This window comes from Cetorhinus maximus, chromosome 14 (genome assembly GCF_964194155.1).
Source record: "Cetorhinus maximus chromosome 14, sCetMax3.hap1.1, whole genome shotgun sequence".
Lineage (NCBI taxonomy): Eukaryota > Metazoa > Chordata > Chondrichthyes > Lamniformes > Cetorhinidae > Cetorhinus > Cetorhinus maximus.
The window spans coordinates 113,470,579-113,542,667 of NC_135892.1; the positions used below are offsets into that span (position 1 = coordinate 113,470,579).

General features: G+C 45.1%; 2 protein-coding genes across 6 annotated transcripts in view; both read right to left on the reverse strand.

The window, feature by feature from the left end:
* Positions 1 to 16,634: 16,634 nt before the first annotated feature.
* LOC144689983 (uncharacterized) lies at positions 16,635 to 31,094 on the reverse strand. 2 transcript variants are annotated; one of them, XM_078557520.1, is made up of 3 exons: positions 30,644 to 31,094; positions 19,969 to 20,480; positions 16,635 to 17,705 (listed from the first exon to the last, which is right to left on the reverse strand). In XM_078557520.1, the coding sequence occupies exons 1-3, from the start codon at positions 30,682 to 30,684 to the stop codon at positions 17,206 to 17,208; spliced, it is 1,053 nt and encodes a 350-aa protein (XP_078413646.1). In that variant the 5' UTR covers positions 30,685 to 31,094; the 3' UTR covers positions 16,635 to 17,205. The 2 variants fall into 2 exon arrangements, with proteins under 2 accessions (XP_078413646.1, XP_078413647.1); XM_078557521.1 differs by lacking the exon at positions 30,644 to 31,094 and adding an exon at positions 27,326 to 27,404.
* A 17,656-nt stretch (positions 31,095 to 48,750) lies between these two features.
* LOC144689976 (uncharacterized) overlaps positions 48,751 to 72,089 on the reverse strand; it is a 141,853-nt gene continuing 118,514 nt past the window's right edge. For all 4 annotated transcript variants that reach the window (XM_078557511.1, XM_078557512.1, XM_078557510.1 and 1 more), the window contains one exon: positions 48,751 to 51,472. In XM_078557511.1, coding sequence (XP_078413637.1) covers positions 49,374 to 51,472 — 2,099 coding nt within the window. In that variant the 3' untranslated portion in view covers positions 48,751 to 49,373. The remainder of the gene's footprint in view (positions 51,473 to 72,089) is intronic.

Consider the following 72,089-nt stretch of genomic DNA (forward strand, 5'->3'; position numbering starts at 1 on the left):
AGAATTAGAGGAGAGCAGACATCTCAGAGAGTTGTGGGCTGGAGGTGACAGGGATAGGGAGGAGCGAAGCCATGGAGGGATTTGAAAACAAGGATAAAAGTTTTTAAAATCGAGGCACTGCTTGAATGGGAGCCAGTGTGTGTCAGCAAGCACAGGGGTGATGGATGAACAGGACTTGATGCGAGCTAAGACATACGCAGCAGAGACTTGGATGACCTCAAGTTTACGGAGGGGAGAATATGTGAGACCAGCCAAGAGAGCAGCCAGCCACTCACCATCCTGACTTGGAAATATATCGGCCGTTCCTTCACTGTCGCTGGGTCAAAATCCTGGAACTCCCTCCCTAACAGCACTGTGGGTGTACCTACACCAGGGACTGCAGCGGTTCAAGAAGGCAGCTCAGCACCACCTTCTCGAGGGCAATTAGGGATGGGCAATAAATGCTGGGCCCAGCCAGCGAAGCCCACATCCCGTGAATGAGTAAAAAAAATTGTCAAGTCCAGAGGAAACAAAGGCGTGAGGCAGACAAAAGGTATAAAAACACCTTTAAAAGGAAAGGTATACAGCTCTCCATTCCCTTGGGGGATGTGAGACACAGACCAATCATGGAGTTGTTCCTTTGAGTGAGCAGGTCTGGCATGTGGGGACCCTTACAGTTACCCTGCATTGTGGTCAGCCTGGTGAAGAAAGCAGCCAGGACTCCTGATCAGTACCAAGTGCCTCTCATCACAACTGTGAACTCAGAGCCAAGGACAGAATCTGCTTCAGCTACGATGACTGCTGCAGTTGAACAGCATGCCAGCACCCACATGAAGAATGATCATTTAAAAGAGCTTGTGGAGGCTGCCAGCAACTGGAACTGTATTCCCGCCTTCAGGAGAGAAGGGAAACATACTTGGCACAGTTTTCCCTGTCCAATTTAATCCAAATGACATTAGGAAATTGCGCTTTCTCATACACTATTAAAATGAGTTCATTATGGAAAGCCCGTGCAATTAATTTATGTGGAGCACACCAGGACTGATAAGACAGGGGCTGGAACTCAAGTACATTTACAAAAAGGAAGGAGGCAGACACCATTATTTTATACACACAATCTGACAACAACCAACAAACTCAAGGGCAAGTGAGTTACAGATAAACTGAAGCCGAGACTAGACCAAGCGTCAGTAACGTTGAAAGACTGTACAAACTGGGATGTGGTAGTATGAATCTCGACAGGCTCTGCAGTTGATAAGGGACTATGAGAGGTCCACTCAGCCCTGTTGTTATTCTGGGCCTGGCTATCAGGTCACTGAAGGATCAGTCCAGTGATAAAGGAGTTTCAGGCTGACAAGTGGATACAGTGGAGGCTGAATGATAAATGGTGTTAATCTTAACTGGGTTGGCAGCACTCTCACTCTCACTCTGCGTGGAATCTTATCAGCTGTGCAGAGGCAGCTTTGGAGGTGGGAAAGTTTTAGCAAACATCACATCTGGTCGGCTCCCTGATGCTTTGTGGCCGCTGAGAGATCTTGGTGGGCGGAGTGTGGTAAGAGCTAGTTACCCACCCAGCCCCAGCAGCTAGTTAACTAGTTAACTAGTGTGGTATGAGCTAGTTACCCACCCAGCCCCAGCAGCTAGTTAATTATCAGCCATTCGATGCCCACCTGGGGACAGATTGAGGACACTGCCGGGATCTTACTGGACAGGCCCTTGTTGAGGTCAAAGCCTCACGGTGGCAGGGTGGGGGTTAGTGAGGTCTCCTGTAATTCCCCCCATCCCTAGAGCTGAGAGTGACAGAGGATCACAGCTGTAGTCACAGGTCAGCCTGTGCATGGATTTCCCCTCCACTGTGATGGCCTGGCAGCTGTGGCTACAGTTTATTTTAAGCTTTTTTAAAAAATAGTCTTCATCTTGAGGCATCCTCACAATACCCACCTACAGCGTCAATACCCACCTACAGCATCAATGCCCACCTCCAGCATCAATACCCACCTACAGCGTCAATGCCCACCTACAGTGTCAATACCCACCTACAGCATCAATGCCCACCTCCAGCATCAATGCCCACCTACAGCGTCAATACCCACCTACAGCATCAATGCCCACCTACAGCATCAATGCCCACCTACAGCGTCAATACCCACCTACAGCGTCAATGCCCACCTACAGTGTCAATACCCACCTACAGCGTCAATGCCCACCTACAGTGTCAATACACACCTACAGCATCAATACCCACATACAACATCAATGCCCACCTACAGCATCAATGCCCACCTACAGCGTCAATGCCCACCTCTCCCAATGAGGCTGTCAGCCGCCCACAACCGCGGGTCCTCTCATTGGCCCTCCCACCTGCGTCTCTTAATTGGTCACCTCGGGTAAGAAATACACAGGTGGGTGGATCTCATAAACCATCAGGATCAAGATCTGGAAGATCTGTAGGCGGGTAAAGAACAGGTCCTCAAGGGTTATAATCTCCGGATTACTACCCGAGCCACATGCAAACTGGCATAGAGACGCGAGAATAAGGGAAGTAAACACGTGGCTAAAGGAGGTTCCATTTCGTGGGGCACTGGCATCAGTATTGGAACAGGAGGGATCTGTACCTTTGGGACGGTCTCCACCTGAACCGATCTGGGACTAATGTTCTAGTGAAGAGGGTAAATAAGGTGGTCAACAGGACTTTAAACTAGAAAGTTGGTGGGGGGGGAGGGAAGGGTAAAACTCCAAGAAGTATGACTAATGGGAAACAAAGCAGCAGGTTAGCGTGTGAGGGAGTGGATTCAACTTCATGAAAAATTATGAAAAAACTGAAAAGAAAGGAGAGCCCAGGAGAGGCTATTAAAGTCTCCAGAACACAAAATAGGACAGAGTGTTTGGAAAGGGCTAGGAATCTAACTTCAAGGACATCAGATAAAGGGATGACAATGAGAAAGGGGACGGGAAATACAGGACTGAAGGTGTTGTATCTGAATGCATGCAGTATACGAAATAAGGTAAATGAACTTGTGGCGCAGATTGAAATTGGCAGGTATGGTGTGGTGGGCATTATGGAGACATGGCTACAAGGGGATCAGGACTGGGAGCTAAATATCCAAGGATATACATCCTATCGAAAAGATAGGCAGGTTGGCAGAGGGGGCGGGGTTGCTTTGTTAGTAAGAAATGAAATTAAATCGATAGCAAGAAAGGACGTAGGGTCAGATGATGTAGAATCTGTGTGAGTAGAGTTGAGGGACCACAATGGTAAAAAAAACCATAATGGGAGTTATGTACAGGCCTCCGAACAGTAGTCAGGATGTGGGGCACAAGATACACCAGGAGATAGAAAAGGTGTGTAAGAAAGGCAAGGTTACAGTGATCATGGGGAATTTCAATATGCAGGTAGACTGGGAAAATCAGGTTGGTAGTGGATCCCAAGGAAAGGAATTTGTGGAATGTCTACGAGATGGCTTTTTGGAGCAGCTTGTGATGGAGCCCACTAGGGAACAGGCAATTCTAGATTTAGTGATGTGTAATGAGGCAGATTTGATAAAGGAGCTTAAGGTGAAGGAACCCTTAGGAGGAAGTGGCCACAATATGATAGAATTTACCCTGCAATTTGAGAGGAAAAAGCTGGAATCAGATGTAACGGTATTACAGTTGAATAAAGGCAACTACAGAGGCATGAGGGAGGAGCTGGCCAGAATTGACTGGGAGATGAGCCTAGCAGGAAAGACAGTGGAACAGCAATGGCAGGAGTTTCTGGGAGTAATTTGGGAGACACAGCAAAAATTCATCCCAAGGAAGAAGAAGCATACTAAAGGGAGGACGAGGCAACCATGGCTGTTTTTTAGATATATAAAAGGTAAGAGAGAGGCAAAAGTGGACATTGGGCCGCTGGAAAATGACGCTGGAGAAGTAGTAGTGGGGAACAAAGAAATGGGGGAGGAACTGAATAGGTACTTTGCATCAGTCTTCACAGTGGAAGACACCAGTAACATCCCCAAAATTCAAGAGAGTCGGGGGGCAGAGGTGAGTATGGTGGCCATTACCAAGGAGAAGGTGCTAGGAAAACTGAAAGGTCTGAAGGTGGATAAATCACCTGGACCAGATGGATTACACCCCAGAGTTCTGAAGGAGATAGCTGAAGAGATAGTGGAGGTGTTAGTGGCGATCTTTCAGGAATCGCTGGAGTCAGGGAGGGTCCCAGAGGACTGGAAAATTGCTAATGTAACCCCCCTGTTTAAGAAGGGAGTGAGGCAAAAGACGGGAAATTACAGGCCGATTAGTCTGACCTCGGTCGATGGTAGGATTTTAGAGTCCATTATTAAGGATGAGATTTCAGAATACTTGGAAGTGCATGGTAAAATAGGGCAAAGTCAGCATGGTTTCATCAAGGGGAGGTCATGCCTGACAAATCTGTTAGAATTCTTTGAGGAGGTAACGAGTAGGTTAGACAAAGGAGAGCCAATGGATGTTATCTACTTGGACTTCCAGAAGGCCTTTGACAAGGTGCTGCACAGGAGGCTGCTCAGTAAGATAAGAGCCCATGGTGTTAGAGGCAAGGTACTAGCATGGATAGAAGATTGGCTGCCTGGCAGGAGGCAGAGAGTGGGGATAAGGGGTCCTTCTCAGGATGGCGGCCGGTGACTAGTGGAGTTCCGCAGGGGTCAGTGTTGGGACCACAACTTTTCACTTTATCCATTAATGATCTAGATGAAGGAACTGAGGGCATCCTGGCTAAGTTTGCAGATGATACAAAGATAGGTGGAGGGACAGGTAGTATTGAGGAGGCGGGGAGGCTGCAGAAGGATTTGGACAGGTTAGGAGAATGGGCAAAGAAGTTGGAGATCGAATACAACGTGGGGAAGTATGAGGTCATGCACTTTGGTAGGAAGAATAGAGGCATAGACTATTTTCTAAATGGGGAGAGAATTCAGAAATCTGGAATGCAAAGGGACTTGGAAGTCCTAGTCCAGGATTCTCTTAAGGTTAACTTGTAGGTTGAGTCAGTAGTTAGGAAGGCAAATGCAATGTTGGCATTTATTTCGAGAGGACTAGAATATAAAAGCAGGGTTGTGCTGCTGAGGCTTTATAAGGCTCTGGTCAGACCACATTTAGAATATTGTGAGCAATTTTGGGCCCTGTATCTCAGGAAGGATGTTCTGGCCCTGGAGAAAGTCCAGAGGAGGTTCACGAGAATGATCCCAGGAATGAAAGGCTCAACATATGAGGAACATTTGACGACTCTGGGTCTATACTCGATGGAGTTTAGAAGGATGAGGGGGGATCTGATTGAAACTTACAGAATACTGAAAGGCCTGGATAGACTGGATGTAGGGAAGGTGTTTCCATTAGTAGGAGAGACTAGGACCCGAGGGCACAGCCTCAGAGTAAAGGGAAGACCTTTTAGAACAGAGATGAGGAGAAACTTCTTTAGCCAGAGGGTGGTGAATCTATGGAATTCATTGCCACAGAAGGCTGTGGAGGCCAGGTCATTGAGTGTATTTAAGACCAAGATAGATAGGTTCTTGATTGGTAAGTTGATCAAAGGTTACGGGGAGAAGGCGGGAGAATAGGGTTGAGAAACTTATCAGCCATGATTGAATGACGGAGCAAACTCGATGGGCCGAATGGCCTAATTTCTACCCCTATGTCTTATGGCCTTATGGTCTATGGTATTGTGAGGATGCCTCAAGATGAAGACAGGTGAGCAACTAAGACAGTAAGATCCCACTCATCAAGTCAGGTGGTTTGAGTCCCACCCCAGAGACTGTTGACTCCATGATCCAGACTGAAACTCCCAGTGCAGTACTGAGGGTGTGCTGTCCTATCAGAGATGCTGTCTCTCAGATGAGACATTAAACTAAGGGGTAGGCAATAAATACCAAGCCTCTCAGTGACACCACCTCGTGGCAATAAGAAAAATGTTTGGGGAAGTAATGGAACAAACAGTTGGGAGGGGAGGTTGACTAGCAGCCTGGGGAGAGCAGATGGCCAGAACTGAATATTGGAGATGTGATGATGCATGGATAATTAACATGGCTTTCTAGCTCGACAGTCATGGGGATTAAAAACACATTCATGCAGAACTTTCTGGGAGGAGGTAAGACAGAAGGTCTAAAACCAGGTTGCTGGTCTGTGGATGAAATGGGTGAAGGGTTAAATGGCCTTTCTCTCGATGTATATCTTATTCAGTCCCTATTCTATTATTGGCATGGTGTAAATTCAAAATGACTTTTTTTCTCAGTTGACTTCACAAGTCTGACTCATCAGTGATACATACTAGCAAAGAAATCATGCTGCATGTTATATCAGCATTTGGGAGTCTCAGTATTCAGGACAGCTGGAATAATTCTACATTTAATTTCTACAATACTTGGATTGGCTTCTCAGCTAAGGCAACATCTGCTTACCCTAGTCACAATGTTACTGTGCCATCTCCATGGGTCACTTTACAGGAGATTTTAACTTTCTTTGCCCAGTGGAAACTTGGAGTTAAGATCAGATCAGTAAATTCTGCTGGTTTTCTGCTCAGAGCTCTCCTTCAGTTGCTGATTTCATGGATGATTAAGGCCCCACTAATCGTACTCCCTGTACAGACCCCATCTAAACTCCAGTGAGTCAAAGAGGGACAAGTCATTCATCACCAGAGCTGGCCTGATCTCATCAAACTTAACCAAGCTTCATCCTCAGTTATAGAAACCAAAACCTTGACTGGACAGCAAAGGTAGTCCTAGTCTCTTTCCACAACCTTCTCTTTAAATCACTCTGCTCCTGCTCCCTCACTGCTGACAACCATCAGGAACTCCAGAATTTCTTAGTCAGCAAGGCAGTGTCCATCTGATGCCCCCACCATGTTCATCAAATCTCCATCCAGTCCCTCTCCTGAGCCTCTCGCTCATTCCAGGAGGCTAACCGGCTGCTCTTTCTAACCCACCTCCACTGACTTCACCAAATTTACTAACATAGTAAATGGCTCCCTCTCCTCAGGCACTGTTCTCCTCCCTTTCACAACCACTATCATTAGCCCCGGCTCCTTAAGGAAGTCTTACTCCTTTTGTTCTCACTAACTGCTGTCCCATTTCCAGTCTTCCCTTCCTCATTAATCTCCTTGAACTGTTCTCATTTCCTATATCCATGCTCATCTTTCTGGGGTTTGCTCTTGTGATCTAGTTGGCACTGCCAAATCACCTAGTCTACACTATGGGAACACCTCAGGAGCTATGTCTTCAAAATGGACTCTGAAGAAATAAACTTCTAACAGCCTAATAAAGCTGCCAATCAAACACACTACGAACTGAAAAAAATCTAATTCAAAAGAGCCATTCAAAAAATTAAATCCTCTCACGTAGTCAATTTGTTGTAAAGACAAACAGCTATTCACATCAAAGACTGCCTTTAATAACGTCCTAAAACTGTCAAGTATGCTTATAGCCCCTGCTGAGATCAGTGGTTTTGTAGCTTTTTAAACTCAGCCAAGCATTCATAAAGGCCTCAACAATCAAAAAAACCCTCTGAAATGCAAACAATGAAACCTATCGAAACTGTAAGAACAGATGGACCTGCCTTTTCTAAGCTACACCAGGTATCCTGTTAATCAAAGCAGTTCAGGGGTTGGTGGCTTTTTTCTCTAAGGGAAAGCTGCAGAGGTTTCTTCTCAATTTAAAAAGGGCTCTGGACACTTAAATCACTTCAGATCAAGACACTACAGATCCCAAACAGCGTTTCCTTCAGTTTTTAATGTATATTAACACTTTCCCAATGGTAAAAGCACTCTAATTCAACACAACACTTACACATTGCTGGACAATCTAATGGTCAATTTACCTCTGCAGGACAGAGCCCTATGGTCAATCACTGCAGTAAAAACACATCTAACTTAGAATGCAGCTTCTAATGATGACATTTGAAGTTGTCAAACCATTTAACACCTACTCCTCAGAATGTTCCTGACTCCTCAGTATGCTTCCCCCAAGGTTCACAAACTCTCTTATCTGGTGGGTTTTAAGAAGCCCACCAAACACCACCCGCACGATGAAAATGCTTGGGGACTGGAAATATAAACTTTCCATGGACACTACAGAAAGGACAGTAATAAAGAAATCACAGTACGAAAAGTTGACATGAATGGAAGTTGGCTGGTCACCTGGTCCAGCTGAATGCAGCCTTGTTAACGAAAAGGAACAAAAGGGGAAAACAGCAGATACATTGGTTACAGTCAGTCAATCTCAGCTCCACAACGTTACTGCAGGAGTTCCTCAGGATAGTGTCTGAGATTCAACCATCTTCTGTGGCTTCATCAATGACCTTCCCTCCACACAAGCTCAGAAGTAGGAATGTTTGCTGACTGAACAATGTTCAGCACCATTCATGACTGCTCAGATACTGAACGTTAGAACATACAAATCAGGAGCAGGAGTAGGCAGCTTGGCACCTCAAACCTGCTCTGCCATTCAATAAGATCGTTACTGATCTAATTTTAACTTCACATTCCTGCCTACCCCCAAAAAACTTTCACCCCCTTGCTTATCAAGAATCTATCTACTTCTACCTTAAAGATATTCAAAGACTCTGCTTCAACCACCTTTTGAGGAAGACAGTTCCAAAGACTCTCAACCCTCAGAGAAAAATGTTTTCCTCATCTCTGTCTTAAAAGGGCAACCCCTTATTTTTAAACAGTGGCCCCTAGTTCTAGATTCTCCCACAAGAGGAAACATCCTCTCCACAAGCACCCTATCAAGACCTCTCAGGATCTTATATGTTTCAGTCAAGCCACCTCTCATTCTTCTAAACTGCAGCAGATATGAGCCTAGCCTGTCCAACCTTTCCACATAAGATAACCTGCCCATTCCTGGTATTAAACTATTAATCTAGTAAACAGTGTGTGCCCATAAGCAAGACGTGGACAACATCAGACTTAGTCTGATAGGTGGCAACATTTGGGCCACACATGTGCCGGGCAATGACCATCTCCAACAAGTCAGAATCGAACCACCTTCCCTTGACATTCAATGGCATTACCATTGCTGAAATCCCAATTTCAAAATCCTCAGGGTTACCATTGACCAGAAACTGAACTGGACCAGTCAATAAATACTATGGTTACAAGAGCAGGTCAGAAGGTGGGAGTTCTACAGCGAGTAGCTCACCTATTGTCTTCGTAAAGTGGGTCTACCATCTACAAGGCACAAGTCAGGAGTGTGATGGAATACTCACCACTTGCCTGGATGAGTGCGGCTCCAACAACACTTGGGAAGCTCAATGCCATCCAGGACAAAGCACCTGGGACAAAACGTGATACTTGCCTCACTTTTAAATTGGCAGTCGGAGGTTGGAGCTTTAGGGCCTTTCGCACACGTGCCGGCCAGGAAGTGCATTTAGCCTTTATTACGTTCTTTAGGCTGAGAGCTGGCCCTGCGTGCCTGTGCACAAGAAAAAGAGGAAAAGTAGTGAAATGGCGTGAAACTGCAGGTCAGATGGACTGAACCGGAGGACCATTTTGCAAAGTGTGTTCCAAGGAGCAGGACATAGGGAGGGAGACAGGGAGAAGGTCCCAACCAAAGTGGTCCCAAACCAGGGAGTGGGACAGAAAGAGTCCAAGAAGACGGTCCCAGGAAATGGACAAGGACAGAGGTCAGAAACCAATCCTTTTAAGTAAAGTTGAGAGAAAGGAGCAGAGAAATAGGTCTTGTATTAAGAGAGAGTTGCACGGAGCAGACCTGAAGCAAAGCGTGCTTGAGGGAAGCCCAGAAGATTCGAGAGGGTAGCTGAAGGTTGGTGACTCCATGCTGTGGGCTGTGGGGGAAATGGTACCCCTTTGGAACAGTTGGTGTTTTGCTTGGCATGGCTGAGGATCTGAAATTGTGTTCGAAAGGTGAAGCTTGAGCACACTCAGAGGTCCAGAGGAAAGGAATCACGGAAGGCAAGAGGAAACACTTGAGGTGGATCCTTATTGAGGCCATTCAAGTGGGAGCGACGTTTGGAGAGAATTCCGAGGCGAGTTCATCAAACGTGGAGATTGGAAACCTTTGTGAGAAAGACAGAGTTCCAGTGAGACTACTTGGCTCAGAATGTGATGAACGTCTGGGTGGGTTGTTGAAGAATCCATGGAATCTGCTTGGGTCACAACTGTCATTTACTTTGGAGTGTGGTGTGTCTGACCACAGTTCATCTGTTAATTCATACATACCACATACTTACCCTGAATATTAGAGCATAAGTTGGATATGGTAAACTGTTTTATTTTTGCAAATTTGTATGTATCTGTAAAGATAAAGCTGGGGAGAAGGAATACTGAAATTTTAAGTCATTTTCTTGTGTTTCTATTAAGATTTTTCTAATCTTTTTGTCTGGTGTAATATAGTTCCTTTTCCTTGTTTAATAAATGTTTTATTCTGTGTTAAAAGTTCACCAGCAGGCTCTTGTGAATTTGTTCCAGTAACTTGCCTCCACGGTTTCAAAAACAAAGTTAGGGGCTATCAAGCCAGATTTCACTCTGGGATCTGACTTGTCTAGTATTAACATCAGCTGGGATTGTAACATACCTCATCCAACACCTTAAACATCCACTTCCTCCATCACCAGTACATAGTAGCAGTGTTGGGCTGCAGGCCTGCAGGCAATAGTTTTGCAATTATTTACTTTTGCTTTTTTTTTCTGCTTTCCCTTGACTTTAAGAGAACCTGTATTAAGCCTGTACTGAATAATTAAGGGTTACTTTGTAGACATTAAAGCTAAGTGTCATTGTGCTTTAATTAAATCAAATAATGAATTGACAGTAATCAGTAAGGATATTGATAACTGCATCTGTCTGTCTTGTTTTCATACTGTTTTCAGTCTTGAACATATCAATTGGGGTTATCATTTGGACGTACTTGTATATATGGAATATAGTATGTATAGTATTTATGTAAAGTTGTCTTTCTTCCTTTATAATAGTTATCTTACTTCCATTTTCTTTTGCTCATTAATAATTGTTTAATAGTTGTTTAATAAAGATCGTTGCTTTCACATATTATTGGGCATTGTGTCACTCATTCCTGTTCACCCAGAATCTAAGTGAGACTCTGTAAGGGACTCTCACACAACAGCAGTGTGTACCATCTACAAGATGCACTGCAACAACTCGACAAGCCTCCAACAGCACCTTCCAAACCTGCTAACTCTACCACCTAGAAGGACAAAGGCAAGCAGGCCAATGGTAAAACCACCACCTGCAAGTTCCCTTCCAAGCTAAACACCATCCCATCTTGGAAATATGTCGCTGGATCAAAATCCTGGAACTCCTTTCCTAACAGCAGTGAGGGAATACCTACACCATATGGTCTGCAGTGGGTCAAAAAGGCAGCTCACCACTACTATCTTCTCAACAGAAATTAGGGATGGGTACAAATCCTGGCATTGCCAGTGACATCCATAACCCGTGAAAGAATTTTTAAGAAGTTGCTTGGTAGTACTGAACTTGAGTATTGCTGAGAAAAGAGACATGCTGTTGAAACTTTTTGTATTGCATTTTTCAGGACAGACATGAGAATGCCAAGTTAGAAAGGAGGTAACAACCTATATTGCAAGAGAAAAGGGTGCTGATTGATTGGTAAGTCAATTGTGATTGGCTAAGGTGTTGCCATGGTGAATGGACCAGAGAATTACTGTCCCGCACACATTTGTTTAATTCTAAAAAGACACAAGGCCTGGACATGTTCCTTTTGCCTACAGAGGACAAGTCTCTAAGTATAAATAGGTGTAGCTTCTAGCATGCATAAGTGAGCCACATTACCCTGCAGATCATGTCCTCATCCTGTCCATGGCACCACTCACCACTTACACATGCCAGGCATACTTATCAGCTGGCCTGGCAAGTGTCCTGCTTACACTCTTTCCATCTCTATTCATTCAGGATAAACTGGCACATAACAAAAGGGAAAGGTCGCAGACTGTTTGAGGAATGCCTGACATCAAGGTCCTCACGGACTTTGAAAATAGAGTCATCTAGCTGGCAAGCAAAGATTTGGACTGTCTCTCGGCTGTTTCCCAGCTTGCCTTTGTAGCTCCAGCAACTGAGGCATGACCGAGCCATGGGGGAAACTGGTCCAAACCAGGATGCTGACATTGCAAGGGGCTATGAGTGCCTCCACCAGTGACTGCTCCATGGCCAGCTCTCGTAAGGAGATTGTACAACTTGCCCAATTGCCCAACTGTTCTGCAGTGTGCTAAAATACTCATTAGTTTGCAGTCTGTGCCCAAGAAGTGAAAAGCTTTGGAGCATTTGGTGGTAATTTCATGCTTTTGTGTTGCTTGAGTGAGCAGATAAGCAAGGGGCCTGACACCAAGCATGTCAATGGAGCTGCGTCAGAACTGTCTCAGTTGCAGAGGAATGCTCAATATAAATAAGGTTTCCCCAATGCATGGCCACTTCCCACCCATACCCCCAACCACCGCATATGCTTGTGCACAGCCACCAGACGCAGTCAGCCCTTGCCCCGGCACTGTACTGTCAGCCTGCCAGGAATAAGTGACTTGCCTGTGCCCTCACCTCAATGTGTGGCACCTCAACCTTGGAGCCGAACAGGCGACCCTCCTGAGTGCTGCGCAAAGTTATTGTGCACTCGCCTCCGAGTTCTCCTCAAAGTCCAGCTTGCCAAGTGCACGCCTTATAAATGCTGCTGTGAAACATATCGGTGTGCAATCACACCAATGTGTCCAAATGATCCAGCGTGGGGGGATGATTCTGGCGAGCAGGGCTTATAATGATATGCAGATGTATTAAAATGACGTTCCTGATGTCTGGCAGGTAAACGCAACCTGCTATTGATGGGCAGAGCAGACGATTGCAAACTCATTTCACGACATCATGAAACTGGTTTTTGGCCTTCCTGCCATATTGTCTGCTCATGTCCACCATGACACCTGATGCTAATGCAGATGGAAAATTCCACCCTTAATTTCAGGCGTTCCAATTTGCTAGCAACTTAATAAATTTACTTTGGTTTATCCAATGCTTAATTAATTAAGACAAGAACAGGATGCTGAAAGGTAAATTTTAGGAAGTTTATTCAAGGAAAAAGGCATACTTAACAACACATGACAATGACTTTTACAGCTTCATTCTGGTGATCAGTCTGTTGAGGCACAACACTCTCAAGGCTCATCTTGAATATGACTGCACTTGCAGAGGTGGACATGTGGTTCTTGCCTCAAGAATATTTACTTGACTAGCAATGAAGCATCACAGAACCCTGGCTTTTAACCTCTGAGGGACCATCGCCCGATGTCAGAGTCAGACTTTTTCTGATTTAATAATTGGCTCTCGTTGTTGCTAGGTTAATTCAATTGGTTCATAATGTAATAGCCACCTGGCCTCAATATCTCAGACAAGAATACAATGGAGTTGTTTTATATTCTCTCCTAATCTGATCTTAAACAATTTCTCTATTCATTATTTCAGACTTTGCAAAGCCATGATGTGCCTTTCCCAGGGATCTTTATGAGGGATTCAAAAAGGTTCATTGCTAGAACAGTTTGTCTGAAACTGCACTTTCTCATACAAATGCAGAGACTTATAATAATTGAACTTCACAAACTTTAAATGAAAACTTAGTCTAACATAATTCTTGATTCGTTAATTATAACTCAATCAAGGCTCATTATTGATATCTGTTTCATGACCTTTCTACAGTAATTTGATTAGTACATATGATTAATGCAGAATGCAAAATGGCTTCAATTTAGCCATGTGTGTTAGTATCAAAATGGCATCCTTGACCTTGTTATTTGTTATAGTGGATAACATATAAAAATGATCAAGTTAAACTAAAATCTAACCACCCAGCCCTACTTACATTTAAAAAGGTATTTTTCCATAAACCCTTGAAGGAACCTTTCAGACAATCTTTAAGGAATTCCTTACAAGACAATGCAATCAATAAAAGTCATTCAAACTTCAGATGTGATCCAAGGCGGTATAGAGGAAGCTAGATAAACATATGAGAGACCGAAATGGAAGGATAAGCTGATAGGGTGCAGTGAAGGGGTGTGGGAGGAAGCCCTTTTGGAGCATAGACCAGTTGGGTCAAATAGCCTTTTTCTGTGCTGTAAATTCTACGTAATTCTATAAAAAGATGTTACTGGCTAGCAAATAGACTTCTGGCAATGTGACACTTTCCCTAACACATTCTCAGTCCCAGTACAATGCTGGAACCATGGTCTGCTTTAATTACACTCACTTTACCAACCCACACACAGAAAGTTTGCATTAGCTCCCAGGTGAGAGTAGGGCAACCCTCACTGCTGTCAGCTCGTCTTCCAGCACAATCTCATGGGAGGCAGCCTTCGAGTTGGTCAGCTCCACATCCACGATCTAATTAATGAGTATAGGCAGGCTCCTGAGGCTGCAGGCCCAGTCAGAGAGCCTGGAGCTTTGGAAGGCTGGCAACTAAGCCAAGAAAAGTGGCACAGCCGCTGTAGGTAGGGAACCATGGGGCCCCTCAAGGTGGAGGCACCCTCTGAAGACATGTAAAATGGTCACAGCTGCCAGGCCAACGTTGTAGAGGGCGAGCTCCTTTGCAGCATACCCTGAGGCTGCAACTGTGACCCGCTGGCACCCACAGCTCTGGGAGGGAGAGATTTAATGGAGGCCTATCTGGTCCTGCAGGCCACCATGAATTAGTTGGAAGGGTCTACACTTGGCAGAGGCTGCTCCAGCAATGGAAAATAGTGGCCTGGCTGCAAAAATGCCCCTAATTGGGGTCTTAATTAACCTAATCGACTGCCTTTCTCCAACGACTGGGCAGCCCTCCCTTGGAAAGCCCCCCCAAAGCCGGACCACATCAGGAAGCCCCCCTGATGCAGTTTTCCTCTAATTTCCAGACTGTTGCCACCAACCCCCCACCCCCCTGCCCCTCTGCCTCCCCAAGGTCAGGAAAATTCCAGCCTCTGTATCTGTCTTCATGGTAGAAGGCATTAAAAACATTCCAGAAGTAATGGCAAGAATGAGGAACTTAAAGAAATCAACATAAACAAATAAATAGTACTGGAGAAATTAATAGTACTAAATGGTGACAAATTCCCTGGAACTGATGACCTTCTCAGGTTTTCAAAGTGACAGCTGTAGAGATAGTGGATGCATTGGTTTTGATCTTCCAGGATTCCTTAGATTCTAGGAATGTTCCCAAGCATTGGAAGATAGCAAACAGAACCCCGTTACTTTAGAAAGGAGGAAGAGAGAAAGTGAGAAACTATAGACCAGTTAGCCTAATATCAATAGATTTTTGGTTTCCAAGTGAATTAAAGGACATAGGGATAGTTCAGGAATTTGGAGTTGAAGTAGAATAGCCATGCTCTTACTGAATGGTGGAGCAAACTCAAAGGGCTGACTGGCCTACTCCAGCTCCTCTTTCTTGTGTTCTTACGCTTATATGAAGGTCTCTTAGGGTCATCTCATTTGCATACCGTTTGCAGCAGTGATTGGTGTAAATCCTTTCTCAAATGATAGAGATGGGAATGGGTTTACCTGTGGGGGCGAGGCCCCATCAATCTCCCCCCGAGTGGACCCTGTTTTGTTGCTGCAAGTGGCAGAGATGTGCAGCAGCTAATTTCCTCTCCCCATTTGAGTTGGAAATTCCAGTGTCGGTGGGAATCCCATTGGGAGCCCACCCCAATTATGACAATTAAGCCAGTAGCAGAAAATGCACTTTAGGGTGTTAATAGGATAAGTGCAGAATCCACTGTGCTAATTTTATGGCATGTTTGTAACCACGTTGTATAGAACCTTGGTGAGGCCACAGCTGGAGTACTGTGTGCAGTTCTGGTCGCCACATTATAGGAAGGATGTGATTGCACTGGAGGGGATGCAGAGGAGATTCACCAGGATAAAAACAAAAAACTACTGCGGATGCTGGAAATCCAAAACAAAAACAGAATTACCTGGAAAAACTCAGCAGGTCTGGCAGCATCGGTGGAGAAGAAAAGAGTCGACGTTTCGAGTCCTCACGACCCTTCAACAGAACTGAGTATAGTTAGGAGAGGGGTGAAATATAAGCTGGTTTAAGGTGGGCGGGGGGAGAGAGAAGTTGAGGGGGGCGGGGTGGTTGTAGGGACAAGCAAGCAGTGATAGGATCAGATAATCAAAAGATGTCACAGACAAAAGGATCAAAGAGGTGTTGAAGGTGGTGATATTATCTAAGAAAATGTGCTAATTAAGAATGGATGGCAGGACACTCAAGGTACAGCTCTAGTGGGGGTGGGGTGGAAAGACTGACAAGGTATTAGTTGTAGATTTTAAAATAATGGAAATAGGTGGGAAAAGAAAAATCTATATAAATTATTGAAAAAAACAAAAGGGAGGGGGAAGAAACGGGGTGGGGATGGGGGGAGGGAGTTTAAGATCTAAAGTTGTTGAATTCACCAGGATGTTGCCTGGGATGCAACATTTGAGTTACGAAGAGAGGTTGGATAGATTTGGATTGTTTTCATTGGAGCAGAGAAGGCTGAGGGGTGACCTGATCAAGGTGTACAAGATTATGAGGGGCATGGACAGGGTGGATAGGGAGCAGCTGTTCCCCTTAGTTGAAGGGTCAGTCAAGAGGGGACATAAGTTCAAGGTGAGGGGCAGGAGGTTTAGGGGGGATGTGAGGAAAAACCTTTTTACCCAGAGGATGGTGACGTTCTGGAATGCGTTGCCTGGGAGGGTGATGGAGGCGGGTTAGCCTCACATCCTTTAAAAAGCACCTGAATGAGCACTTGGCATGTCATAACATTCAAGGCTATGGGCCAAGTGCTGGTAAATGGGATTAGGTAGGTAAGTCAGGTGTTTCTCAAGTGTTGGTGCAGACTCGATAGGCCGAAGGGCCTCTTCTGCACTGTGTGATTCTGTGATTCTGAAAAGCAGAAAATCCAACCCAAGAGCGAAAGGAAATGAATAGAGATTGAGGAGATAACTCAGGGGAGCATATTGTCCAAATGTCAAAGTTCAGGTACAAACACTTAGCAAGCCCAAACTAAACTTCTCCAGGTGCTACTTTTAGGCTGACATTAGCTTAAGCGTTCCTATCTATCCTTTGGAAAATATACTTCACTGTGGTCAAAAGAAAAGTGGAAGAAAGAAATAAGTGCCCTAGAGTTAGCACAGTGGATTCTGCACTCATCCTATCACATCAGTGTCATATCATAAAAGTGAAGGGTCTCACTAGGCACAGAACAACACTGCAACAGCAACTTTGTTCCTTGTCATTAACATCATTCACTCAGATTGGCATCACAGCAATCAATTTCTTTCATATTACTTAGTAGACTTCTCAACTTTCCAACATTCATTTTCGGACACAGCACTTTTCCACCTTGCCTGTTAGGCAGATGTGAAACATGTAAAACTATATCACCTACAACAGTGATCAGTACATCCAGATGCAAGAATTTCTCACTGCGAGTCTTTAGCATTTCCACTTTACCAGCCAGCTCATTCAGAGCAGTCATGCCTGTTTTCAGCTTACTATCTGTTTCAAAGAGTTTCTTGAGCAACTCTTGCTGAGTCTTTAGTTCATCATCCAAAGCTTGTATCTTTTTTTCATTCTGGGTAATTTCGTCCATTTTCATTTCAATGTTGTGCATACAAGCTTCCAAATCTGATGTACATCTTGAAACATTCTCCCTCTGTGAACACACGTCACGATGGGCCACCTTCCGAGGCTCCAAAGCTTGTTGTCTACTAATTTCACAACCAGTGATTGTTGCAGCTCCTAGAAGCAGAAAGATTTTTCCAGAATTAAATACTGTCTTTTCAAAAACAGAAGGGGGGTGGCGGTGGGGGGGAAGAAGTGGGGGGTGGTTGTACAACCCCACCCCCCCCTTCTTCCCCCCACCCCACCAAACCAGTTTATATTTCACCCCTTTCCTATTTTTACTTAGTTCTGTTGAAGGGTCATGAGGACTCGAAACATCAACTTTGCTCTTCTCCGCCGATGTTGCCAGACCTGCTGAGTTTTTCCAGGTATTTCTGTTTTTGTTTTGGATTTCCAGCATCCGCAGTTTTTTGTTTTTATCTCTGTCTTTTCAATGTTCTCTTAATTATGTTAAAAAGTTTATCCAGAAGTGTGTAGTGATTTGAATTTTAATGCAGATAAATGTCCACTTATGCACTTTGGAACTGAAAATAGGAAACAGACCTACACGATGAACTGATCCTCATTAAAGTTACATAGAATATACAGCAAGGAACAGGCCATTCGGCCCAACCAGTCCATGCTGGCATTTTTGTTCCACTCGAGCCTCTTCCCATCCATCCTCATCTAACCCTATCAGAATAACCCTTTACTTCTTCAGGTGGTAATCCAGCCTCCTTTTAAGTGCCTCTATACTATTCCCTTCAACCATTCTGTATGGTGGCAACTTCCACAGTCTCACCACTATCTGACCAAAGAGTTTTTTTGGAATTTCCTTTTGATTTTTTGTCACTATCTTATATTGATGGTTTCTAGTTTTGCTAATCCCCCCAAGTGGGAACACTCTGTGTCTTCTCTACTATAAGTTTAAGGACCTCAATTAGATCACAGGCTGGATTTTACATGCCCCTGGAGGGCAGGTTTTCGGCAGAGAGTTGGATGGGGGGGCATGTGGGCATGTAAAATAGGCTGGGTAGCTAGCCCATCATCTTCCTGCCCACCCTGAGATAACCCTCATAATATGGTTGGGTGCCAAAATCAGCAACCTGCCTGCTAAATGTAAGTAAATAATTAAAGGTAAATTAAGCTTGTTAGCAAGCCTATTGACCTGGATAATATGCTGCCCATGCCATAGTGCAGCTGGTGTGGCTGGTGGGGGGAGTGGGCCTAGATGGCCCAGATGAAGGGCAGGAAGGAATGCGCGGTGCCTCATTCAGGGGGTACCCTGCGCCCAATGGGCCCCTCTCCCACAAATTGTCAGCTTCTGCACCAACTGTCCTCCAAAACCCAGCCGCCACCCTCCTCTCCCCACTCCCTGGGCTCTCGGACCCCTCCCAGCCCTAATACCATGATTTTCTTTACCCTCCTTCCTGCAGTCCCGGCAGTGCCCACTACTGAGCTCTGGCACTGCCCGGGCTGCTGGAGCTACCAACCAATCAGATTGGTCAGCAGCTCCTGAGGACGAGACTTCATCCCACTAAAGGGCAAAAGTCAACCAGTTTAGCTCAGCGGGTCTGGCTGCATCCATGGAGAGAGAAACAGCGGTAACGTTTCAAGTCCATATGACCTTTGCTCAGTACAAGTTTAGTATTGGAGGCAGGAAGGGAAATTGGATGGTTAGGAGTTTCATGGGGAAGGTCTCATAGATGAGATGAACCCAATTTGTGTTGCTTCACCACATCCTTTTACTTTCAGTAACTTTCCCTTTGTAATCCTGTAACTGATTCAACTTCAATCAGCAGCAAAGTATTCGAGTGAAAAACTGGCATAGCCATAAGGGACTGATGGCTTCTTTCTGCGTTGTAACTGTGTATAGTGAAATAGTGCTTTTCACATTTCAAAAGCTTGTTGCATTAAAGTTTCTTTAGATTGTTCGTTGCTTGTCCTGTTCTCATTGATTTATCTTTAACAGAAATAATCCATTTTTAATGTCTCTTTTCCTTTTGGCATCAGCAAAACCCTAGCAATCCCAAACGAAAACAGAAATACCTGGAAAAACTCAGCAGGTCTGGCAGCATCGGTGGAGAAGAAATCAGCTAACGTTTCGAGTCTTCATGACCCTTTGGCGAAACTGATTTCTTCTCCACCGATGCTGCCAGACCTGCTGAGTAATTCTGTTTTTGTTTTGGATTTCCAGCATCCGCAGTAGCTTTTAGCTTTTTGTTTTTATCTCCTAGCAATCCCAGACTGAGAGAGTATAGCCCTAATTGTTCTAATCCTTCCTGCTAACTCGGAGCTCTCTCTAATTCCTTGTATGGGATTTGGTAAATCTGAGTCGAGCCGCTTTCTCTTAGAATGTTATTTTCCTTCAGTGTGGAGTTCAAAACTAGTAGTGACTTACCTAATAATGGGCCCAGAAAGGGAATAAATAAAAGCCCAATGCCAACATTCCGGCCAATTTCCATTGATTTTTCATGTGCCTCTGCTTTTTGTAATGCTGCCTCTGCCAGTTGCAGCGATGATTCCGCATCCTGCAAGCGTTTTTCATTCATTTCTTTCTCCTCTTTAATAGTGCTTAATTGGCGACGCAAGGAGTCTAGTTGCCCTTTCTTATCTGCCAACTCTCTTTGCAACTTGCCTTTGTCTTCAGTTAACTTCTCACACTCTGATTGAATCTTTTGCACATAACCAGAGGCAATGTTACAAGCTTGATGTACCTCTCCATATGCATCATTAACCAATTTTCTAATCATTTCAATATCCATCTTGTGCAAGGTCTTGCTGCTGACTTCGATCATTTTGATTACCATTCTCTCAATGGTTTTGAGCTCTTTGAAAAGACAGCCTCTGATTTCGTCGATAGCTTCCTCATAGGTGAAACAGTTTGCAACTGCCATGATCCTGACGAGCTCTCTGGAGATATAAAAAAGACATGCATTATACACCAACACAAATGGCTCTGGAGAGGGCTATGCTCCTTTACAGGAAGTGTGGAGGAGGAGAAGGATTCTTGCCCTCTAGACGAGAAGGATTTTGGCACCACCCCAAATACAGGATATATTATTTACATCTGCGAGGGAGGGGTAAGGGGAGAATGTGGTTCGGGGAACAATTCACAGGTCACCAGAGGTGGGAGGAACCGTTGCAAATAGTAACTCATGGAAATTGCACTGATAGCTCATAGTTATATCATAGCAGTCAGGTTCCCTCATAGCTAAAAGTGGTAAAACTCCCGGAAGCGATGGCTTGCTGGCGGAGTTGTATTCGGCTCTGTGGGACTTGATCGGCCCAGACCTGCTAGAAGTGTACGAGAGTATGCTCCTGGCCGGCAGTATGTCAAAATCAATGAGGAAAGGCATCATCACCCTCATCTACAAGCACAAGGGGGAAAGGGAGGAAATTAGAAATTGGTGACCCATTTCACTGTTGAATGTGGACTATAAGATTCTGTCCAAGGTCATCGCCAGTCGGGTCAAATCCGCTCTGGAATTGGTGATCCACCCTGACCAAACCTGCACTGTGCCCGGCAGGAAGATCTCTGACAACCTCGCGCTGCTCAGGGATACGATTGCCTATGTACAGGACAGGGGTGTGGATACCTGCCTCATCAGCCTGGATCAGGAGAAGGCCTTTGACAGAATATCGCACACCTACATGGGGGATGTGCTCTCCAAAATGGGGTTTGGGGAGGGAATTCGCAATTGGATCCAACTGCTCTACACTAACATCAGTAGCGCAGTCTCAATCAATGGGTGGGAATCAGAAAGCTTTCCTATTAAATCTGGAGTCAGGCAGGGCTGCCCTCTCTTGCCTGTTCTGTTTGTGTGTTGCATAGAACCCTTTGCTGAGTCCATCAGGAAGGATCCGGGCATAAGAGGAGTGACAATCCCAGGCAGTGGAGGCACTCAGGTCAAAGCTTCATTGTACATGGACGACGTCGCCGTCTTCTGCTCGGATCCACTGTCGGTGCGCAGACTGATGCACATCTGCGACCAGTTCGAACTGGCCTCGGGAGCCAAGGTAAATCGTGGGAAGAGCGAGGCCATGTTCTTCGGGAACTGGGCTGACCGATCCTTTGTCCCCTTCAGCGTCAGGGCTGACGGCCTGAAGGTGCTGGGGATATGGTTCGGAGGGACCAGAGCAAGCATTAGAAACTGGAAGGAGTGAGTGTCTATGGTGAAAAGGAAACTGGGCATGTGGGAGCGACGCTCCCTCTTCATTGCGGATAAGAACCTGGTCATCAGGTGTGAGGCACTCTCGCTGTTGCTGTACGTGGCGCAGGTCTGGCCCATTCCACACTCCTGCGTGGTGGCGATCACCCAAGCCATCTTCTGCTTTATCTGGAGGTCGAAAATGGATCGTGTCTGCAGGGACACAATGTACAAGCCTCTAGATAAAGGGGGAAAAAACGTGCCCAACATCGCCCTCATACTGATGGCCACCTTTGTGTGCGGCTGCATCAAGCGGTGTGTAGACCCTCAGTACGCAAACACCAAGTGTCACTACGTGCTGAGGTTCTACCTGTCCCCGGTGTTGCGAAGGATGGGTCTGGCCACGCTGCCGCGGAACGCTCCAAGTAGTTGGACCGTGCCGTACCACCTGTCCCTGGTGGAAAAATTTATGCAGAAAAACACCTTTGACCACAAGTCCATCAGGCAGTGGTCAGCACGTAACGTCTTAGAGGCCCTGAGGGAAAAGGAGAGGGTGGATCCTGTGGGATGGTTCCCCGAGCAGACTGTCAAAGTCATTTGGCAGAATGCCTCATCGCCAGAACTTTCCAACAAGCACCAAGACGTGGCTTGGCTGGTGGTGAGAAAGGCCCTCCCTGTCAGATCCTTCCTACATGCCAGGAGTCTCACCCCCTCTGCACGTTGCCCTCGAGGTGGCTGTGGTGGGGAAGTGACCGTTGTTCACCTCCTGGTGGATTGTGCCTTTGCAAAGAAGGTCTGGAGTGAGATGCAGTGGTTTCTGTCAAGGTTTGTCCCGAGCAGTTCTGTGACACAGGACTCTGTGCTCTACGGGCTGTTCCCAGGGACACACACCGAGACAAACATCAACTGCAGCTGGAGGATCATCAACTCAGTGAAAGACGCTCTTTGGTCTGCCCGAAACTTGTTGGTCTTCCAGCGCAAAGAGTTGTCCCCGACCGAGTGTTGCAGACTGGCACATTCCAAGGTCCAGGACTATGTGCTGAGGGACGCACTAAAGCTTGGGGCAGCCGCCACAAAGGCGCAATGGGGAAGGGTCGCTGCCTAAGACCTTTCTGCCATAGTGCATCGAGGGGCTGGGAACTGTTTAAATCCCCTCGGGCTGTACAGCTCAAAATGAATGTAATATTTATTGTATGTATCAATGGATTTCGTGATACGTGTTGTAAAAGTTTGAACCTGTTTGTATTTTTGCGTTGGTGATTTTGAAATGTTTTGGAATGTTGTTTGAAGATATTTTGTGAATAAAGTATATTTTTGCAAAAAAAATAAAATAAAAGTGATACAATAACTCTATCCCACCTGTAACTAGCAGTAAATTTATAACCTGCTGATATTCACCATGACACCGTAGCAGGAATTCCACCCGGCCGCCTCTTCCCCCGGCCCTGTACAGCACAAGATGCAGTCTGGCCCCATCAATGTCACAGTTAATAGGCCTGAACTATTACCCAATTTCTTTGGGCTCAGTTTTGGATTCTGGTTTGGTTGTCACAGCTTTGAACTGGGGACTTCAGTCAGAGCTGATCTGTATTTTGTCATGACGCAAAAACAGGTGGCACAGATCAAACTGAACAAACAGAGTAATGCTTCCTCTACGCCTCTACAGTCAAACCTTCCCAGAACACATACATGCAGCACGGGGTTAGGTATAGAGTAAAGCTACCTCTACAATGTCTCCGTCAGTGTGTCTGTGTGCAAGAGGCTGCGTGTGTGTGTGTGTGTGTGTGTGTGTGTGTGTGTGCGCGCGCGCGCGCGAGAGGCTGTGTGCGTGCGTGTGAGAGAGTGTGAGTGAGTGAGAGAGTGAGAGAGAGAGAGAGAGAGAGAGACTATGGGCTGAATTTTCACCCCGGCATGCAGCACACGCCCGACACGCCCGAGCGTGAAATAGCGCGTGATGACACCGGGCGAGTGCCCTGACATCATCGTGCACTCGCGCGATATTTCAGTCAGCAGCCAACTCATGGTTGGCAGACGGGCGAAGTGTTTGAGGAAACCTCATCCATGGGTGGGGTGAGGTTTCCAAGGTTAATTAAAAATAAAATAAAAACATTTAAATCTAATTTATAACATGTGACTCTGTCATATGAGCAGGGACGTGAGGGGACATATTTACCTTATTTTTTAAATCTTTATTTTTAATGTTATAAACCTTCAGCTCTGTGCCTTCAGGGAGCTTTCAGTGTGCGCACCCCGTGCATGCGCACACTTCAGCACTCGCCCTCCTCCTGCCCCTCCACCCGGGCAATGCTGAGCATTTCAGTATGTGATTCAGCGCCTGATTTGGTCAGGGCCCGATCGTGGGTGGCGGACAGTGGCACGGCTGCTCACAGACATGCCCGACAAACAAGGGGAAAAATCCTCCCCTGTGTGTGTGTGTGTGTGAGACTGTGGGCTGACCGGGCTGGTGCGTACCAACCTGATCGGGCATCAAATCGCGCCAGATGACTTTGGGAAAGTGTCCTGACGTCATTGCGCACTCGTGCGATATTTCGGTCGGCAGGCACACAGTGTCGGAGCCACGCCCACCATCAATTAAAAGGCCATTTAAGGTCGTTAAAAATTGACTAAGATTTCACATTGCTCATGCGATTTTGTACTCGTCACACGGGCAGATGGGCAGCTGACACTTTGCAAAATCTCATCCAAATTCAAGATTAAAGGTTCAGCAGCATTGCCAGTGTGAGTAGTGAGGAATTTTGGAGATAGTTTGTTGCTGGTTGCTTATTTGTACTTGACAGCTTCATCTCCATTCTGAGCTTCATTCTTAGCATTTCCAAGCTTCATATCAGGCCTCATTGGTGTCCCCAAGGCCCCCAGATGATTTTGACCGTGTGGACCCTTCCAGGTATCAGACAGCCCTCCGTTACCTTGGTAACGGGCATTGTGCTCTCTGCTGGAGGCACCTCCTCTGAGGAGGAAGAGAGGGGCAGAAGGGAGAGGGGGCCGGGTGTCCCAATGCAGCTTCCAGGGGAGGGACCTGTGGGAGGAGAGGCGCAGGCACAAGGGGCGCAGGGGCCACAGAAGACGCACTATCCTGCTGCCAGGGTTTACAGGCGGCGATACAGCTACCTCAATACGTCCAAGGTGCAATGCCGAAGGAGGCTTCGCCTCTCAAGGGAGACCATGACCTCCAATGAGTGGCCCTGAGATCACCTCCGACTGTGTGGGTGGACACCCCATGCCAGTAGCTCTGAAGGACACAATGGCCCTCAACTTCTATGCCTCCGGCTCTTTCTAGGGTTCAGTGGGGGATCAGTGTGGAGTCTCCCAATCAGCTGTCCACAGTTGCATCAAGCTGGTGACAGAAGCTCTGTTCAGGTGGGTAATGACATTTATCCATTTCCGGAGGACGAGGGCAGTCAGGCTGAGTGAGCCAGAGGCTTTGCAGCGACTGCTGGGTTCCCCCACGTCCAGGGTGCAATCGACTGCGCACATGACCATGAAGGCACCAGTGGGTCAGCCGGTTCCTTTGTCAACAGGAAGGGCTTCCACTCCATGAACGTGCAGATAATGTGTGATCACAGGATGCAGATTCCGCAAATCTGTGCAAGGTACCCTGACAGCTCCCACCACACCTACATCCTCAGACATTCCCAGGTGCCGGGGCTCTTCAACGCTCCAGCCCGACTGGATGGTTGGCTGCTGGGTGACAAGGGCTATCCATTGAAAAGGTGGCTCATGATGCCTCTCCACCACCGAAGAGCAGAGGCAGAGCAGCATTATAATAGGAGTCATACCTCCACAAGGGCAGTGATAGAGAGGACCATAGGTCTTCTGAAGATGTGCTTCCGATGCCTGGACCGTTCGGGGGGGGGCACTACAATACCCCCTAGATCGGGTGTCACTGATAGTGGTTGCATGCTGCGCTCTCCACAATCTGGTACTGGCAAGCAGGGAGCCACTGGAGGAAGACTATCTTGAGGCAGCTCCACAGGCCACAGATGATGTGTCCAGTAGTGAGTCAGAAGAGGAGCATAGTGAGGAGAACGCTGAGGGCTTGGAGGCAGACCTCTGTAACCTCCAGGGATGCAGGGATGCCTTGATCCAACAATCCTTCAGCTCGGCTGCCAAAGATCCATCCCCACATCTTGCCAGGGCTGCCGTCTCCATCCTGGATGTCCGAAATGCCCCTGTCATGTGAACCTAAAGTCCACTCAGTGCAATAAAGTTTAGAACCATTCACGCCCAGCATTACACACTAGCGTACCCTGCACCAAAAATAGAAGGTGAAGCATACTCAGGCCATCACAGCAAAAGCAAATTTAATATTATTGTCACATTCAAATCACAGTGACATGACCATTACTGGTGTTGATGTCCACACCAGTGGACATATAAACCAATTATAACTGAACAGAAGATCACCCGTGAACAGTCCCTCTAGTGCTCATGGTGCCTTAAACTAATGCTTGCAAGTGCTACGTCTTGGTGCACCCTCCTCACTGGCAACGGCATTGGAGGCAGCCTGCTGACCCTCGTGTCTTGTGGCCTTGGTGATCAACCTCTGGTCATCCTCTCCCTCCCTGGGAGGAAGTGGCCAGTGCCACGGCTGTCATCTCCCCAGTCATCGCAGCTTCATCAGATGCCACGGTCACTGGCAGAGGGGGGGGAGGAACTGCTGCCATCATCCAGAGTGCCCTGAGAGGAGCCCGCAGAGGTGACAAGAAGGTCATGCATCAACGTGAGGTCACTCTGGACCTCCCTGCTCGCCATTGATGGATGGGCACCTAGAGAGGATTTTTTTTTTATTCCTTCATGAGATGTGGGCATCACTGGCTAGGCCAGCATTTATAGCCCATCCCTAATTGTCCTGTTCAGAGGGCATTTAAGAGTCAACCACATTGGTGTAGGTCTGGAGTCACATGTAGGCCAGACCAGGTAAGTATGGCAGATTTCCTTCCTTATAGGACATCAGTGAACCAGATGTTTTTTTAATGACAGTTGGCAATGACTTTGTGATCATCATCAGACTTTTAATTCCAGATTTTTATTGAATTCAAATTTCACCATCTGTCCCCAGAGCATTATGATGGGTCTCTGGATTACCAGTCCAGTGACAATACCACTACGCCACTGCCTCCCCCAGGATGCCTCATCCATCTCCCACACTGGCACTGACCACCTGAGGTCATTGCCTGTGTTAGAGCTTGCAGGTCCAAACATAAGCCCAGGAACCCCTGATTCTGTCCCTGGAGTTGTCTCTCCATGAGAGTCGCCACTCTCTCAATGGAGGGAGCAGTGCGCTCGGCCATGAGGGTCAAGGCAGTGTTTATGCTTCGCATGGACTGCTCCACAACAGAGACCATGGCATGCAGATCCTCATGGATCTCCACCAGATCCTCCCACACATCCCGCTGCACATCCAGCATCCAACGCCAAATGGACAACCCCAGAGGCTCACCATCTGCCTTCAACCCAGCATCGTCCTGGTCTCCAGTAGTCCTCTGGCTGCTGATGCCCTGGGTTCACACTCGCTAGCACCTGAAGCGAGTGTGAAGCGCCCTCACTGCTGTGCACTGACATTCTAGCCAACGATCTAACACCCACCAAGGTGCTGGTGTCTGCGCTGGTGCCTGATTCGGGGAGCGGGCGTGATGCAGGTGCATCTGGAGCCTGGCGGTCCTCTCGTGTCAGGGGTGGCTCTTCAGGGTCCTGTGCATGAGTGCGTGCTGGCAAATCTAAGGGAGAACAACAACATGTCATTAGTTTAAGTCATCACTCTGTCACTGTGCGTGCCAGGCACCCTGGTGAGACAATGGAGATCTGCATCATGGTGCCATCATCTTCTAATGATCAATGGGGGCTCCAGTTTTGAGGCTCCCATCAGTGATGAGACTACACAAGAATGTTTGCACCATCCGAAACTCTCACTTCTGTGCTCTGCGCTCTTCCCTTCGTCTAGCACTCCAGCCTCTTAGTGGCCGGTTGATCGAGGTGGGTGGTGCCTCTCCAGTTCCAGGCATCCTGTTCAAACCTTGGCAACATTAGGAAGTTTGGGGGGGCCTCCGCCTGTCTGTGACCTCTCAATGTGCTTATGGCTCGTCTTCTCCTGAAAGGACGGAGGAGCATTGATCAGTCCACTCTCTACCTGCAGCTCCATTACAACCTGGCCAATCCCAGCTGAGGAACACCTGCAGGGCACACTCGGGTTCTGGCCCTTGAGCCGCAAGGCACTGAGTCCAAGCAGCCAGGGCTCACCCCCTTGGCCAACTCCGGCATCATTGACAGTTGCACTCAGACTGTAACACCCCTGAGCTCCACAGGGGGACGGCCAGCCCTGAACACTTCTCCACACTGACCCATGCCAACACGGTACTCACCCTTGCTGAGCGCAGCAGGTCATTCAGCCTTTTGCGGCACTGCAGCCAAGTGCGCTGCACAACGTCGTGCCCGCTGACCTCGACTGCCATGTCCTCCCAAGCTTTTTTAGTCAGGTGCGGTGGCCTCCTCCTTCCATCTCTGGGAACGAGGGTGTCCCTCCTGGCAGCCGCCTCCTCCATCCTCCAAGAGCCCCGCGAGGCGCTCGTCCTATAAAAGGGGGGGCGAGTGCCCACCCAACCTGCCCTACCGCCTGGCATCTCCAGCCCTGGTTGAGGCCATCGCTTCAGTCTCCAGACTGCAGAATATGTGTATGTCTCTGTGTGTGAGAGAGAGTGTGTGTCTGTGTGTGAGAGAGAGTGTGTGTCTGTGTCTGTGTGTGTGAGAAAGAGAGAGTGAGAGTGGAAGTTTACGCCAGCAGGATTTTACAGTCCCGCCGAAGTTAATATAGTTTAGAATCTGATTGCTTCCTAGAGCGGTACATCACTGATCAGGCTCGCGATATCAAACAAGCACATAGACATAGCATTACTATCAATATGATGGTCGCATTTAGCCTTTGTGAAGGTGAAGGTCACTGTGTATGTAGAAAATATGCTTACTTTGCATCTAACCTGTGCTATAAATACCCTGGGACTGTCTGCTGGGACAGTGTAGAGGGAGCTTTATTCTGTATCTAACCCCGTGCTGTACCTGTCCTGGGAGTGTTTGATGGGGACAGTGTAGAGGGAGCTTTAGTCTGCATCTAACCCCGTCCTGTACCTGTCCTGGGAGTGTTTGATGGGGACAGTGTAGAGGGAGCTTTACTCTGCATCTAACCCCGTGCTGTACCCGTCCTGGGAGTGTTTGATGGGGACAGTGTAGAGGGAGCTTTACTCTGTATCTAACCTCGTGCGGTATCTGTCCTGGGAGTGTTTGATGGGGACAGTGTAGAGGGAGCTTTACTCTGTATCTAACCTCATGCTGTACCTGCCCTGGGAGTGTTGATGGGGACAGTGTAGAGGGAGCTTTACTCTGTATCTAACCCTGTGCTGTACCTGCCCTGGGAGTGTTTGATGGGACAGTGTAGAGAGAGCTTTACTCTGTATCACACAGACACTTGGTATCCATGGAGAGGTTGTAAACTGGATTCGAAATTGGCTGTGTGGGAGAAGACAGAGAGTGGTAGTGGATCATTGCTTCTCAGACTGGACGTCTGTGACTAGTGGTGTGCCTCAGGGATCTGTACTGGGACCATTGTTGTTTGTTGTCTATATCAATGATTTGGATGATAATGTGGTGAATTGGATCTGCAAGTTTGCTGATGACACTAAGATTGGAGGCGTTGTGGACAGTGAGGAAGGCTTTCAAAGCTTGCAGAGAGATCTGGACCAACTGGAAAAATGGGCCAGAAAATGGCAGATGGAATTTAATGCAGAGAAGTGTGAGGTGTTACATTTTGGAAGGTCAAACCAAGGTAGGACATACACAGTAAATGGTAGGGCACTGAGGAGTGCGGAGGAACAAGGGATCTGGGAGTTCAGATACATAATTCCCTGAAAGTGGCGTCACAGATAGACAGGGTTGTAAAGAAAGCTTTTGGCATACTGGCCTTCATAAATCAAAGTATTGAGTATAGGAGTTGGAATGTTATGGTGAGGTTGTATAAGACATTGGTGAGGCTAACTTTGGAGTATTGTGTGCAGTTCTGGTCGCCTAACTACAGGAAGGATATCAGTAAGATTGAGAGAGTGCAGAGAAGATTTACTAGGATGTTGCCGGGTCTTAAGGAGTTGAGTTACAGGGAAAGATTAAACAGGTTAGGACTTCATTCCTTGGAGCGTAGAACAATGAGGGGAGATTTGATAGAAGTTTACAAAATTGTGAGGGGTATAGACAGAGTAAATGCGAGTAGGCTCTTTCCACTTAGATTAGGAGAAATAAACATGAGAGGGCATGGCTTTAGGGTGAAAGGGGAAAGGTTTAGGAGGAACATTAGGGGGAACTTCTTCACTCAGAGAGTGGTGAGAGTGTGGAACGAGCTACCATCTGATGTGGTAAATGCGGGCTCACTCTTAAGTTTTAAGAATAAATTAGATAGATACATGGATGGGAGAGGTCTGGAGGGTTATGGACTAGGTGCAGGTCAATGGGACTAGCGGAATAATATTTCGGCACAGACTAGAAGGGCCGAATGGCCTGTTTTCTGTGCTGTAGTGTTCTATGGTTCTATGGTTCTAACCCCATGCTGTACCAGCGCTGGGAGAGTTTGATGGGACAGTGTAGAGGGAGCTTTACTCTGTGTCTAACCCCGTGCAGTATGTGCACTAGGACCGTTTGATGGGACAGTGTGGAGGGAGCTTTACTCTGTATCTAACCCCGTGCTGTACCTGTCCTGGGAGTATTTGATGGGACAGTGTAGAGGGAGATTTACTCTGTATCTAACCCCGTGCTGTACCTGTCCTGGGAGTGTTTGATGGGACAGTATATCACAAAATTATTACTGAACAGAAGCCGGCCATTCATGCATATTCATGTCCATACTAGCTCTCAGAATGAGCAATTTACCTAGTGCCATTTCCCTGCTTTTTCCCTATAACCCTGCACATTCTTGCTGTTCTTCCTTTTCAGAGTTTCCGTGCCCACTGGCATCGGGCGTGTTCGGTGGCATGAGTGGACAATATGGTGAGAAGGCCAGAAATCGGTTTCACAACGGCTTGAAACCAGTTTGCGATCGTCCACTCAGCCGGCTGTTGGCAGGCCACATTACCCACCATCGGACATCAGGAACCTTATATCACTATTAGGCCAGCCCCCCAGATTCATCCTCTCCCGCTGGATCATCCGCATACGAAAGCAGGAAAACATGCCAATCATTTTCACAGAAGCATATGAAAGGTGTGTATTTGATGGGCTGTACTTCGAGGGGAACTCAGGGGTGAGTGCACAATAATGTTGCACAGCACTTGCCCAGGTCACCTGTTGGATATCAAGGTTGAGGCGCGTTGGGGGAGGGGGGTGCAAGGGCTTCCCTGCGGCTGAGGCAACCTAGAGTGAGGGTGGGGGGGCAGGGGCTGCCCTGTGGTTGAAGGTAGTTCACAAGCATTCGGGGTGGGGGGAGTAAGGGTGGGCGAGGGAAGCGGCCACACATTAGGGAAACCTTGTTTAACCTGGCCATTCCTCTGCAGCTGAGACAGTTCAGGCGCAGCCACATTGATATGATTGGAGTATGGCCTCCAGCTTCTCTGCCCATTCAAGCAATGCACAGACAGCACAGTGCCACCAAGTGCTCCAGAGCTTTTCACCCCCCGGGCACATTCTGCAAAGTAATGAATGTTTCAGTGGACTGCAGAACAGTTGGACAACCGGGCACATTGTACAACCTCCTCGCTAGAGCTGGCCGTGGAGCAGTCACTGCTGGAGGCTCTCCCTTGCAATGTCAGCACCCCAGTTTGGACCAGTCTCCCCCATGGTTCAAGCTAACAGTGCAGCCTTGCAGTGCGGGTTAGGAGAATGCCTGTGCCTGAGCTGAGAGCACAGCATGAAGTCCAATGGGCAAAGCCGCCGCCTATCAGTCGGGTGGAGTGGGATGGAGGTGGGTGGGATTTCGGGCAACCATGCAGCGCACTAAACTCTGGCCGTCCAAGTGGTGGCCAGCATTCTCCGGGATGCATTAAGGGGCCTTCACACTTAACCAGGACAGGTTCTTAGTACACCCATGCTAACCCACGTGTCTCTCTCTTTCGTCCTGCAGGAGGAGTACATCAGGATTATGGAGCCTGGTGAGTTGTTGTACACCTTGTGGCCTACAGAGAGTGAAGACAACGGAGGAGAGAGTGACTGAGGTGCCGGGCTGCGCAGAGGGAGGAGCAGCACCCTCTGGAAGAAGGGGTGGATGGGGCTTCTGCACATGCCGCCGAAGAGCCACAGCGAGCCATCGCTGGTTGACGCCTAGATAGCTCCAGGATCCACAGGTGCAGGGTGCGATGAACTGCACTCACACAGATCTCCATCACAACAGGCTGTGCAACTACATCTTCTTAACTTTCCTAACGCAACTGTTACATCTTGGTACTCCCTGGACATCCACAGTGGAGTTGTAGGTAGCCTGTTGACTGCTACATCCTGACCATGATGACTTTTGCGGACATCCTCTGGAGGGCCACGACTTGGAGGATTCTGGCCCGCATTTGGGGCCCTGCCTCACCTTCCTCGGCCTGTGGAGCTGGAGCTGCTGAGGGGATTCAGATGGGCTAGACACTCCCGGAGTCACCTGGATGGAAGGCCCCTGGGGGTGCACCTGCTGAACGTATCCTGGGCTTTATTAATAAGGGCATAAAGTACAAGAGCAGGTTGGTTATGCTGAATTTATATAAGACACTCATTGGACCTCAGCTGGAGCAGTGTGTATAGTTCTAGGTACTAGGAGAGAAGAAGGCTGAGGGGAGATTTGATTGAGAAGTTCAAAATCATGAGGTGGCTGGACAGAATAGATAGGGAGAAGCTGTTCCCACTTGTAAAAGGATCAAGAATGAGAGGGCACAGACTTAAAGTGATTTGCAAAAAAAAGCAAGTGTGACGTGAGAAAAAACTTTTCCACACAGTGAGTGGTTTGGGTCTGGAATGCACTGCCTGGAAGTGTGGTGGAGGCAGGTTCAATTGAGGCATTCAAGAGAACATTAGATGATCATTTGAATAGAAACAATGTGCAAGGGTACAGGGAAAAGGCAGGACAATGGCACCAGGTCATAATGCTTATTTGGAGAGCCAGTGCAGACATGATGGGCCAAATGGCCTCATTCTGTGTCGTTAAGATTCTGTGATTCCCCAGATTTCCTCTTCTCCACGCTCCCTCACCCAGCTCCTGAAACCTCATTCCCCAGTCTTGAATGGCCTCTCCGGCTTTTAATCTTCACAGATTTGACAGCCCTCATAGGTTTAGATATTCCTCAAGTGGACATCTGTGATTCTGCAATCTCCCATCCTCAAGGCTATTCTCCTCCTGGTCTCGTCTCCCTGGGGTGGTGGTCAGGGAAGTTAATGAGCCTGAGGCTTTAACTGTGTTTGGTGATGAGGGTGGACGGGATGTACTCTGGTGGGAAATTTAAAATGCTGATCTCCCAGACTGCTGTAGGCAGAGCTAAGGAAAGGTTTCATCATTCTGAGAGGGTGGGGAACCCTCACTGACACTCCCAGTACTGACAAATATAGGTCCATTACAGGCAGCGACAGAGGAACTTATAATGGAGAATAGGGAAATAAGCGAGAAAGTAAACAATTACTTCGTGACTGCACTATGAAAGGTCTAGAATTTGTGATCGGATATTAAACCAAGGCCTGGTCTGCTCTCTATTTTCAAGAAAAGCAGGGAAGTTCTCCATGTGCCCTGGGCCAATATTTATCCTTCACTCAACATCACTGAAACAGGCTATCCGGAAATTATTACAATGCTGTTTGTGGGATCTTGTTGTGCTCAAATTGGCTTGTTAAAGAAGTTAATTTAAAGACCTCATCAGATCAAAGGAAGAGGCTTATTAGATTGCCAGGGGATTAGGAGAATTTAGAACCCATCAAAGGAGGAGGAGGAAACTGATAAAAAGGGAAAAGAGAATATGAATGCAAGCTAATGAGAAAAATACAAGCAGACTTTAAAATCTTCTTTAGGTATGTTAAAAGGGGAAGATTAGCAAGGACAAACGTAGGTCCATTACAGGCAGCGACAGAGGAACTTATAATGGAGAATAGGGAAATAAGCGAGAAAGTAAACAATTACTTCGTGACTGTCTTTAAAGAGAAAGAGTTAGAAATCTCCCAGAGATATTAGGGAACCAAGGTGCTTGTGAAAATAATGCACCGAAAGAAATTAATATGAATACAGGTGTTGTGCTGTAAAAAATAAATTGTATTGAAGGCTGAGGGCTTTAAACTAAATGAGGGCTTGTGGCGGGCGGGGGGGGTGTGTGGGTGAAGGATCAAACTTGGGTAGATGTAACAAATCAAGATGTAGATTCAAGGTAGGAGACCATAATAGTAATATGGGAAATGAGGGTCAGAGAATGGCAGGAAGGGACAGAGAGATAAAACCTATGAATACACCAATGGTCAAGACTAGATGTTACAAAAATAAAAAGGACAAAATTAAAGGCTCTGTTTCTGAAGGCACATAGCATTCATAACAAAGTAAACAAATTGATAGCACACATTGAAATAAATATGACCTGATAGTCATTACAGGGAAGTGGTTGCAGGATGACAAGGTTTGGGTCCTGAATATTGAGGGGTATATGAGACTCAAGAAGAACAGGAAGCTAGGTAAAGGTGGAGGTGGTAGCTTTTTTTATCAAGGATGGCATCGAGGCAATAGTTAGAGAAGACCTTGGTTCAGGAGATTAGGGCGTAGAATTGGTTTGGGTGGAGATGAGGAGTAGTAGGGGAAAGAAGCCACTAGTGGGAGTGGTCTACAGGCCCTCTAAAAGTAACCACAATGTAGGATAAAGTATTCAAGAAGGAATATTGGGTGGTTGTGATAAAGTGATGACAATAATCATGGGTGACTTTTAATCTACGTATAAACTAGAAAAATCAGATTGACAGTAATAGCCTGGATGAGGAGTTCATAGAATGCTTTTGAGGTGGTTTCTTAGGCCAGCACATTCTGGAACCAACCAGAGAGCAGGTTATATTAGTCTTGGTATTGTGTAATGTGACAGGATTAATTCATGACCTCAGAGTGAAGGCACCCCTAGGTAGCAGTGACCACAATATGATTGAATTCACATATAGTTTGAAAGGGAGGAGAGTGGGTCTAAGACTCGTATTTTAAACTTAAATAAGGGCAACTATGTGGGGATGAAAGCTGAGTTAGCTGAAGTGAATTGGGATACCAGGCTAGGGAATAAATCAATAGACAAGCAGTGGCAGACATTTAAGGAGATATTTCAGAGTATTCAGAATAAGTACATTCCAACGCAAAGAAAAATTCTAAGGGGAGGGCCCACCATCCGTGGTTAACTAAAGAAGTTAAGGAAAGCACAAAACTTATGGAAAAAGCATATAACTCTGCAAAGCTGAGTGGCAGGACAGATGATTGGTCAGAATATAAAGAACAGCAGAGAATGACTAAAAGGTTAATCAGGAGAAAGAAATTAGAGTATGAGAGGAAACTAGCTAGAAATGTAAAAACAGATAGCAAGTTATTTAAAAAGAAAAAGAGTAGGTAAAGTGAGTGTTGGTCCTCTAAAGAGTGAGAATGGGGAGTTAACAACTAAGGAAAGGGCAGATGAAATGAACATATATTTTGCTTCTGTCTTCACTATAGAGAATACAAAAAACATTCCAGTAATAACTGTAAATAAGGAGGTGGAAGGGAGCGGGGAACTTGGTGAAATTACAATCACTAAGGAAGCAGTACTGAGCAAACTGATGAAGCTGCGGGCTGACAAGTCTCCGGGTCCTGATGGACTTCATCTTAGTTTCTTAAAAGAAGTGGCTGATGAGGTAGTAGACGCGTTGGTGTTCATTTTCCAAAAATCGTTAGATTCTGGAAAGGTTCCATCGGAGTGAAAAGTAGTAAATATAACCCCTCTATTCAAAAAGGGAGGGAAGCAGAAAATAGAAAACTTGTTAGCTTGATGTCTGTTCTGCAGAAGGTGTTAGAATCAATCATTAAGGAGGTTATAGCTGGGCACTTAGAGAAACTCAAGGCAATTGGGGAGAGTCAGCATGATTTTTTGAAGGAAAATTATGTTTAACCAGTTTATTGGAGTTCTTTGAAGGAGTAACATGCACTGAGGATAAAGGGGAGCCTGTATTTGGATTTCTAGAAGGCATTTTATAAGGTGCCACATCAAAGGTTATTGTGGAAAAGAGAAGCTCATGGTGTAGGGGGTAACATATTAACATGGATAGAAAAGTGGTTGGCTGGCAGAAAACAGGGAAAATGAATAAATGTGTCTTTTTCCCGATTGGCAGGGTATGATGAGTGGAGTCCCACGGCGCCTGCACTGGGGCCTCAGCTTTTTAAAATTTATATCAAGACTTAGGTGAGGGAGTGAAGGCATGGTGGCTAAATATGCAGATGACACAAAGATAGGTAGGAAAGTATGTTGTGAAGAGGACATAAGGAGGTTGCATATGGATATAGGTAGGTTGAGTGAGTGGGCAAAGATCTGGCAAATGGAACTTAATGTGGGAAAATGTGAAGTTGTTCACTTTGGCAGGAAGAATAAAAAAAGTAGAGTATTACTTAAACAGAGAACAGTTGCAGAATCCAGAGATGCAGAGGAATCTAGGTGTTCTAGAGCATGAGTCACAAAAAGTTAATATTCAAGTCATTAAGAAGGCTAATGGAATGCTATCCTTTATTATGAGAGGAATTGAACATTAAAGTAAGGATGTTATGCTTCAGTTATACTGGCCATATATGAACCTATGAAATAGAAGCAGAAGTAAACCATTTGGACCATCAAGCCTGCTGCGCATTCAACAAGATCAAGGCTGACCTGTTTGTATTACTACCTCCACATTCCCATCAACCCCCGATAACCTTTGATTCCCTTGCCCAACAAGGGAATCTACCTCCGTCTTATAGATATTCAATGACCCCACCTCCACCGCCTTCTGAGGCAGAGGGTTCCAAAGTCACAACCCTCTGAAAGAAAAAAAGTTCTCCTAATCTCTGTCCTAAAGGGGCACCCCCTAATTTTAAAACAGTGCCCCCTAGTTCTGGACTCACCCACAAGAGGAAACATCATTTCTGCCTCCACATTGTTAAGGCAGTGCAGGATCTTATATACTTCATTCAAGTCACCCCTCACTCTTCTAAACTCCAGTGAAACAAGCCCAGCCTGTCTAACATTTCCTCATAAGACAACCCACTCATTCCAGGTATCAATCTAGTAAACCTCCTCTGAACCGCCTCTAATGCATTTACATCCTTCGTTAAATAAGGAGACCAAAACTGCACACAGTATTCGAGATGTGGTCTCACCAGTGACCTGTATAAATGAGGCGTAACATCCTTACTTTTATATTCAATCCCTCTCGTAATTAAGGATAGCATTCCATTAAGCTTCTTAGTTATCTGTTGTACCTGCATACTATTTGTGACTCATGCATGAGAACATCTAGATCCCTCTGTACCTCAGAATCCTGCAGTCGTTCTCCATATAATTAATACTCTGCTTTTTTATTCTTCCTGCCAAGCGAACAACTTTGCATTTTCCCACATTATACTCCATTTGCCAGACTTTCTGCCCACTCACTCAACCTATTTATATCTGTCTGCAACCTTATGTCACAACATACTTTGCTACCTAGCTATGTGTAACCTGCAAATTTAACTACCATGCCTTCACTGCCCTCATCAAAGTCATTGATACAAATTATAAAAAGTTGAGGCCCCAGCACAGTACCCTACAGGACTCCACTCATTACATCCTGCCAATCAGAAAATGACCCATTTATGCATACTCTGTTTTCTCCCAGCCAGCCAACCTTCTATTCATGCTATAATAAGAGCTAAAAACAGTAAACTCAGCAGTTCTGACAGCATCTGTGGAGAGAGAAACAGAGTTAACGTTTCAAATCTGTGTGACACTTCTTCCGAGCGTTGTATGAGAGTCATATAGACTCGAAACGTTAATTCTGTTTTTATCTCAGATTTCCAGCATCCGCAGTATTTTGCTTTTATCTTCTATCCATACTAATATGTTACCCCTACACCATGAGCTTTTATTTTCCATAATAATCTTTGATGTGGCACCTTATCAAATGCCTTCTGAAAACCCAAGTACAGCACGTCTACAGGCTCCCCTTTATCCACGGCGCAAGTTACTCCTTCAAAGAACTTCAATAAATTGGTTAAATATGATTTCCCTTTCACAAAACATGCTGACTCTTCCCAATTACCTTGAGTTTTTCTAAATACCTAGCTATAGCCTCCTTAATGATTGATTCTAGCACCTTCCGCATGACAGACGTCAGACTAACTGGCCTATAGTTTCCTGTTTTCTGCCTCCCTCCTTTCTTGAATAGAGGGGTTATATTTGCTACTTTCCATTCTGATGGAACCTTTCTAGAATCTAGTGATGTTTTTGGAAAATTAACATCAACACGTTTACGAACTCATTAGCCACCTCTTTTAAGACCCTAGCATGAAGTCCATCAGGAGCTGGAGGCTTGTCAGCCCACAACTCCATCAGTTTGCTCAGTAAGGCTTCTCTGGTGATTTTAATTTCGCCAAATTCCTCTCTCCCTTCCACATCTTGATTTACAGCTAATACTGGAATGTTTTTTGTATCCTCTGTCATGAAGACAGAAGCAAAATATTTGTTCATTTCATCCAACATTTCCTTATTATCTACTATTAACTCCCCATTCTAACTCTCAAATATTGTGTGCAGTTTTGGTCTCCTTACTTAAGGAAGGAAGTAAATGCATTGGAGGCAGTTCAGAAGTTTACTAGATTGATATCTGGGATGAGCGGGTTTTCTTATGAGGCAAGATTAGATAGACTGGGCTTGTTTCCACTGGAGTTTAGAAGAGTGAGGGGTGACTTGATTGAAATATGTAAGATGAGTGAATTCAGAACAAGGGTTGCCCTTTTAGGACAGAGATGAGGAGAATTTTTTTCTCCCAGAGCATTGTGCGACTTTGGAACTCCCTGCCTCAGAAAGGGGTTGAAGGTGGGGTCATTGATTATTTTTTAAAGTGCAGGTGGATAGGTTCTTGTTAGGCAAGAGAATCAAAGGCCATCGGGGGCAGGAATGTGGAATTCGAAACACAACAGATCACCCATGATGTTATTGAATGGTGAGCATGCGCGAGGGGCTGAATGGCCTACTTCTGCTCCTATTTCATATGTTTGTATAAATCCCCTGGACCAGATGATCTACGTCCCAAAGAGTGGAAGGAGGTGGCAATAGAGATAGTGGATGCATTGGTAATTATCTTTCGAAATTCTATAGATTCTGGAAAGTTTCCACCAGATTAAAAAGTAACAAAGGTAACTCCACTATTTAAGAAGGGAGGGAGAGAGAAAACAGAGTATTACAGACCTGCTGGTTTGCTGTCAGTAGTCAGTAAAATGTTATAATCTATTATAAAGGATGTGATTACTAGACACTTGGAAAACAATTATATGGTTGGGCAGAGTCAACATGGATTTACAAATGGGAAATCATGTTTGACAAACCTGCTGGAGTTTTTCTGAAGGTAGTACCTGTAGCATAGATAAAGGAGACAAAGAAAATGCACTGCATTTGGATTTTCAGAAGGCTTTCGTAAGGTCCCACACAAGAGGTTAGTAAACAAAATTAGAGCACATGGGATTAGGGGCAAAATACTGGTATGGCTTGAGGATTGGTTAACAGATAGAAAACAGAGAGTAAGAATAAACAGGGCATTCTCGGGTTGGTGGGCTGTTACTTGTTGGGAACTGCAACAATCTTTGCTGGTGCCACAGCTGTTCACAAACGAACTTATTTGGATCTGGGAATGGTGAGATGTTGAGAAATGTTGATGTTCAGAGGGACATGGATGTCCTTGTTCGTGAGTCACTAAAAGCTAACATGCAGGTGCAGCAAGCAATTAGGAAGGCAAATGGTATGTTGGACTTCATCACAAGGGGATTTGAGTACAGGAGTAAAGATATCTTGCTGCAATTACATACAGCCTTGGTGAGACTGCAGCTGGAGTATTGTGTACAGTTTTGGTCTCCTTACCGAAAGATAGATTTACATGCCACAGATGGAGTGCAACAGCGGTTCATGAGACTAATCCCTGGGATGGCTGGATTGTCTTATGAGGAGAGATTGAGGAAACTGGGACTGTATTCTGTAGAGTTTCAAAGAATGAGAGGTAATCTCATTGAAACTTATGAAATTCTTACAGGGCAAGACAGAGTTGAGCTAGATAAGATGTTTCCCCTGACTGGTGAGTCTAGAACCAGAGGGCACAGTCTCAGAAAAAGGGCAAGTCCTTTAGAACTGAGAGAAGGAGGAATTTCTTCACTCAGAGTGGTGAATCTTTGGAATTCTCAACCCCAGAGGACTGTGGAGGCTCAATCATTGAGCATTTTCAAGACAGAAATTGATAGATTTCTGGATACTAACAACATCAAGAGATCTGGGAATAGTGGGGGAAAGTGACATTGAGACAGATCATCAGCCATGATACAAATGAATGGCAGGCCCAATGGGCTGAATGGCCTACTCCTGCTCCAATGTTTCCATGTTGAGCATTTCCTTCAACAACAGTGACCACATTTCAAAACTATTTAATTGGCTATAAAGCACTTTGGAATGTTATAGAGTCATACAGGTCTATAGCACAGAAAAAGGCTCTTTGGCCCATCGAGTCTGTGCCAGTCAAACAAGTACCTAGCTATTCTAATCCCATTTTCCAGCACTAGGCCCATAGCCTTGTATGCCATGGCACTGCAAGAGCACATCCAAATACTTCTTAAATGTTATGAGGGTTTTTGCCTCTACCACCCTTCCAGGCAGTGAGTTCCAGATTCCCACCACCCTCTGGATGAAAAAATTCTTCCTCACATCCCCTCTAAACCTCCTGCCCCTTATCTTAAATCTATGTCCTCTGGTTATTGATCCCCCCACCAAGGGGAAAAATTCCTTCCTGTCTACCCTATCTATGCCCCTCATAATTTTATACACCTCAATCATGACTCCCCTCAATCTCCTCTGCTCCAGAGAAAATAACCCGTCTATCCAACCTCTCTTCATAACTAAAACTCTCCAGCCCAGGCAACATCCTGGTAAATCTCCTCTGCACTCTCTCTAGTGCAATCACATCCTTCCTAAAATGCGGATTCCAGAACCACATGCAATACTCTAGCTGTGGCTTAATCAGCACTTTATACAGTTCCAGCATAACCTCCCTGCTCTTAGATTCTATGCCTCGGTTAATAAAGGCAAGTATCCCATGTGCCTTCTTAACCACCTTATCTACCTGTCCCACTGCCTTAAGGGACCGGTGGACATGCACACCAAGGTCCCTCTGATCCTTGGTACTTCCCAGGGTCCCATAATTCATCATGTATTCCCATGCCTTGTTTGTCCTGCCCAAGTACTTCACCTTACGCTTATCCAGATTCAATTCCATTTGCCACTGATCAGCCCATCTGACCAGCCCGTCTATATCCTCCTGTAGTCTAAGGCTATCCTCCTCACTATTTACCACCCCGCTTATTTTCGTGTCATCTGCAAACTTGCTGATCAACCCTCCTACATTCAAGTCTAAATTATTTATATATACCACAAACAGCAAGGGACCCAACACCAATTCCTGTGGAACCCCACTGGACACAGGCATCCAGTCACAAAACATCCCTCAACCATCACCCTCTGCTTCCTGCCACTCAGCCACTTCTGAATCCAATTTGCCAAATTGCCTTGGATTCCATGGGCTCTTACCTTCATTATCAGTCTCCCATGCGGGACCTTTTCAAAAGCCTTGCTGAAGTCCAAGTAGAATACGTCAAATGCATTGCCCTCATTTACACACCTGGTCACCTCTTCAAAAAATTCAATCAAATTGGTCAGACATGACCTCCCCTCAACAAAACCATGCTGACTGTCCTTGATTAATCCCTGCCTCTCCAACTGTAGATTAATTCTGTCCCTCAGAATTGCTTCCAATAGTTTCCCCACCGCTGAGGTTAGACTGACTGGCCTGTAGTTCCCTGGTTTATCCCTTCCTCCCTTCTTGAATAATGGTACCACATTAGCTGTCCTCCAGTCCTCTGGCACTTCTCCTGAGGCCAGAGAGGTATTGAAAATTATTGCCAGCATCCCTGCTATCTCCTCTCTTGCCTCACTCAACAGCCTGGGATACATTTCATCCGGGCCTGGAGATTTATCTACTTTTAAGCCTGCCAGACCACTTAGAACCTCCTCCCTTTCTATGCTAATTTCTTTAATTATACCACAGTCCTTCTGCCTGATTTCCATACCCACGGCATCACTCTCACTTGTGAACACCAACACAAAGTATTCATTTAGAACCCTACTTCTATCTTCTGGCTCCACACATAAATTACCACTATCGTCCTTAATGGGCCCTACTCTTTCCCTAGTAGTCCTCTTGTTTTTAATATACTTGTAAAATAACTTTGGATTTTCCTTTATTTTACCTACAAGCCCCCTTTTTGCTCTCCTAATTTCCTTTTTAAATTTCCCCCTACACATTCTATACTCCTCTAGGGCTTCCGCTATTTTAAGCCCTCGGTATCTGCCATACGCCTCCCTTTTCCTCTTTTTCCAATCCTGTATATCCCTCGAAAACCAGGGTTCCCAGAGTTTGTTGGTCTCACCCTTTGTCTTTACTGGAATATGTTGGCCCTGTACTCTCCCTAGTTCCTTCTTGAATGAGTCCCACTGCTCTGCTGCAGATTTACCTAAAGGTAGCTGCTCCCAGTCCACTCTGGCCAAATCATATCTGATCTTATTAAAATCGGTCTTCCCCCAATTTAGAACTCTGATTTCTGGCCCTTTCTTGTCCTTTTCCATAACAACCTTGAATCTAATGGGGTTATGATCACTATCTGCAAAATGTTCCCCCACTGATATTTCCACCACTTGCCTGGCTTCATTCCCTAAAATTAAGTCCAGGATTGCCCCCCGTCTTGTAGGACCTTCTACGTACTGGCTTAAAAAGCTCTCCTGGATGCATTTTAAGAATTCCGTTCCCTCTAAACCTATCACACTATGACTAACCCAGTTAATGTTGGGGAAGTTGAAATCTCCCACTATTACTACCCTCTTATTTTTACACTTCTCTGAAATTTGTCTACATATCTGCTCTTCTATTTCTCTGACTGTTTGGGGGCCTATAGTACACTCCCAGCAATGTGATTGCTCCTTTTTTTGTTTTTCAGTTCTACCCATGTGGCTTCATTTGAGGAATCTTCTAAGATGTCATCCCTTCTTAGTGCTGGAATTGATTCCTTGATCAATATTGCGATACCCACTCCTCCTTTACTTCCTTCCCTGTCTCTCCTGAAGACCCTATATCCTGGAATATTGAGCTGCCAATCCTGCCCCTCTCTCAACTATATTTCTGTGACAGCAATTGCATCATACTTCCATGTGTTAATTTGTGCCCTCAACTCACCTGCCTTATTCATCAGACTCCTTGCATTAAAATAAGTACCATCCAACCTTGCCAAACTCCCTTGTGCCTTAACTGGCCTATAATTTCCTTGTCTTCCAGACTCACTTGCTCTGTCTAATTTTGGCTGTGCATCTCCCCCTGTTGAACCTCCTCTCAAGATCCCATACCCATGCCAAGTTAGTTTAAACCCTCCCCAACAGCACGAGCAAACCTCCCCGCAAGGACGTTGGTCCCATTCTGGTTCAGGTGCAACCCATCCACTTTGTACAGGTCCCACTGCCCCCAGAAACAGTCCCAATGTCCCAGAAATCTAAAGCCCTCCCTCCTGCACCATCTCTCCAGCCATGCATTCATCTGGACTAACCTCCTATTTCTGTACTCACTAGTGCGTGACACCAGAAGTAATCCAGAGGTTACTACGTTTGAACTCTTGTTTTTTAAATCGGTTTCCTAGCTCCCTAAATTCTGCTTGCAGGACCTCAACCCGCTTTCTACCAATGTCGTTGGTACCAATGTCTACCACGATCTCTGTCTGTTTGCCCTCCCCCTTTAGAATGCCCTGCAGCCGTTCAGTGACATCCTTGACCCTGGCATCAGGGAGGCAACATATCATCCTGGAGTCACGTTTAGGGCTGCAGAAATGCCTGTCTATTCCCCTTATTATCGAGTCTCCTACCACTATTGCTCTTCCCCTCTTTTTCCTCCCCCACTGTGCAACTGAGCTACTCACAGTGCCATGAGTGTGGCTGCACTCCCCAGAGGAACCGTCACTCTCACCGTTTTCCAACACAGAAGAACTGTTCGCAAGCGAGATGCACCCAGGGGATTTCCTGACTACCTGCCTGACACCTTTCTTCTGACTGATGGTCACCCATTCCCTCTCTGTCTGCACGTCCGTAAGCTGTGGGGTGACCACATCTAAAAACATGCTATCCACGAAACTCTCAGCCTCGCAATGCACCTCAGTGCCTCCAGCTGCCACTCAAGCTCCAAAACTGGAGCTCAAATAGCTGCAGCTGGTGGCACTTCCTGCACACGTAGTTGGTCAGAGTGCAAGGAGCATCTAGGACTTCCCATGTGTTATAGGCGGTACACAACATGGGACTGAGCTGCCCTGCCATGCCTCTAGTTGAATAAAAACCCTTACTTTAAGTTAAATACAGTAAAATTTAAATTATTTATGTACTTCGATAAAAACTAGAACATTTACCTTACCTTAATGTATTTTAAACTGGAGAAAAACACTTACCCACTACTCAGTAATCAGCTCTCAACTTTGTGCTGACGTCACTTCCCAGACTGCTTCACCGCAATGCTGACTGCAGGACACTCTTCCCAGACTGCTTCACTGTGATGCTGACTGCAGGACACTCTTCCCAGACTGCTTCACTGCGATGCTGACTGCAGGACACTCTTCCCAGACTGCTTCACTGCGATGCTGGCTGCAGGATATGTTATGAGGTTATGAAAGGCATTGCAGAAATGTTGTCAGAAATTGTTCCATACAGGACTCTTGGCTTACTGTCATTGATTCAGGATTTGAGTATTATCCTGAAGAAGTCAGGCCCTCCATCAGCGTGCTGACCTCACACATCACTGCTTTTACTTATTTAGTTCCCCATAATAAATAAAACACTTACAAGTTTTATACATCCTTTTTCTGGTGATGACACAGGAAACGCATCAACATTATTATCAGATTATCTGAAATTGAAATATCTGAGAATCCCTTTCTCAGGTTTTGACAGCTATATTCTAAAAGATTCATTGTGCTGTTTTGTGGAAGAGTGTGAGATATTTGGCTTTGCTATTTTTCTGTTTGGTGCAATTTTAAAAAACTTGCTTTTTGCACGTTTTTATTATCTGTTTGCTTTTTTCTCATCTTGTAATATTTCAGGAAACTTTTTCTGATCCTAAACATCTGAAACTGTTGCGATGAGCATTCATCTCTTATGCCCTCAGAGATTTTGAGGCTGAGGAGAGTTTGCCTGGGAATGATTTGAGACAGAGTCACTGGCAGGCTATTTGGATCTGCTATTACCCCTGTACATAGACCTACACACATCAAAGCTACTGAAGCACATCACAGCAGACACAACTTATCTGCCCATCTTTTACCATTGAGGTAGTCTAAGATCGTATCATCATCTCCAGCCTAATCTGTTGCATTGGAGAGACCTTCAACTAGATTTTCTAACTCCGAATGGACTTATTCCCAGAGGTGTCATCACATGACCTCATGCTGCTAACTGCCCCACTAACAAACACTCATCAGTGGTCACTTTACCTGTCCATCCTCACAATACGCCACCTATTCACAACAGGAAAATGAACAGAATCTTTCTTACCCATTTGAATGCTTCTTGTCTGTTGGATAAACAACCATTTTTTTTCCTTGTCCGACATTTTAATGTCCCTGATTTTTCTCCTGGGCAATGTCTTAGGAGTTTAGTTTTTTATTGCTGGAAACTTCAGGGCAATCATGAAGTGTTGGCAAGTGTACCTTCAATTGTACAATTGGCAACAGCTTCAATCAGATTCAGTAGTTTTGATGACAAGTAAACTTTTAGCCAGCCCACTGAGCACTATTGTCATTCACTACCTCATCAGTCCCTCTGCCCTTCTATTCATCTGCTAACTTAGGGGAGAAGGTGGCATAGTGGTAATGTCATTGGATTACTAATCCACAGGAACAGACTAATATTCTGGGGAAATTTGTTCAAATCCCACTACAGTAGCTGGTGGATTTTGAATTTTTGTCATAAATATGGAATATAAAGCTAGTCTCAGTAATGGTCACCATGAAACTATCATCAATTGCCGTAAAAACCCATCTGCCATCATTACCAGTAATGCTGTAGCAAGTCACTCCGTTCAAGGTGTTGTAAAGAGATATTGATGTATATAATATTATAGGAAATTATTTTAAATTGGACTTGTAGTAGGCTCTGTGTCTGTGGATTTGTGTCTGTGTTTTAATTGGATTAAAGCCAGCTCGTCTGGGTGCTTTGATGTATAGTAGCTTTGAGATGTAAACAGTAAGGTAAAGCGTACATTTGCATTTTGCTGAATAAGCCATTCAAAGACTGGGGGTAAAGTCTTGCACCTAGCTAGGAGACACCAAGCAATATGTTTATATTATGAATAAAATTGGTTCTATGAAAGGAGTTCTATTGTTAGAAGCACTGGAGTTCAAAGGCCCTGGTGATACAATGACAATTTGCATTCAAAGGGAAAGGCTGGGTAAAACAGAAAGGAGTTTGTGTGTGCAGGGCAGAGGTATATAATATCTAAGCAGCTGCAAGCCTACAACTGTCTGCAAAGGAACCTAATTTTGAATTTGTAAGGTGAAAATGCTTTGCATGATGTCTGTTTAAGTCTACTGGTTATTGTTGCCTTAGTGGAGATTAATTTGGGAATTTGTTAAAAAGTTAAGATAGTAGTAATGCGAATGTGTTTAATTTGTTGTACATTAATAAATGTCTCATTTAGTTTGATATAAAAAACTCTCAAGACTTGGTGGTCTTACTCCTGAATTTAAAGCTGCAGCTCAAAACATACCAATTGAAAATATAGATTATGACAGTTGTTTAAAGTTTCCCTCAGGGATTTTAAATAACTCAGCTTTTACCAACTGCTGGGTCATAACAAAGGACAATTTGGGATGGGCAACAAATGCTGGCCTTGCCAATGATGCCCATATCCCATGAAAGAATAAACAAAAACCTACTGGGCAAAATTGGAATGTAATTTAAGCAACTTATTTTACCACAAGTGATAGGTTTAATGCTTTTTCTAACTGTTGTTGGCATAATTGCCTTGGAAACATTAAAATTAATTATTTTCTAAATATATTGCAGTTTTGATTCTTGGTTGTCCCCAGTTTAATAAATGACTCAAATATGAGAAACAATGCAAGACTCCAAAACCAAGCTTGTTTATTGAAAAGTAGATGCTAAAAATTACATATTCTTGATCATAATAAGCATTACAACATTGCATCTTGCACAAGGCTAGTCCTGGGGTCACATGGTCATTACCAAATCAACCTTCAAAGACCCTCCTTATTCTCAGGTTTGACTACAATTGTTCTTAGCATTGTTGCCACACTGGTGGATAAATACTTAGTCAAAACACCAAGATCTTTCTGTATCAGGAATTTAAGATATATGTTGTGGTAAAGTTGAGTGCTACGCACCTTTAAGTGAATGTATTTAATTGACCATGTGATTGTATTGACCAATCACTACACAGCACGGGCTATGTGGGTAACAGGAAGCCTAGACCTGGAGGTGATTGAAGTAGCGCACATATTGTTAGTGCTCTGTTCTTAAGTCTGATAAACCACCAGTGTTTGTTCGGTTAATCGGTCTCTGTGCCTATGTAGTTTCAAGCACCAACTAATACGTTAATATCAAGGGTTTAACACTAGCGTTCGCCAGGTGAAGCGAACCTGATAACTGAAAACGTAAAATATGTAATCTAATAAAGGCGTGGATTTAAGTTTTATATGTAATCTTTGAGGCACCAAGGCACACACCCATGTGACCCCTGGAGATTAAAGCTTGAATCATCCTAGTTTAGATGAAGACATGATTAACATATGTAAAATGAAGCAAATTGTAACTGTTGCAGTTAAAGTTGTACAGTAAATATGCAATCTACTATCACTCTCAACAAAATAATAAGTATGAAGTCAATAGCAGAGTATTGAAAAACTGATGAATGAGAATGCTTAGAACCCAGCATGGTAACATGAAGCAAGGGAGCACTCTCTGCCTGAAACTTCAGGTTTGATTCTTTTTTCCTAAAGTTTTGCCATTAATTTTATCGGTTCTGGAGCACACCCAGCTCTGCTGAAGGTTCACCACAATGCAGCAGTGCTTGGAGAGAGAATGCACTGTTGTTGGAGCTTGTGTGAGCTTTGCAGCCAGAAGGGAAAATGCTTCCTGTGTTTTAAAGCCTAAAGCAGGTTAACCAGGAAGAGGGAAGTGAGGGAAATGAGAAAGTGATTTTCTGCTCTAGATCCATGTTTAGAGAGAAAGCAAATTGTATTTTGATTGCTTTCTATATTGGAGGAGTGCAGAGAAAAATGTAACATACCATGTGATGCTATATGCAAATAATGCCACTTATTGGCTTAATTTCTGTGTCTCAATTTGGCAAGTGTTTTAAAAACAAAAAACTACTGCGGATGCTGGAAATCCAAAACAAAAACAGAATTACCTGGAAAAACTCAGTAGGTCTGGCAGCATCGGTGGAGAAGGAAAGAGTCGACGTTTTGAGTCCTCACGACCCTTCAACAGAACTGCATCCGCAGTAGTTTTTGTTTTTAAAACACTTGCCAAATTGAGACACAGAAATTAAGCCAATAAGTGGCATTATTTGCATATAGCATCACATGGTATGTTACATTATGTTACATGTTGCATGTTACAGAACTGTTGAAGGGTCGTGAGGACTCGAAACGTCGACTCTTTTCTTCTCCACCGATGCTGCCAGACCTGCTGAGTTTTTCCAGGTAATTCTGTTTTTGTTTTGGTAAGTGTATTATCTGGTCCACTGTGTGTTGATGGAGGATTCATGTACTGGCACAGTTACATTCCATTGACCAATACACAGAGCAAGGGTCCCTTGGTTGCCATGCTATTGTTCATCTCGATATTAGGCAGAAAAAGGGTGCAGCCCCTATGTTAAAGGATGCAAGGTATGTTTATGATGCTGAACCCAAACTAGTAGCTAGTGTAAAAAAATCTAAGCTTTGTTACAGAAACAAATTTAAGCAAAGAAATGCAATTTAGCTTAAAATTTGGGTATCAGGAAGTTCTTAAGAGTGATCAGTACATGGAATCGACTTCTGCAAAAAGTAGTGGAGTTGGAATCTGAGAATATTTAACAAAACTAATCGAATGCTGCAGTGAGGGCTCGAAGAATTAACTGAGATGAGCTGAATAACCTTAATCACTTTGAGATCTTGTTCCCCTGTAAGCTCCTGTCTTAATTACAAGCAGAAATTCACCCAATCATTTCTAAATGTCAATTATGGCAGCATCAATTTAACCTCTGTAGTCTCACATGAGGTTCCAAATGGAATACAGTAATCCTTAGCGAGGGGTGGGATGGGATAGCGGTGTGGTGTTGAGGGGTGGCAGGGTAATAGCAGTTCTTAGACATATTGATCCTCATCTTCTTCTGTCATTTCTTTAATCGCAGCTCGAGTACCTATTTCAACAATATCTTCAAGTTCTTTGATTTCCTCCAAAGTGGCTGGTGGGAGCAAGTCTTTCACACTGTTAATTGTTTCTATTCTCTTCTGTGCATGCTTTTCATAATCCTCCTTGTTCTTTTTAACAAGATCCTCAATAGCTTTCGAAGCTGCCTTGCAGTCTGCTCCAAACTTCTTATGTTCTTCTTCAAATTTAACTTTGTCTCTGTTTGGATCTAATCCCATTAGTTTCCCCAAACTATTGACACGATCCATCAAATGTTGGGTAGAGACCTGAACATAAGTTTCAGAAATCATGTGAACAAGACTTGCAATATTGGTGGCTTGAGAGGCCTGTATGTACAGCAGGTCTTGTAGGAAACTGTTGTGTGAATAGCTGGAAGTTTGCAAAGGCTTTTCACTGTATTTAATGAAATTGTTAAGTGATTTACCCAGGCAGGTCTTAATCAGGTTTGACATCATGGTGAAGAAGAGGACCATCTTACCCCATTGTTCTTTCACACGACCTAATGCATCCAATCCTTTCAGGAGCATCTCCACAGTTTTATCAAAATTAATTTCCTGTACCTCACAGTTTCTCAGTGTTTCCAGAATCTCTTCAAGCTCTTTATTGCTCTTCTTCATATTTTCAAAGCTTTTCTCATACATCTCTTGTGAAGTTCGAAGCTGTGCTGAGGATTGTTCCACCTTAAATCTGGCATTGTCTGTGACTATTCCCAGACCACTGTTATCCTCTTTTGACTGAGCTCTAGCCATGTGTGGTGGAGTAGCAGTTACACCCATGGATCCAGTAGATGCCTTGCAGTAAGAGGCAAATTTCATTGATTTCAGGTTCACTTGATTTATCTTCTTAGCCAGCTTTTCCATCGCCTTTGCATCAGGTGGCTTGGAATTTGCCAAAGTTTCCAGCTTCTCACATATTTCAATTGCTGCTTTGCAGATCTCAAGAGTGTCATCCTTCTCCTTGCAATTTTCTACATTTTCAGTTTCTTGCTGCAAGTTCTTCAAATTCTGTTTACAAAAGTTTGTGAGCTCTCTTCTTTCCTCCGTATTCTCTAGTTTCTGCTCATCAATGTTGTAATCTTTGTCCAGGAAAGACAGAAGTATTGATATTAAACATTGTAGAGTGTCTGATTTACATATAACATTGTTGCGAGATTCTCCAGTATCCTTGGATTTGGCTCCTTTACCATTATCTTTAAATTCTTTGATCACTGAGGTGATAAATTTTCCAGAGATAAGTGAAGTGACACCACTGGCTATTGATCCTACAATATGCATTGCCACAGCATTCCAGCCAACAGGTATGGAATCCATTGTAGCTTCATAATCTTTCTGTGCTTTCTTTACCTGTTTCTCCATTTCTTTGTGATACTCTTCAGCTTTTGCTTTTGCATCTTTTGTTGATTTTTCCCGCATTTCAACAATTTCTTTTTTGATTTTTATATGGTGTAATTCTTCCTCATATTTTCCTTTCGAACTTGTACACGCCTCCAGTAATTCATTGATCAGAAGGATGACCAAGTTGAACTTCTCCTCCACACCTTCTGCAAGTTTCAAGCATTGATCAGCGGAGGATTTGATGTTGCTCAGATGGATCGGGAGAAATTCCTTAGTGATCTCAGGATTATCCTGCATGATAAACTTCATGGCATCCTTCATGTCAATTGGAACTGTCAAAGTGTGAAGCCGGATTTGATCCATATTCTTGTGAGCTTCCTGAAAAGCCTCCCAGCCCTGATTGCTTACTTGCACCAAAGAAGCACGGAAAGATTTGGGATATTTCAAATACTTAAATCCGCCAATAGGTGTCTCCTTGTCTATTTCAAAGTCTTCTCCAGCTGAAAGGAAAATAATTTCCCCTAAAATGGCTACAGAAAGTGGGCCAGGCATCAAGAACTGTTCCCAGTTACTGTACGGCTTTAAGAGTAATTCAGTGTCTTTCCTCACATCAGAAGCTTTAGTGATGTCCTTGAAGGCATTCCTCGTGGTAATTGCAGTTTCACATCGCTTGACTTCCATAATGATTAACTTTTCTTCTGCAAGGGAAACAGATGTAGTAAGCACACATTATTTGTCTACTTAGCATTAAAGAGACAAATTCTGTGATACCTCTACATTGCTGACTTCATGTCAGATGCAGTCAGCGCATGTCAGTAAATCGGGACTTCCTGATGTGTGGCAGATCCTCCTGACAAGTTGGAGTCTGACTGAATCCTTACTAGTTCTTTTTTCTTGAATGGATTGTATGCAGCAGTTAAAGGAAGTTGTGAAAAGAGGGTATACACAGCAACAAGGCTATGGGCCTGACAATATTCTGGCAGTAGTACTGAAGACTTGTGCTTCAGAACTTGCCACACCCCTAGCCAAGCTGCTCCAGTACAACTACAACACTGGCATCTACCCAGCAATTGCCTGGAAAATTGCCAGGTATGTCCTGTCCACAAAAAGCAGGACAAATCAAACCAAGGCAATTATTGCCCCATCAGTCTACTCTCAGGGCAGGATTTTTCACTAAGTGGGCAGGCGTGCACCTGAATTGCTCAAACGTAAAGTGACGTGTGATGACGTCGGGCAAGCTAATTAGCTAATTCAGAGGATCAGGCGTGCGACCCGACGTCACTGTGCGCCATCGCGATATTTCGTTCAGCAGGCATGTGCCAGAGTCGGCTATACGCCTGCCGAAATGTAAACGGCCTATTAAGGCCATTAAGAAATCAATTGAGCCATTTGCGAACGCTGCCTGTCCAACCTTAAGGTTGGCGGGCAGGCAGAAAGCCCAAGCGGCCTTCGCATTTTTGAGGAAACCTCATCCATGAGCGGGATGAGGTTTCTGAAGCTTTTATTGAATAAATAAATTAATTTTCATAAATATAAAAGCATGTCCCCACTCATGTGACAGTCACATGAGGGACATGTTTAATTAAATTTTTAAACCTTTCATTTATTTTTTTAAACATCGATTCAATCTCCCCAAGGCAGCTCCGTTCCTCAGAGATTGCTGCACTCTTTCACGCGCATGCGCAAAAGAGCGCAGGCCCTGATTCTCCCTCCTCCTCCTCCCTCTGCCCAGGTAGCGCTGAGCGCTACCGGTCACGTATTACACTGGGCAGGCTTGCATAAAATGGCGGTGCGGAGCTGATTGTGGGCAGTGATCAGCTCTGCACCTGCCCCCTCCTGCTATAGGAAATATCTTGGCCTAAGTGTGAGGGTAGAAAGGCAGCTTACCATTTGGTAAAGGAATGAAAAAGGGACAAGATTCCTTTTGAAGTAAGAACTTAAGAAATAAGAGCAGGAGTAGGCCATTCGGCCCCTCAAGCCTGCCCCGCCATTCAATAAGATCATGGCTGATTTGCCAGCTCCTCATAGCCCTCAACTCCCTGATATTTCAAAAACCTATCTACATCCTCTTTAAATACTTTCAGTGATCCAGTCTCCACAACTCTGAGGTGGAGAAGCCCAGTCATTCACTACCCTCAGAAATGCCTCCACGTCTCAGTTTCAAATGAGTATCCCCTTATTCTGTAACTATGTCCCCTATTTTGAGATACCCCACTAGTGGAAACAGCTTCTCAACATCAACCCTGTCAAGCCGCCTCAGAATCTTGTACTCCTCATTCTTCTAAACCCCAATGAATAAAGGCCTAACCTGTTTAGCCATTCTTGATAAGTCAATCCCTTCATCACAGGAATCAGCCCAGTGAATTTCTTTTGAATAGCCTCCGATGCCAGTATATCTTTTCTTAAATACAGGGATCAAAACTACACAGTACTCCAGGGTGTTGGTGAGGTTACACCTGTACAGTTGTAACAAGATTTCCCTATTTTTAAACTCCAACCCCCGAGCAAAACAGGCCAAAATTCTATTTGCCTTCTTAATTACTTGCTGCATCTGCATGCTAACTTTGTGTTTCATGCACACCCACATCCCTCTGTGCTACACTATTTTGGAGTCTCTGCCCATTTAAATAATAGTCTGACTTTTGATTCTTCCTACCAAAGTGCGTGGCTTCACACTTTCCTACGTTAAACTCCACCTGCCAAGTTTTTGCTCACTCACTCAATCTATCTATATCCCCTTGCAGATTCCTTATGTCCTCATCACAACATGCCCGCTCATATTTTTGTATCATCAGCAAATTTGGATACATTACACTCTGTCCCCTCCTCCAAGTCATTAATAGAGACGGTAAATAATTGATGCCCTAGGACTGATCCTTGTGGCACTTCACTAGTTACGTCTTTTCAACCTGAAAAAGACCCATTAATCCCGACTCTGTTTTGGTGTGTTAACCAATCCTCAATTCATGCTAGTACATTACCCCCAATACTGTGAGCTCCTATCTTGTGCAATAACCTTTTATGTGGCACCTTACTGAATGTCTTCTGGAAATCCAAATACACAACATGTACTGGTTCCCCTTTATCAACTCTGCTTGTTATATCCTCAAAGAACTCCAGCAAATTTTGTCAAATATGATTTCCCTTTCACAAAACCATGTTGACTCTGTTTGATTGTGTTAATCTTTTCTAAGTGTCCTGCTATTTCTTCCTTAATAAAGGGACTTTAGCATTTTCCCAACAACAGATGTTAGGCTGACTGGCTTATAGTTTCCGTTTTGTCTCCCTCCCTTCTTGAACAGGGGCATCACATTAGCGGTTTTCCAATCCGCTGGGACCCTCCTGGAATCCAGTGAGTTCTGGAATATTTCAACCAATGCCTCCACTATCTCTGCAGCCACTTCCTTTAAAACCCTTGGATGCAGGTCCTGGTGACTTGTCTGCCTTTAGTTTATCAAATGCTTTGTTCCTCGTGATAGAGACTATTACAAGATCCTTCCTCCCATTAGCTCCTTGCTTATCTGATATCTTTGGGATGTTTATAGTGCCCTCCATCGTGAAGACCGATGAAAAATATTGATTTAAATTATCTGCCATTTCCCTGTTATCAATTCTCCAGTCGCACCCTCCAAGGGTCCCACGCTCACTTTAGCCATTCTCTTTTTTATATACCCATAGATGGTCTTGCTGTTTGTTTTTATATTTCTTGCCAATTTACTTTCAGAATCAATTTTCTCCCTCTTTATTAGCATTTTAGTCATCCACTGCTGGTTCCTAAAAAATTCCCAATCCTCTGGCCTATCACTAGTTTTTGCCACTTTTGTATGCCTTAGTTTTTGATTGGATACTCTCCCTGACCACCTTTGTTAACCACGGATAGTTTATCCTTCTCATCGAGTCCTTCTTTTTGACCGGGATAAATTTTTGCTGAGTGTTATGAAATATCTGCTTAAATGTCTGCCACTGCTCATCCACTGACCTTCCCCTTAGTCTATTCTCCCATCCTGCTTTAGACAACTCTTTCTTCATACCTCTGTAATTGTCCTTATTTAAGTTGAAGAAACTGGTTTGAGACCAGAGTTGCTCGCCCTCAAACTGAATTTGAAATTCTATCATGTTGTTATCCATATCCCCTAGAGGATCCTTAACTACAATATCTCTTATTAATCCCATCTCATTACACCTTACTAAACCTAAAATAGCCTGTTCCCAGCTAGCTTCTGCAACATATTGCTCTAAGAAACAATCCCTGATGGACTCTACAGATTAGTCTTCCATGTTACCCCTGCCAATCTGATTTGTCCAGTCAATATGCAGGTTAAAATCATCCATGACAATTGTAGTGCCCTTCTTACATGCCTCCATTATTTCCTGATTTATGCTTTGTCCTAGAGTGAGGCAATTCTTCACGGGCCTATAGACGACTCCCACTCATGACTTCTTCCACTTGCTATTCCTTATTTCCACCCAAACTGATTCTACATCATTATCTATTGACCCTATAACACTCCTCACCAATGCACTGATACCCTCCTTTATTAGCAAAGCTACCCCACCTCCTTTTCCTTTTTGCCTATTTTTCCCAGAATGTCAAATACCCTTGAGTACTGAGTTCCCAGTCTTAGTCACCCTGCAATCATGTCTCTGTAACAGTTATCAAGTCATATTCATTTACTTCTTTTTGTGCCGTCAACTCATCTATCTTGTTACAAATGCTGCGTGATTTCAGATAAAGAACCTTAAAAGCTTCAACATTTTACCATTATTATTCATTCTCATTCTAATTTCTGCTGCACTATTCTGCTTATATTTTCTGCTCCTTCCTGTCACACTTTGATTATCATTCACCTCTTCACTACCCTGCAACTCTGCTGTCTTGTTTCTTTTTGATTTTGTAAACTTCCCTTCAATTGAACCCTCCCCGCTCCCGCTAAGAGGTCCAGACACTGCTCACTCAGTCCCTGGAGGAGGGGGACAGGGATCCTTTTGAAGAAGCTGTGTTCGTCCAAAATTGGATGGAGGAGAAAAAGCTAAGAGCTGAAAAGGTAACAAACCTTTTGGTTAGAACAGCTTATTGTGCTGAGAAATGTGGCAAAGTTTTTCGGGAGTCGGAGAATAAAAAATGCAGCACACGGGGGAGGCGATGGTGCAGTAATATTGTCACGACTAGTAATCCAGAGTAATGCTCTGGGGATCCAGGAATTTGAATTCAATAAAAACCTGGAATTAAAAGTCTAATGATTCCGTTTTGGAGGCTGATGAGGGCGCTGGTTCCTCTAGGGAGTGCAGACAGAGCCAAGCTTTTGGCACCACAAGCAGCCTACCTGTACAGGAGGGGAGGAAGGGAGGAAGAGCAATAGTAATAGGGTATACTATAGTCAGGGGAACAGATAGGTGCTACTGTGGCCGTCAACGTGACTCCAGGATGGTATGTTGCCTCCCTGGTGCCAGGGTCCGGGATGTCACTGAACGGCTGCAGGGCATCCTGAAGGGGGAGGGTGATAAGACAGAGGTCATGGTACATGTTGGTACTGATGATATAGGTAGAAAGAGGGATGAGGTCTTGCATCAAGAATTCAGGGGGTTAGGCAGTAGACTAAAAAGCAAGACCTCTCGGGTTGTAATCTTTGGATTACTCCCAGTGCCATGTGCTAGCGAGCTCAGAAATAGGAGAATAGCACAGATGAATATGTGGTTTAAGAGTTGGTGCAGGAGGAGGTTTTAGATTCCTGGATCACTGGGACTGTTTCTGGGGAAGGTGGGATCTGTACCAGCGGGACGGTCTACATCTGAACCAGAGCGGGACTAACATCCTTGCGGGCGGGTTTGCTAGTGCTGTTGGGAGGAGTTTAAACTAATTCGGCAGGGGGAGGGGACACAGAATGTTAACAGAATAGGGACACATCATAATACAGTAAAACAATCAAGTCAGAGGGAGTACAGCTGCAATAAGCTTCAAGGGAGTAAGGCAAGGCTGGATGACCTCTACTTTAATGCCAGGAGTATTACAGGTAAAACGGATGAGTTCAGGGTGAGAATTGACACGTGGAATTGTGATATAGTAGCCATCGCTGAGACGTGGTTGAGGGAAGGGCAGGATTGGCAGCTCAACATTCCGGGATGTAGAATCTTCAGGCGAGACAGGGGAGGGGGTAAAAGAGGAGGAGGCATTGCATTATTAGTTAAGGAGTCAGTTACTGCAGTAAGGAGCGATGATATCTTGGAGTGGGCATTGAATGAAGCTTTGTGGGTAGGGCTTAAGAATAAAAAAGGGCCAACCACATTATTAAGTGCTTATTATAGACCCCCAGATAGTCAGCGGGAAATTGAGGAGCGAATATGTGCACAATTTGTGGAGGTGTGTAAAAACAATAACAATAGGGTAACTATATTAGGTGATTTCAACTTTCCCAACATTAATTGGGATAGACATAGTGTTAAGGGCTTGGGTGGAGTGGATTTCTTGAAATATGTACTGGAGAACTTTTTAGGTCAATATGTGCATTGCTGGACCTAATTCTGGGGAATAAAGCCATACAGGTGGCTGAGGTGGTGGTGGGCGAGCATTTTAGTGATAGCGACCACAACATGGTACAGTTTAAGTTTGTTATGGACAAAGAAACCAACAAGTTGCAAAAAAATGTTTTGGATTGGGGGAGAGTGGATTTTAGTAAAATAAAGCAGGATCTTGCCAAGGTAGACTGGGAACAGCTACTTGTGGGCAAATCTACAGAGGAACAGTGAGGAGTGTTCAAAAAGGAAATGGGGAGGGTACAGACTCAACATGTTCCCTCTAGGGTGATAGGAAGGAGTAACAAGCCCAGAGAACCATGGATGACCAGAGATATTCAGGATACGATGAGAAGGAAAAGAGAGACTTTTAGCAGGTACAAGGGAAGCAAATCAGCAGAGGCATTAGAGGAGTACAGACAGTACAGGTTGGAGCTTAAGAAAGCAATTAGGAGAGCAAAGAGGGGATATGAGAAAGCTCTGGCTGGTAAAAGTAGGGAAAATCCCAAGATATTCTATAAGTATATCAATGGGAAGAGGATAACCAGGGAATGAGTAGGGCCCAAAAGGAACCAAGGGGGCAATCTATGGGTGGAACCAGAGGACATCGCTAGAGTGTTCAATGAATACTTCACGTCCGTCTTCACCCAAGAGAATGAGGATGAAGGTATCGAACTCAGGGAGAGAGACTGCGAGGTTCTTAAGCAAATTGATATAGGGAGTGACAAGATATTGGAGGTGTTGGCAGGCTTAAAAGTGGACAAATCTCCAGGTCTGGATGATTTGTATCCCAGACTGCTGAGGGAGACAAGGGAGGAGATCATCAGGGGCTCTGACCCGAATTTTTAATTCCTCTCTGGCCACGGGGGAGGTGCCAGAGGACTGGAGAACAGCTGATATGGTTCTGCGATTTAAGAAGGGTTGTAGAGATAAGCCAGGGAACTACAGGCCAGTGAGTCTCACGTCAGTGGTAGGGAAACTATTGGAGAAAGTTCTGAAGGAGAGTATCTATCTCCACTTGGAGAGGCAAGGTTTGATCAGGGATAGTCAGCATGGCTTTGTCAGAGGGAGGTCATGCCTGACAAATTGGATTGAACTTTTTGAGGAGGTGACCAGGTGTGTAGACGAGGGTAGTACAGTTGATGTAGTTTATATGGATTTCAGCAAAGCCTTTGACAAGGTCCCACATGGGAGACTTATAAAGAAGGCAAATGCACATGGGATACAGGGTAATTTGATAAGGTGGATTCAAAATTGGCTTAGTTGAAAGGGACAGAGTGTGATGACAGAAGGATGCTTCAGTGACTGGGAGCCAGTGTCCAGTGGCGTACCACAGGGATCTGTGCTCGGTCCCCTATTATTTGTCATTTATATAAGCGACATAGATGACTATGTGGGGGGTAGGATTAGTAAGTTTGTGGATGACACAAAGATTGGCTGGGTGGTTAACAGTGAGGTCGAGTGTTTTGGGCTACAGGAAGATATAAGTGGGATGGTCAAACGGGCAGATAAGTGGCAGATGGAATTTAACCCTGAAAAGTGTGAGGTGATACACTTTGGAAGGAGTAATTTGACAAGGAAGTATTCAATGAATAGCATGGCACTTGGAAGTTCTGAGGAACAAAGGGACCTTGGCATGTGTGTCCACAGATCTCTGAAGGCAGAGGGGCATGTTAGTGGGGTGGTGAAAAAGGCATATGGGATACTTGCCTTTGTCAATTGAGGCATAGATTACAAAAGTAGGGAGGTCATGTTGTAGTTGTATAGAACCTTGGTGAGGCCAGTTAGATTTAGCATTACCATGGAAAAGGACAGAGATAAGGCAGGAGTAAAAGTCTTGAACTGGAGGAAGGCAAATTTTGCAGAAATGAGAAGGGACTTGACTGAGGTGGACTGGACAGCACTGCTGGAGGATAAAACAGTGGAAAACCAGTGGGAAGCACTAAAAAGCGAGATCCTAATTGTACAAAGTAGACATGTCCTCTACAAAAATAAGAGTGGTACTGCCAAATCTAGACCCCCTGGTTGTCTAGAGGAATACGGGGGAAGATTAAACAGAAAAAGAAAGCATACGATAGGTACAAAGAACTAAGCACTAGATAAATATAGGAAGTGCAGGGACGAAGTCAAAAAGGAAATCAAAGAGAGGGCATGAAAAAAGATGAGCAAGTAAAGTTAAAGATAACCCAAAGCTGTTTTACCAATACATTAATGCTAAAAGGTTAGTTAAGGAAAAAGTGGGACCTATCAGAGATGAAGATGGAATCTTGTGTGTAGATGCAGAGGCTGTGGGAAGGGTTTTGTATGAATGTTTTGGGCAGAATCTTGCCCTCGGATGGCGTGTGGACCCCACCGGCTCGGTGGCGGGCGGCCAGCTGACACCCGCCATTGAAATGGGGCCCGTCGCCATTTTAAGCAGGCGGGCCAAATAAGGCCCGCCCAGCGGCGTCCTCGACAGGAAGTGCTATGCGCTTCCTGTTCCGGTGGGGAGGGATTCTCCATCTGTCAAAGTGCGCTCTTTCGTGCATGCGCACTGCTCCCTGAGGCAAAGTCCTGTCTCAGGGAGATTCGTGACAGGTAAGTGAAGTTTAAAAATAGATACATTAAAAAATTAATAACATCTCCCCCTCATGTGACAATGTCACACGAGATGGGACATGTTAATACAAAACACATAAACTTTATTAAATTTTTTAAAAACGGACATGAAACTTCATCCCACCAGTGGATGAAGTTTCATGAATAATTTGGAGCCCGCTAGGGTTCCTGGCCTGCCCGCCAGCCTTAATGTTGGCCGGGCAGGTCTTTAATTACTTTAATTAGCCTGTCAATGGCCTCAATTGGCCACTGACAGGTCGGCAGGCGGACAGCTAATTTCGCTGTCCGCCCGCCTTCCTAAAAATTCAAAGGGACCGGGATGACGTTGGGAGTTCCTCCCAATGTCATCCCACATCATTTTCCCCTGGGCGAGTGGGCCCCGCCCCCAAATCGCCGATGGGAAAATCCTGGCCTTTGTCTCCGTGCTTACAAAGGAAAGGAGGACGTAGATATTGTAGTCCAGGAGGAACACTGCGAGATATTGGACGGGATAGTCATAAAGAGAGAGGAAGTACTCGAAGAGTTGAAATCCTTGAAAGTTGATAAGTCAGCAGGGCCAGATGGATTGTTTCCGAGGCTGCTGAAGGAAGTCAGGGAGGAGATAGCAGATGCTCTGAGGATGATTTTCCAATCTTCACTAGATACAGGGGAGGTACCGGAGGACTAGAGAAATGCAAACGTAGTTCCATTGTTTAAAAAGGGATCAAAGGAAATGCCAAACAATTATAGGCCAGTTAGTTTTACATCGGTGGTGAGCAAATTAGTAGAATCAATCCTGAGAGATAGGATTAACTGTCATGTGGAAAGGCATGGACTAGTCAGGGATGGTCAGCATGGATTTGTTAAAGGAAGGTCTTGCCTCACAAATTTGATTGAATTCTTTGAGGAAGTGACCAGAAGGGTTGATGGATTTTAGCAAGGCATTTGACAAGGTCCCACATGGCAGATTGATCAGGAAAGTAAAAGCCCATGGGATTCAGGGTAATGTGGCAAACTGGATAAAAGGTTGGCTTTGTAACAGGAAACAAAGGGTAATGGTTGATGGATGCCCTTGCGAATGGAAAGTTGTCTCAAGTGGTGTTCCACAGGGCTCGGTGTTGGGACCCTTGCTGTTTGTGTTATATATTAACGATTTGGACGTGAACGTTGGGGGCACAATTGGGAAATTTGCAGATGACACGAAGATTGGCCGAGTAGTGGATAGCGTAGAGGATAGCCATAATCTCCAAAACGATATAGATGGGTTGGTGGAGTGGGCGGTAAAGTGGCAGATGGATTTTAACAGAGAAGTGTGAGGTCATACATTGAGGGAGGTCGAACAATTACAGGGATTACACAGTAAATGGGAATATACTAAGAGGGGTAGATGAAATGAGAGATCTTGGCGTACATGTACACAGGTCCCTGAAGGCAGCAGTTCAAAGTAGACAAGGTTGTAAAGAAGGCATATGGAATATGGCATATGGAATGCTGTCCTTCATTGGCAGAGGTATAGAATATAAAAGTAAGGATATAATGTTGGAATTGTATAAAACACTGGTGAGGCCACAACTGGAGTATTGTGTGCAGTTCTGGTCACCACATTACAGGAAGGACGTAATAGCTCTGGAGAGAGTGCAGAGGAGGTTTACAAGAATGTTGCCAGGGTCAGAAAAGTGTAGCTACGAGGAGAGATTGGATAGGGTGGGGTTATTTTCCTTAGAACAAAGAAGGCTGAGAGGTGACTTGATTGAGGTGTACAAAATTATGAGGGGAACAGATAGACTGGACAGGATAAAATTGTTTCCCTTGATGGAGAATTCTAGAACCAGGGGACATAGATTCAAGATAAGTGGCAGAAGGTGTAGGGGAGACATGAGGAAGAACTTTTTTACGCAGAGGGTAGTGGGTGTCTGGAATTCGCTGCCCAAGTTGGTGGTAGAAACAGAAACTTTAAACTCTTTTAAAAAGTACCTGGATCTGCACCTAAAGTGCTGTAAGCTGCAGGGCTATGGGCTGGGTGCAGGAAGGTGGGATTAGAAAGGGCACCTGGGTGTCCTCGGGCTGGCATGGACAAGATGGGCTGAATGGCCTCCTTCTGTGCTGTAACTTTTCTATGGTTCTAAGGATGTGATTGCACTGGAGGGGGTGCAGAGGAGATTCACCAGGATGTTGCCTGGGATGAAACATTTAAGTTATGAAGAGAGGTTGGATAGACTTGGGTTGTTTTCGTTGGAGCAGAGAAGACTGAGGGGCGACCTGATTGAGGTGTACAAGATTATGAGGGGAATGGACAGGGTGGATAGGGAGCAGCTGTTCCCCTTAGTTGAAGGGTCAGTCACGAGGGGGCATAAGTTCAAGGTGAGGGGCAGGAGGTTTAGGGGGGATGTGAGGAAAAACTTTTTTACCCAGAGGGTGGTGACGGTCTGGAATGCACTGCCTGGGAGGGTGGTGGAGGCAGGTTGCCTCACATCCTTTAAAAAGTACCTGGATGAGTACTTGGCATGACATCACATTCAAGGCTCTGGGACAAGAGCTGGTAAATGGGATTAGGTAGGTAGGTCAGGTGTTTCTCACGTGTTGGTGCAGACTCGATGGGCCGACGGTCCTCTTCTGCACTGTGATTCTGTGATGATGACCATGAAACCATTGTCAATTGTTGTAAAAACCCATCTGGTTCACTAATGTCCTTTAGGGAAGGAAATGTGCTGTCCTTACCTGGTATGGCCTACATGTGACTCCAGACCCACAGCAATGTGGTTGCCTCTTAAATGCCCTCTGAACAAAGGCAATGAAGGATGGACAATAAATGCTGGCCTAGCCAACTGTGCCCACATCCCACGAATGAATTTTTAAAAATGCAACGTAATTTGGAACTTAAGAGAAAATGGGCAGGCAACACTGCTGAGATAGGAAGAGATGAGCTGCTCTATCAACAAGACCATGGTCCAGCTATTTGCGTTAGGTTGAGATATAAGAGAAACATTAGGGTTAAATAAAATGGTTAGTGGAAAGTAAGAAATTAAGTTGATAGACCCACAGCATAGTTAACATGCTGTGTGAATGGTATAAGAAGCCTTCTGTGTATGAGTGGATTCAGTTCCTGTTTTTGTGTTTTAAATCCAATTGTGTTTGTTCTCCTCCGATACTGAGTGAGAGAGAGAGCACCTGAGTCTTTTGTCTCTTTGATTTCTCTGTGCGTTTGCAAGTCAGTGTCTGTGTCACCTAAAGGTTGTTTAACCTCTAGTGGCCTGTTTCTGTTTGTGGTTTTAAATCAGTTGGTTGTTTAAAATCTGTTGCTTGTTTAATGTGTTTCAAAAGCTTTCAATTGGTGTATGTGAGAAAGAAGTGATGATAACATGAATATTGGACTGCAAAAAAAAAAGATTGTGTTCTTTGCTCTGAGAGAGAAAGACGTATAGGGGCTCCTCTCCCATGCTGTTAGGTTTACATTTTCTCTGAAGTTAGGGTGTTGCACTATGAAAATTCACCTTTTTTGATTTCCAATTACAGCTGCTCCAAAAAGGTACCTTGAAGAAAGGACACCTTGGGAACATTTTCCCCCCTTCAAGGGGGTGGGGGGGTAGTGCAGGAGTGGGCGGGCTTCTGATCGGCTCCCCCAGTCTGGGGCATGCTGCCATTTTATGTGGGCGGGCCATTGTAAAACCTCGAGAACTGGGGTTCTGATTCCTGAATTTAGAGTTGCATCTCAAACATAACACTTAAAATTATAGGTTATGACAGTTATTTCAAGTTTCCCTCTGGGATTTTTAAATAACTCTGCTTTACCAACTCCATCAGTCATAACAATAGGGAGAACTAGGAAAGAGGTTCTGCTGATGGAGCATGAGCAACTAGGGATTAAATTAAAAAGCAGAACCACAAAGGTAATAAGCTCTGGGTTACTACCTGAGCCATGAGAAAATTGGCATAGGATATAAGATTAGAGAGTTAAATGTGTGGCTCAAAGATTGGTATGGGAGAAATGGGGCACTGGCAGTAATTCTGGGGGCAGGATTTCTGATGTCAGCGTGTGGGGGGGGAGTGGTAGGACGCGCATGCTGACGCGGGATGATATTGGGCGGAACTCCCGATGTCACCCCGCGTCATTTCAATTTTCAGGTCGGCGGGGGCTCAGCCAAATCAGCTGTGCGCCCGCCGAGCTGTCAAGGGCCAATTGAGGCCATTTTAAAAGCAATTGAAGTAGCTAAAGGACCTGTCTGTCCAAGCTTAAGGTTGGCGGGCAGGCCGGGAGCCCTGGCAGGCTTCAGAGAAAGCATGAAACCTCATCCACAGGCAGGATGAGGTTTCATGTAGGTTTTTAAAAATTTAATAAAAGTTTAACTGAAAGTGATGGACATGTCCTAACTCATGTGACAGTGTCACATGAGGGGATATATGTCAGGGAAATTTTATTTTTCTATTTTTAGCATTTTTAAATTTGGAGCCGATCTCCCTGAGGCAGCACTTAGCCTCAAGGAGATGAGTGCGCTCTTTCACGTGCATGCGAAATTGGCCCGCCTACGTGAAATGGCGGCGTGCCCCCAATCGGGGGCGCCGATCGGAGATGCGCCTGCATGCGTCGCTCCTGAACTTCCCCCTCAATGGGGGGGAAAATTCTGCCCTGGGCAAATGGGAGCAGTACCCTTGGGACTGACTTCACCTGAATCATGCTGGAACCAGTGTTCTGGCGAGTCATATAACTAAGGCAGTTGAGAGCACTTTAAATAAAAGAGTGGGGGCAAGGGATCAAGTTTGGGAAGATGTGATAAATTAAATATAGAAGACAAGGCAAGAGAGCAAGGTAGAAATAAGGGAAATGATAATCAGAATGTGGTAGGAAGGGTGCACCAGCAGATAAGACTAGAAGTTACAAAAATAGTAAAAAGACAACAGCAGGTAAGGCTAGGTATTCCAAAAATAATAGAAAAGCAAAACTAAAGGCTCTTTATCTGAATGCAAGGAGCATTCCTAACAAATCAGATGAATTGACAGCACAAATAGAAATAAACATGTATGATCTGATAGCCTTTACAGAGACATGGGGCAGGATGTTCCCCCTGTCGGGGGCGAAATTGAATGGTGGGTGCGCACAGGCGCACTTCCGATCACAGCCCCCAATTGGGGGCGTGGCGCCATTTTACGTGGGCGGGCCAATTAAGACCCGCCCAGCATGACAATTAAGGCCCGCCCAGCGTGACGTCCGCACGGAAGCGCTATGAGCTCCCTAAGTGCTGCCTCAGGGAGATTGGCTATTCTGTGACAAAATAGGAAAAAAAAATTCCTGATATGTCCCCTCATATGACACTGTCACATGAGTTGGGACATGTCCATAATTTTTACAAAAACTTTAATAAAATTTTTAAAAACCTACATGAAACCTCATCCTGCCCGTGGATGAGGTTTGATGCTTTTTCTAGTTCCCACCAGGGCTCCTGGCCTGCCCGCCAGCCTTACGGTTGGACGGGCATGTCCATTAATTAGCTAAATGACTGTGTCAAAAGTCTCAATTGGCCATTGACAGGTCGGCGAACGCACAGCTGATTTTACTGCTCCCCTGCCTACTGGAAACTTTAAATGGGGCGCGGTGACGTTGGAAGTTCCACCTGACATCACCACGTGTCATTTTACGCGTCGGCGAGTGGGCCTTAGCCCCCGCTTGCCGACAGGAAAATCCTGCCCTGGATAACAAAGATTGGGACCTGAATATTCAAGGGTACATGACATTTAGGAAGGACAGGAAGCTAGGAAAAGGTGGAGGGATGGCTCTATTAATTAAGGATGACATTGCTACCACAGAAAGAAATAACCTGAGTTTTGGTAATCAAGATGTCGAAATCAGTTTGGGTAGAGATGAGAAATAGTAACAGTGAGAAGTTACCTGTAGGAGTGGTTTAAAAGGCCCATAACAGTAACCACACGGTGGGACGGGGATACAGGAAGAAATAATAGAGGCTTGTGAGAAAGGTACGGTGATAATCATGGGTGATTTTAACCTACATATAGATTGGTCGAATCAGATTGTCCAAGGTGGCCTAAATGATGAGTTCATCAAATGTTTTCATTTCCTTAGAGCAGCAGGTTTTAGCACCAGAGAGCAGGCAATATTAGGTCTGGTAATGTCAATAGACAGGGTTAGTTAATGACCTTATTGAAGGTGCCCCTAGGTAGCAGTGATCACAGTTTGATTGAATTTCACATTCATTTTGAGGGAGAGAGGACTGGGTCTACAACTAGTGTTTTTAAAAAAAATCAAATAAGGGAAATTATGAGGGAATGAAGACAGCTGCATGAAGTGAACAAGGAAATAGATTAAGGGATAGGTCATTAGAGATACAGTGGCAGGCATTTAAGGAGATATTTTAGAATACTCAGCAAAGATATATTCCTGTGCAAAAGAAAGATTCTAAGGGAAGGATGCATTGTCCTTGGCTAACTAATGAAGTTAAAGCCATTAACAAATTCAAAGAAAAAGCATATAATTCTTCAAGAATGAATGGCAGGTCAGAAGATTGGACAGACTATAAAGAAAAACAAAAATGATTAAAAGCTTAATAAGCAGGTAGAAATTAGAGTGCAAGGGAAGACTAGCTAGAAATATAAAAACAGATAGTAAAAGTTTCTATATGTACTTTTAAAAAAAGTAAAGTGAGTGTTGGTCCTCTAGAGATTGAGAATCATGAGGTGAAGGGAAGGAGGAACTTAAAACAATTACAATCACTAGGGAAAAGGTACTAAGAAAATTATTAGAACTAAAGGCTGACAAGTACCCAGATCCTGATGGACTTCATGCTAAAGTCTTAAAAGAAGCGGCTGCTAAGATAGCAGATGCATTGGTTTTAATTTTCCAAAACTCCCTAGATTCTGCAAAGGTCCAATCAGATTGCAAAATAGCAACTGTGACTCCTCTATTCAAGAAAGGAGGGAGACAGAGAGTAGGAAAATACAGACCAGTCAGCTTAACATAGCGGGGCACTTAGAAAATCTCAATGCAATCAGGCAGAGTTAACATGATTTCCCTTTTTACAAAAACTATGTTTAACTAATTTATTGGAGATCTTTGGGGAAGTAAGAAGTAACGTTGATAAAGGGGAACTTGTGAATATGCTGCACTTAGATTTCCAGCTTATGGTGTAGGGGATACCATATTAGGAACATAAGAAATTGGAGCAGAAGTAGGCCATTCAGCCCATCAAGCCTGCTCTGCCATTTCAACAGATCATGGCTGATCATCTACCTCTTATGCCATTTTTCCTACTATCCCCTAATCCTTGATGTCATTACTATCCAGATATCTATTGATTTGTGCCTTGAAGATGCTCAATGATTGAGCTGACACAGCCCTCTGGGTTAGAGAATCCCAAAAATTCACAACCCTCTGAGTGAAGGAATTCCTCCTTTGCTCCTAGAGGAGAGTGCGAGAGGAGGACCCTGGGACAGGTAGTCAGTAGCACCTGGAGGCTCTAGTCTATCTAGAGGATCTAGCATCCAGTCTATACTCAAGTTGGAGTAAAGGTAAAATAATAGCAAGGGTCCATATTCTATTTAGTTAAGATATATCTGGGGAGCTTAGTCCCATGATTTGCACATCCTGCGATTTGTGGGAAATCCTAGATGCTCCTGGTGGTCTGGATGACCATGTGTACAGGAGGTGCTTCCGACTGGAACAACACGAACTCCAGCTTTTGGAACGGCAGCTAGGGGCACTACGGTGCATTAACAAGGCCGAGAGGTTCATGGATATCACATTTCAGGATGTGGTCACCCCGCAGCTTAAAGATGTGCAAGCAGAGAGGGAATGAGTGACTGCCAGACAGAGCAGGGGACCAGGCAGGGAATGAGGGAATTTCCAGAGTGCATCCTGCTCACAAACCGTTTTTCAGTCTTGGAAAATGGTGAGAGTGACGGTTCCTCTGTGGAGTCTAACTGGAGCCAAGGCCATGGCACTGTGGGTGGTCCAACTGCTGATAGGGTTGTTGGTGGTGGGGGGGTTGTGGAGGTGAAGGAAGAAGTGTGGAAGGGCAATAGTGTTAGGGAGTTCCTTAGTGAGGGGAGTAGACAGGCGCTTCCGTGGCCGTAGATGTGACTCCAGGGTGATACGTTACCTCCTGGGTGCCAGGGTCAAGGATGTCACAGAACGGCTGCAAGGCATTCTGAAGGGGGAAGGTGAACAGCCAGAGGTCATGGTCTGTGTTGTAACCAATGACATAGGAAGAAAGAGAAATGAGGTCCTGCACGCAGACTTTAGGGAATTAGGTGGGGAATTGAAAAGGTCAGGCAGTGAGGAGGGATGATATCTTCGAAGGATCATCAAAGGAGGCCATATGGGTAGAAGTAAAAAATACAAACAAGGCAAACATGCTGTTGGGTGTGTGCTATAGGCCCCCAAACAGTCAGGGAGACACAGAGGATCAAATATGTAATCAAATTTCAGAGAAGTGTAAGAATAATGAAACAGTAATTGTGGTGGATTTTAACTACCCAAATATTAACTGGGATAGTTTTAGAGGACAAGGTAGGGAAGGAGCAAAATTCTCAAGTTGCATCCAGGAGAACTTTAGCCAGTATGTCGGGTGCCCAAAAAGGGTTGGGAGGTTGGGGGTGGGGAGTGGGGGAGAGGGGGGGGGGAGGGTGGTGGGGGTGGGGTTGGCAGTTCTGGACCTAATATTTGGAATTGAGCCTGGGCAGGTGAAAAGTATCTCAGTGGAGGAGCATTTTGGAAATAGTGACCATAACTTAGTTAGATTTAAGATAGTTATGATGAAGAATAAGGTTGGGCCGGAAATAAAAGTTCTAAACTGGGGAAAGGCTAATTTTACTGAGATGAGATACGATTTGGCCCAAGTAGACCGGGAGCAGCTACTTGCAGATAAAACTGTCAGAGCAGTGGGAGGCATTCAAGGAGGAAATAGCGAGAGTACAGGGCAAATATGTTCCCATAAAGACACCCGAGCACATCCGACGTGTTTCGCAACAACATTTATAAGGTGTGCACCTGGCGAGCTATACTTTTAGGGGAACTCGGAGGTGAGTGAATAGTAATGTTGCGCAGCTGTAGTGAGGGTTGCCTGTTGGACCTCATGGTTGAAGTGCTGCACATTCAGGAGAGGACACAGGCAAGTTTCTTTTTCCCAGCTGACTAACAGTGCAGTGCTGGGGCAAGGGCTACACAGTGGTTGAGGCAAGTTGTGCAGTGGGGGGGCATGGGGGCAATGTCTGCACTCCAGTTAAGGTGAGTTGGGAGAGGGTGGAGAAAGGCTGCACTCTGGTTGATGGTAGTGCACAAGCACATGTAGGGGGCGAGGCAAGTGGCCACGCATTCGGGACACCTTGCAAAAGGTGACCATTCCTCTGCAGCTGACGCAGTTCAGACGCGGCCACGTTGATATACGTTAAGTCGGGCCTCTAGGTTATCTGCCCATTCAACAGCACAGAGGCCTGAAAGTGCCACCAAATGCTCAAGAGCTTTTCATGCCTTGGGCACAGACTGCAAACTGATGAATGTTTTGGTGGACTACAGAACAATTGGATGACGACTGTACAACGTGCACACAATCTCCTTGCTAAAACTGGCCATGGAGCAGTCACTGGTGGAGGCATTCACACCCCCTTGCAATGTCATCTTCCTGGTTCGGACCAGTCTCCCCCATGGTTCAAGTTAAGTGCAGCCTTGCAGTGCAGGTTAGGAGAATGCCCGCAACTGAGCTGAGAGCACAGCATGCAGCCCAATGGCGGGAGTTGCCACCAATTGGTCGGGTGAAGTGGGGCGGGTCTCAAGCAGCCCTGCTGCGCACTAAACTCTGGCCATCCAAGTGGTGGCCAGCACACTCTGGGATGCATTAAGGGGCCTTCAGACTTAACCAAGAGAGGTTCTTAGAACATCCATGCTAACCCAAGCATCTCTTTCATCTTGCAGAAGTACAACATCAGGAGCATGGTGAACTAGATGTATGCCTCGTGGCTTACATAGTGCAGGGATGAAACAGAAGAGAGCAACGGAGGCACTTGGCTGGGCAGAGGGAGGAGTAGTAAATATTAATGACTTGGGTGAGGGAAATGAATGTACTGTCGCCAAGTTTGTGGATGATACAGAAATAGGTGGGAAGGCAAGTGGTGAGGATGACACAAAGAGTCTACAGAGGGATATAGTCAGGTTAAGTGAGTGGGCAAAAATGTAGCAGATAGAATATAACGTGGGAAAATGTGAGGTTATGCACTTTGCCATGAAGAATAGAGAAGCTGAATATTACTTAAATGGAGAAAGACAGCAGAAAGCTGCGGCACAGAGGGATTTGGGATTCCTCGTGCATGAATCCCAAAAAGCTAGCATACAAGTTCAGCAGGTAATAGGTAAGTCAAATGGAATGTTGGCCTTTATTTCAAAGGGAATGGAGTGTAAAAGTAGGGATGTCTTGCTAATACTATACAAGGCACTAGTTAGACCACACCTAGAGTACAGTTTTGGTCCCCTTATCTAAACTGCATTGGAGGCAGTCCAGAGGAGGTTCACTAGGTTGATCCCGGTGATGGAGGGATTTTCTTGAAGAGAGGTTGAGTAGATTGAGCCTGTGTTCATTGGAGTTAAGAATGAGAGGCGACCTTATTGAAACATAAGATTCTTAGGGGGCTTGACAGGGTAGATGCTGGGAGGTTGTTAGTCAATTTGTGGAATTCCTTACTGCAGAGGGTTGTAGAAGTTGGGTCGTTAATTATATTCAAGGCTGAGATAGACAGATTTTTAATCAATATGGGAATCAAGGGTTATGGGGAAAAGGCAGGAAAGTGGAGTTGAGGATTCAGATCAGCCATGATCTCATTGAATGACGGAGCAGAATCGATGGGCTGAATGGCCTAGTTCTGCTCCTACATCATATGGTCACTGTGGGTGTACCTACACCACATGGACTGCAGCCGTTCAAGAGGGCAGCTCACCACTGCCTTCAGGGGCAACTAGGGATGGGCAATAAATGCTGGCCCAGCCAGCGATGTCCACATCCCGTGAATGAATTTTAAAAAAGCATCTTCCTTAAGAAGAGGCAGCTGGGGCTCCTACACACGACGCTGAGGAGCTGATGAGCCGTCGCTGGTTGGCACCTAGCTAGACCAAGAGTCTAAAGATGGTGCTTGTCATTCCTGCAGATGACTGAGAGCCAGTGTCACTGAGGACGACACATGTTCAGGGAACTGGTCAGTCACATGTGCTACCTGATGCAGGATTTGGCACCACGTGGACATGGAGGGCATCTGACTGCGAATGTCAATTTGAGAGCCAGTGGCTCCTTCCAGGCTTCCACAGGTGACCCGTGTGGGATTGTGCAAGCATCCATGCACAAATGCATCCATGAGGTCACAGAGGCCATCTTTGTGAAGGAACATAACTTGTGAATTTTGCTGGGGATCAGGAAAGCCAGGATGCAAGAGTGTGGGATTTACCCAGATCTCAGGATTCCCACAGATGCAGGGTGCCATCGACTGCACTCAGGTGGTGCTCAGATCTCCGTGGCAACAAGTGGTCAACTATGTCAACCACAAGGGCTTCCACTCATTGAATGTTCAGCTGGTGTACGACCACCACAAACGCATCCTGCAGCATCCTGTCACCGGACACAGATGCTGATGAGATTTGGGTGGGGGGGGTGGGGGGATGCTGTGGGTAGGGGGGCAGCCACACCTCAAAAAGGTGCTGGGAGCACAGAGATACTGACAGAACTGTGCCACCACCCGGAACATTCTGGCAGCAATGATAAGCCCCACCAAGATGCAGGCATCACTGGTGTGACCAGTGACAGTGAAGACCCATCATCAGTGTGCTGGGAAGGTTGCACAAAGCACAGGGAAGAGGCCCTGGACAGAGACACCTGCCTTTATCTTGTGCAGGGACCAAGGTTTCACATCTTCGGGCCCTGATCGCTGACGCATAAAATGACGCGTGGTGTCGTCGGGCATGCATCCCGACGTCACTGCGCGTCATTCAGATCTTCCATTTGGCGGGCACGCAGCTGACTCTGGTGCATGCCCACCGAACTGTCAAAGGCCCATTAAGGCCATCTAAATACCAATTAAAGTAATAACTGAGCTGTCGTCCAATCTTAAGGTGAAGGCGAAGAGCCCAGGTGGCCTTTGCATTTATCACGAAACCACGGTCGGGATGAGATTTCATGGGGTGTTTATAAATTGAGTGAAACTTTTTATTAAAGTTCATTGACATGTCCCAGCTCATGTGACAGT

Coding starts and splice junctions, on each gene's coding strand:
- LOC144689983 (XM_078557520.1), bottom strand. CDS start 30,684: ATGTGCAGGGTTATAGGGAAAAAGCAGGGAAATGGCACTAG. Junction 20,481..30,643: donor AAGCAGGGAAATGGCACTAG/GTAAATTGCTCA, acceptor TTATATCTCCAG/AGAGCTCGTCAGGATCATGG. Junction 17,706..19,968: donor CTTTCTGGGCCCATTATTAG/GTAAGTCACTAC, acceptor TTCTGCTTCTAG/GAGCTGCAACAATCACTGGT.